At 38.6% G+C, this 54,791-nt stretch overlaps 2 protein-coding genes across 7 annotated transcripts; both read right to left on the reverse strand.

Annotated features, from left to right (window-relative positions):
* Positions 1–8,521: 8,521 nt before the first annotated feature.
* pik3r6a (phosphoinositide-3-kinase, regulatory subunit 6a) lies at positions 8,522–26,478 on the reverse strand (the record flags this gene model as incomplete). The annotated part of the gene is made up of 6 exons (XM_081381809.1): positions 8,522–8,631; positions 9,568–9,638; positions 12,839–12,953; positions 13,275–13,348; positions 21,979–22,099; positions 26,400–26,478. 6 exons carry the CDS (start codon positions 26,476–26,478, stop codon positions 8,522–8,524), a joined length of 570 nt encoding a protein of 189 aa, XP_081237935.1.
* A 316-nt stretch (positions 26,479–26,794) lies between these two features.
* pik3r6 (phosphoinositide-3-kinase regulatory subunit 6) lies at positions 26,795–52,235 on the reverse strand. 6 transcript variants are annotated; one of them, XM_081381804.1, is made up of 22 exons: positions 52,112–52,235; positions 46,434–46,523; positions 46,216–46,344; positions 42,403–42,507; positions 41,781–41,870; positions 40,287–40,378; positions 39,817–39,885; positions 39,074–39,206; positions 38,809–38,875; positions 37,595–37,778; positions 37,007–37,151; positions 36,658–36,744; positions 35,082–35,541; positions 33,180–33,279; positions 32,901–33,023; positions 31,894–32,001; positions 31,513–31,615; positions 31,322–31,389; positions 31,019–31,109; positions 30,862–30,914; positions 28,579–28,685; positions 26,811–28,100 (listed from the first exon to the last, which is right to left on the reverse strand). In XM_081381804.1, the coding sequence occupies exons 4-22, from the start codon at positions 42,449–42,451 to the stop codon at positions 27,944–27,946; spliced, it is 2,286 nt and encodes a 761-aa protein (XP_081237930.1). In that variant the 5' UTR covers positions 42,452–42,507; positions 46,216–46,344; positions 46,434–46,523; positions 52,112–52,235; the 3' UTR covers positions 26,811–27,943. The 6 variants fall into 6 exon arrangements, with proteins under 6 accessions (XP_081237929.1, XP_081237930.1, XP_081237931.1 ...); XM_081381805.1 differs by lacking the exons at positions 46,434–46,523; positions 52,112–52,235 and adding an exon at positions 51,360–51,555; XM_081381803.1 differs by lacking the exons at positions 46,216–46,344; positions 46,434–46,523; positions 52,112–52,235 and adding an exon at positions 43,450–43,581 and having other exon boundaries at positions 26,795–28,100.
* Between the last annotated feature and the right edge of the window lie 2,556 nt (positions 52,236–54,791).

The following is a 54,791-nucleotide window of genomic DNA, read 5'->3' on the forward strand; positions in this document are numbered from 1 at the left end:
CATTTAAAACAATAATTTGATATAATGCACTCATTGTGTACATGCATGTTTTTTAAATTGCACTTAATTAAAAATACCTGCACGTACATATTATAACACTGTTTACCCTTCTCTTAACCATTAACCCACCAAACCAAAAAGTGTGTTGGATTTACATGATTTAATAGTGTACATCGGTCCCACATGAATCAATGAATCAAAGTTACAAACATAATTTGTTCATGTAACTTCAACATCATGGAATGAATTCATTTTAAGCGACCCAATTAAAGGGATGGTTCGGAATAAAATCAACCTAGGGTCCTTTGCACCATGACCTCACGCCAAACACCCCCCAGAAGCCTTTTCCTCAAAGTGAATTTTGTAAAGCTCCCTGACATGATTCAGGCATTCAAATTCATTTATACATTCATCCAATAAGATTTGATTTATTTTATTGTCACACAACTTTGATGGGCTATAGCTAGCTATTAGCACTATAATAGCACTTATTATCATCTTAAATGCTAAGATTTTCATGCTCCTTTAGCCAAAACAGTTAAAAGTATCTGAATCAGTCCACAGCCTAACCAAATGCTCCACTCTTCTCCACAATTGTAACCCACTATAGTTCCCAATGGAACTAACAAGCACCGCCCAGTTTCAGTTAATCCAACACAAACGGATTAAGTAAACTTAAATTTTACATATATGTAAGCAGACTGAACACAATAAAAATTAAGTTAGGACAAAATGTATAGCAATTTTGTTGCTTATTAAGCTCAATTTAACTAAGCAATTTGAACAAGCAGCTAAAATTTTTTTTTCAGCGCGTCTCCCACCTCAATAGCAGCAAAAGTGTTTTGCAATACAACATCAACACAAAAATACTTATTTTGTGATGTAACTACATATCTTAAGACACCTAATATAACATGTGACTGAATAAATAAGTTATTTAGGCAAATAGAGTTTGCACAAGTTAAACACGACTTATACTCAAAATGGAATGATTAAACACTCAAACTACCATGGCAACTTTATATGTCTCAGACTACCCTGGTGTTCAGTATTGCACAGATATGCACATGCATACATATATTATGTGTAATCAGGCATTTGCATGCTATTCTGGTCTACATAATGTGAGAAAAATAAGCAGTGAGATGAATTAGCGTCACCCTGAATCTGAATGAATGGATTTATCGCACTGGCCGACGTGTGCACTTGGACTCTTGAGTACCTCATTGGCAGGAAGCACCCAAAACCTTGGAATGGTTCATTTACAAAACACATTTATCATAGTAAATCTAAGGTTTATTTTAGCCCTGAGTACAGGAGTCAGAAACATGGCTCTGTTGTGAACTGTTCAGAGCACATCTGTAAACAGCTGAAGTACAAACTCTTTTGTTTGAACATATGTATACAGATTTTTACAGATTAACCACTGTTCTTCTTCACAATGGGGAAATGTGCTGGGTACAGCTGGCTGGTCCAGGTGGGTTTGTATAGGTCTGTAAATAGAATATGAAGTGAAAAATCTCTCAAGGACTTAAAATGAGATTTCACACATCATACAGTGTAAGTGAATAAGACTGATGGACGTGCTGGTGTCATTAATTAGGGAGACAGACACCCTTGGGTCATTAGCATGCATATTTCATGATAGAGGGACTGGATTTATCAGAGTGTAGCCTGTACTGTGCAGAGATCAGATATAAATATGTGCCATTCTAAAAGATGGGGAGCCATCATTTTCAGTGTGTTAATTTATCATTAACATGTATCCTTCTTATATAATGCATCACAACCAATGTCTGATCTAAATGAAAAACGGCAATAGACCATTTAGAGATTCATTATTTGAAATAATAATCATGAATAAATATTTACAGTAATACAATCAGTGACTATATCGCTTTTTATCTTAGTACAATGATTTATATTTAATTGTTTTTCCTCAAGCAACTGACAGTCAGATAAGCATAACATTTGTGTGGTAAAAATATAATAGACCCCTAACAACAAGAGAAAAAAATAACACAAACAAAGAAAAGATGTCCGAGATTCGGCTTTTGCGTTCTACAGTCGCCATTCATTATGTTTACTGTGGCGAGCAGGACGAGGCTGACGGCCGCGGGAGAACGGCGCGAGGCCGGTGGCGTCATTACTGAGACGCGCCGGTCTCGTATCTCTCACGGAGGAGCAGGAATTTTCTTAGCAATGTTAAAACGCACATCAACCGATCACTTGTTTAGCGTTCATGTAAACACTACATTCAGATTCACCAATCGGAATTAATTCAGTTAGATTGAAACAAAAGGTGTGTATGTAAACAATGAATGGCGACTGTAGAAAGCAAAAGCCGAAAAAGAGGATGTCCGGGAAAAAGAGGATGGTAACCCCTACTACTCAGCTTTCTCCACAGAACCTGTGGTGAGCCTGCTAGCTTAGCTTCCAAAGAAAGACGGCTGATACTCATAGACAGTAAAAGAAATGGACACAGCGACCCCATTGGATTCAACGGAGACAAAGTGAAGCCCATTAGAAACTTTTACTTCCTGGGGGTCCAGCGTACTGCGCAGACTCAAACTGAGCTCGACGACGTAGATGTGACGTGAGCAAACCGTCTGTCTTCTAGTGGCTGTGCCAAGATCAATCTGAATCATTACCTTCCGAAACTCGCAGAGACGGAGAGCGTAAGTAGGAGCTGTTCATGATCTTGGAGCAGGAGAAACTTTTTGTAGGTGTTCTGATTAATTATTTTGTCATTTTGCCTCGACGTCCTCCCGATTGCTCGCGAGCTTCTCTTCCTGTCCATACGGTAATCTCTCTACTGTGCGACAGAGAGTCGCGTGGCTGTGAAGCAATCGTTAGCCTACTTTTACAAAAACTGCTTCTACAGGGCCATAACGTAAGCTACAAGGTAATGGAGCCTTTTATACATTTTCGTGTTTCTTTAGAAATAAATAATGGACAAATGGAGTCTTTAAACGCCTCAGATGTGAAGTTATTCGCTGTCAAAGTGACGCCAAAATGAATGGGAGTCAATGGGATGCTAACTGCAGGTGGGGTTCCGTTAGCCAATGGCGGCGTCCGGGGGTGCTTCAAAATAATACAAATCGCTGCACCCTTGCTGATACTATGTGTACATTCTGTGAGTGAGATCCCACCTCCTATGGGCGGGTTGAAAACATGCGGGACCGCCCCTACTACTGGCTGTAGTCTTTAGCCTCTGGCCAAAAAATCCTCCGATGACGCAAAATGACGATTTTTGCGTCATCGGAGGATTTTTTTCCAGACAAAAAATACATAAATCTCTCCTCTCAGGGGGATATGAGGGTGGAAAGCACGGTAATTTGAAAATACTACAGGTTTTCTACTAATACAAAGCTTAATGCTAAATCCTGAAGTATCCCTTTAATACTTCAACTTATATTGAGACTTAGCAAATGGCGTATATACTACATAATTATTTTATAGCCATTCATGTTGGTAGCTGTAATGTAGAGCTGCACGATTAAATTACATTGATTCGGCTATGTGTATTAAATCTTTGACAAAATCACAGCAGAACATTCAAATCTGGGTTGGCGCTGCATGCTGACCCAGAGAGAGCAGTTGTCATGTATAGGTATGAGACAACTTCACAGTCTTTTCAACCACTCAGTTTGTGTTACAGTAATTCAAATGATCACACACGTCCTGATAAAAGTTTGTAGTTCGGATATAGAGCTGGTAAGTCCCGCCCATTTGTAAAACCCTGCTGGACCTCTAGGTTGAAAAATCGTCAATGCAAGTGAATGGGAGAAAATAATTATTTTCTGGTCCCGTTTGAATTTTGCCATGAATGTGAACATATGTTGTCTGTGAATTTTTTATATAACTTTTCATGTTACGAGTTTGACAGTATATGGTATGATTCTTCGGCTAGCAGTAGTGGAAAAGACATAACGAGAAAGACTACATGTCGCCTATGTGACGTCACCCCATAAAGTTGACTGACCCGTGGTTTTCGCCAACCTCAACGATTTTGTCCTCTCCCTGAAAGAAGGCGGTGAAGTGCACCAAAGGCACAGCCATGTTTAGCGGGATCCGTGAGCTAGTGTCCGTGTGCTAGTGGTGTTGACGTTTCAAACGCGTCGAAAGCAGCGAAGAGTTGTAGTCCACAAAGCGCTCTCACACAAAGTCTAACCGTATCGAACTTCTACCCGCTAAATTGTAGCATTCTTTACACGAAAAGTTATATAAAAAATTTACAGACAACATATGTTCACATTCATGGCAAAATTCAAATGGGACCAGAAAATAATTATTTTCTCCCATTCACTTGCATTGACGATTTTTCAACCTAGAGGTCCAGGGGGATTAGCGGAAGGGGCGGGACTTACCAGCTCTATAATGCGCTGATGTCTGGTAGCGATTAAAATAGAGTAAATCACCTTATGAATGTAACTTGATGCTTTAAAATGAAGATTGCATCAATTACATTTTTACACCAATAGGTGGCGACAAGTGACTGTTAAAAATGTATTTGTCATTGCATCATTCATTCAAAAGATTTGTTGATTCATCCTGTAATGAAACAAGTTAAGTTTTTATAAGTGAGTCATTGAATCATCCATTCAAACCATAGACTGTAAAAAAAGATGGACGACGCCCCTTCGCTCTCTTCCATTGATGAGAACTGAAGCCGCCAGAGTCCCGATATGGCGCTGACATATTGGAACTTGAGTCTGCGCAGTAGCGATTTCGGGACCAGACCTGCGCAGTAGTGAGTAGGAAGTAAAGCCGCGAAATCAACGCTCTGCCCTCACTCTCGCAGGGAAAGTGCATTCTGCACACTTTTTAAAAAATTGATTGCAGTACGACAAGAGGCTTGTTAAAATAAAGTAAATACAATCTCCTCAGTCCTCCGAAGATCCCGAAAAAAATGTCCGTTGGTGCTTCAGTGACTACTTCGCTCAGAGAACCTGTCAATCACAGCTGTCAATCATGACGTTACACCCCCGCATCACGTAACTAACTAAAAACCAACTTATTTTTGAAACAGACACTTGAACTTACAAACGACAGCAAATGAAAGAAACCACCTTTGGAAAAAAGATATTTCAAGTGTAATTTAATTGTTTAGTTGGTCTCGCGTCCCGTTGAATAACACGGGGAGGCGGGGCTTATGACCTATACTAGGACCAGTCACCGGGGGGCGATCGAGACGTTTTGGCTTCACTTTTCAGGGCTTGTGCGGCACGCTTGATTCAAACAGATACAAAAAAAAAACAAAAAAAACCATATATATATATATATTTTTTTTTACATTTTATTAGAACCTCTAGTAAATTACATGTTATTTTGTTTAGTTGTCTATTTAGAATAGTGGGAGAATCATGATTTCTATATTTTAAGCAAAAATAATTATCCAGAATCATCCAGCTCAACTGTAATATACTAAATAAAGATGCCGGAGACCAGTTGCTAGTTACAGTTTTGTTCCAGCAATTTTATCGAAATAAATTTGACAGTGTAGCATAGCAAGACAACCCGATGTAATCTGGTACTGAACATAACTGTAAGCTCGGGCATGGACTACATCAGTGTCTAACCAAAGAAAAAGAAAAAGACAGATGAGAGCGATATGAAAGAACGCATCAGAGTGTAACCTAACTGTTTTATTATTTCATAAAGGAGACAACCTCAGGGGCAACAGTTACTCTAATTGTAGCTGCAGTGTTCTATAGTACTTCAAGTCATTCAGAGACACAGCCTTTATGTTTTTACATCCAGTCACCAGCTAGCCTACTAAAGGCAGCAGATGTTTTCCAGATGAAAAGGAAAATCCCTTTGGGCCACAGTCACATTGAAAATGGATATCTGTTGTTTGTGGATCAGAACTGAAATGACAACCACTGTTAACTAAAACTAAAATTATTATAAAACACATTTGTTAACTGAAATTAAGTATAAATGTTAGACGTTTAAATTAAATAAAACTAAAAATGACTCATTTCAATGAATGAAAACTATTTAGAAATATTAAAAAGCAAAAATGACAAATGCACATTAAATTAAAAAAATAATGAAATTAACATTGAAGCTAATTCAACATATTAACACAAACTATATAAATAATGCTGATATAACACTGATGACACACTTTCATGACAATTCACTTTTTGGCGAATTGATAAATAATGAATTCATATATTTCCGTATACATCATTCATACATTTTCGGTTGCAATTTTGTCCAGAGACTTTACACATGAAGAAAAACATAATCACATAATTCAATAGTAATAGAAAAGAAAGTACAACATAAAACCAAATGGAAATGTTTAACAAAAATGGAAAATGGAAGTTCAAAATCAGCTCATTTCATGTTTGAGAATCACACCATTAAGTTTAATGAGCAGATGTGAGCAGTCCGCTCAGAAGAGACACACTGCAGTCAGGTGATTAGTGTATGAGTGACAGGACCGACCTTTAACTAGCGATAAAGACTCACTAAGACCACAGTCAACAGGGGTTTCCACTCACAATGCTCACCGCTGAGAACTGTGGGTTGCAGTCTAACATCTAATTAAAAGGCTTCTTAAAGCAATGCCCCATGATGCTTATTAATACCGTAATTAATCCTGTAATAAAGTAGATAAGCATAATTAAATTCGGGGTCAAAGCTGATTAGTTGAATTATTTATCCGTTTTAGTACAGTCCTCCACTCATGCAAACAAAATCCAAACTGTTAACCATTATTCTTGGATCCACCTGGTCATAATGGCCTGTTGATCTTTTCCATTGGCATCTACAACTAAGCTCTGTAGGTGTGTGAATTGACTCCTGATTAACAGCATTTTTAGCTACTAAACAGCCACTAAAGCGACTAAAGATGAATTGTTTTATGCGCTGGTTGCTATGGAACCTTGTCTCCACAGAGAAGAGCCCTTGACATTGTTGAAAGCACTCTACTAGAGAACATAAACAAGTGCTTTGGCACTGTAAGTGATGCTGGACTTCAAACTGTGGATATACAGGCTCCAGGTGTGTGACTCTATCAGGTGATGTTCAACAGAAGGAAATGTTTTTTAATGCATCTGCGCTCCTGTGAATTTTTTTTACTGAGAAAACTGTTATACACTCTCAGTAAAAAAGGTACAAAAGCTGTCACTGGGACAGTACCCTTCAAAAAGGTTCTAAAATGTACCATTTAGGTACTAATATGTACACTTTTGGAACTAATATGTACACTTTTGGTACCAATATATACACTTTTGGAACTAATATGTACACTTTTGGTAATATGTACCTTTGAGGGACTAATATGCACTCTTTAGGTACAAAAGTGTGCCGCCACAGTGACAGCTTTTGTACCTTTTTTTCTGAGAGTGTATTGTCAATTATGGAAATTGTTGTAACATAATAAAGGAACTCATTTAGCTTAATTGTTCAACTTGTGGTGTAATAATCTCATTAGCCATTGAGACACTATACAACATAGGCTCTTTGGAAATACATGCCTCTACCTCTATTTTTGCAAAACTCCAAACACGTACCTATGCGTATACAATTCACTTCAGTTTCCATCTGAAATTAACCATTGGCATAACTTTTATCACACAAAGTATGATTATAGGGGCAGATTACTGAATAATAAAGGCTTATTTTCGAATGGCTCCTCACACAATAACACAATGACCTCAAAACACTTTTATCATATGCATCATGGATTGGGAACTAATACATTTAACTGTTCCCATCACATAGCTCCATATGTAAGCCTTTTCTGACATAGTAAACTTGCTTGGTAGCTCATCTAGTACAAGTCATGATAAAATCTTAAATGGCATGCTTGCTTCAGCAAATGCATTTTCATGCTTTTGTTAACACTGTCGGTCTAGGTTTAAGGTAGGGTTTAGGTGCTAAATTATTTTTAAACACAACAGAGCATTAACCTTTTAGTGCCGCTCTCTAGACATTTCAATTCTAAACCTCAGCAATACACACAAATGTTGCTAGACTCACATTCATCTTTTTTTAGCCCCACTCAGTGGATATTTCACTTTGAAAGTGTCATGAAACTTACAAGAACAATGTAATATAATTTTGTAGAAATGTCGCCACAGGTACACCGCTGGTACGAAATGTAATCTCTACAGAAACTTGAGCATTTATGGATGATGAAGTCACAGGTACTGCAGTGCTGTAATGTCTCCTGAGGGAAAAGATAAGGGTAGGGAATGACAGCCAACCAGCTGAGCTGCTGACAGCAGGACCCTGGAGAAAATGTTCTTTGTAATACAGTGAAACAGAATTTTGGACGGAAGAAAGAAGTTAGGTAGAAAGCTAGCAAATGGGAGCGAAAGAATCTAAGAGAGACGCATGGACCACTTTTCTTTAACAGACAACTTCACAGCTTCGTCTTTCAGAGACCTCTAGTGTTGGCTTATATTCTTTGAGTCTCCTGATGTCATTAAAAGGTCACCCTCTTCCAAGGCTTGCATTGAATCGCATTGTGTTCCTGCTGCCACTGCCAAAAGTGTGTCTTTTACATTATAGAGCAGGTGAATCCACAGCACTCTTTCAGTAAAGTGAGGCCAGTCTTGGTTGCAAAGGGAGTAGTGTTCTGCTGGGCTCTGGGGGGTCTCCTCCCAACATCTACATAGAAGAGGTTCATAGACAAACAGCTTTTTATACACAAAGATGCAGCGAGTTTACCAAGGGAAAATGTGTAGATTTTATCATGGTGAGGACAGTTAAGATATTTTCCCACCCATCCTAAGGTTATAAAAATACAAAATATGATGGGTATACTGTAATTATTATATTAATTTTTACAGATCAAAAGACTGAGGGCGGTATTATTATATATATATATATTTTTAAAGAACTATCTTATGCTCACCAAGGGTGCATTTATGTGATAAAAAATTTAAATACTGTGAAATATTATTACAATTTACAAATGACTGTTTTCTATTTTAATACATTTTAAAGTGTTATTCAAAGCTGAATTTTCAGCAGCCGTTACTCATGGTTATTATTACAATATGCAATATTTAATGTTTGGTGCTTGTTGAAAACAGTTGTGCAGCTTAATATTTTTGTGTAAACAATGGCATTATTTCTTTTCAGGGTTCTTAGATTCATAGAAAGTTCAAAATAACAGTATTAAATAAAGAAAAAAATTACATTATAAATGTCTTTACCATCACCTTTGGTCAATTTAATGCACCCTTGCTAAATAAAAGTATGAATTAATTTGAAGAAATCTTAGTGAACGCAAACTTCTGAACAATATTGTATGCAAATCAGAATTTTTCATAATATTTTTCATGTAACTTTAATTTTCTTTGTCTAAAGTTGTATTGTTGTGTTGTTATTATTATTATGCATTTTATTAATTACATTTAAAAACAAATGTTGACAGTTTGCCAGTAAGGGCTGCCAGCTTTGATGATACTATTTCATATTTTTGATTTTAATATTTTTTATAGGCTACTGAAATATTTAAAACATAGACAATGACAAATGATTAGAAAGACATTAAAATAAACATTACTTTGTTCAACCAACCATAAAAGAATGACTTACTCTTGGTTTGAGAGCTTTTTGGTAATTTGGACTTAAGAAACTCAGCCATCTCTTTGTCCTCCTCCCGTTCCCTGTGTAGCAGAGTTAGCTATGATGATTATGGCGCAAAGCATTATGTGAAGACCGACTATTTCATTCATTTTTGCATGGTTTTCATGTCCTTCAGTTAGTTCAAGGTTTGATATTACTGCTGGGAAATGTAATCTAAAAATATAACATGTGCATTCATTTATCATGCATTTATGTTTCTGTCAGTATTCTGCCGGCTTTAAAAAAATATTTCTGCTCAGTGGAAGTGAATAGTTTGCAACTTGTTCCATGACTTCTATTTCAGCTTTTCAGAATTGGCTGGTAATGGACCTACAGTACAAAGAGCCGGCAACAGGATGGTCACTGCATCTTTAACACCAGCTGGACTAAAAATACATCCAGTGCTGTTCAGTCTTTCCTCATTTGATACTTCTTAACATGGTGCAGCAATATAGTAATGGTTCTTTTGCACCCATAATAAGAATGTACTAAAACTGGAAGAATAGATGAAAACAATACATTAAATCTTTGAAGCATTTTTTGGAGTCAGCTGTCTTTAAATTATGTCAATATCTACCATAAGTATAGACAAACCTTACGAAAAGTTTATTCAAGTGTGCTATTTGTATACTTATTATAACTAAAAATAAGAACGTATACTTTCAGTCCACTTTGTATGTACTTCTCAGAAATATACTGTATGTACTTCTCAGAAAATATACTTACACTGTACTCAATTATACTTGAATTATACTGACATAATATACTTACAGTATATTTGACTGTAAAAGTACTTGTAGTATAGTTGCACTGCAAATGAAAAGTTTAGTTGTAAACTAGTTGTGTAGCCTACTCAAAGTTTACTACTTTTACTAAACGATATGCGTGTCCTTTTCAGTGTTTTATCTTCCTGTTTTTGGTTCGTTTACATGTAGGCTATTTGGTTCGTGTTGCGTTCATATACAGTGAGGAAACACCCTGCTATTTTGCAAGTTCTCCCACTTAGAAATCATGGAGGGGTCTGAAATTGTCATCGTAGGTGCATGTCCACTGTGAGAGACATAATCTAAAAAAAAAAAATCCAGAAATCACAATGTATGATTTTTTAACTATTTATTTGTATGATACAGCTGCAAATACGTATTTGAACACCTGAGAAAATCAGTGTTAATATTTGGTACAGTAGCCTTTGTTTGCAATTACGGAGGTCAAACGTTTCCTGTAGTTTTTCACCAGGTTTGCACACACTGCAGGAGGGATTTTGGCCCACTCCTCCACACAGATCTTCTCTAGATCAGTCAGGTTTCTGGACTGTCGCTGAGAAACACGGAGTTTGAGCTCCCTCCAAAGATTCTCTATTGGGTTTAGGTCTGGAGACTGGCTAGGCCACGCCAGAACCTTGATATGCTTCTTACAGAGCCACTCCTTGGTTATCCTGGCTGTGTGCTTCGGGTCATTGTCATGTTGGAAGACCCAGCCTTGACCCATCTTCAATGCTCTAACTGAGGGAAGGAGGTTGTTCCCCAAAATCTCGCAATACATGGCCCCGGTTATCCTCTCCTTAATACAGTGCAGTCGTCCTATCCCATGTGCAGAAAAACACACCCAAAGCATGATGCTACCACCCCCATGCTTCACAGTAGGGATGGTGTTCTTGGGATGGTACTCATCATTCTTCTTCCTCCAAACACGTTTAGTGGAATTATGACCAAAAAGTTCTATTTTGGTCTCATCTGACCATATGACTTTCTCCCATGACTCCTCTGGATCATCCAAATGGTCATTGGCAAACTTAAGACGGGCCTTGACATGTGCTGGTTTAAGTAGGGGAACCTTCCGTGCCATGCATGATTTCAAACCATGACGTCTTAGTGTATTACCAACAGTAACCTTGGAAACGGTGGTCTTTTCAGGTCATTGACCAGCTCCTCCCGTGTAGTTCTGGGCTGATTTCTCATCTTTCTTAGGATCATTGAGACCCCACGAGGTGAGATCTTGCATGGAGCCCCAGTCCGAGGGAGATTGACAGTCATGTTTAGCTTCTTCCATTTTCTAATGATTGCTCCAACAGTGGACCTTTTTTCACCAAGTTGCTTGGCAATTTCCCCGTAGCCCTTTCCAGCCTTGTGGAGGTGTACAATTTTGTCTCTAGTGTCTTTGGACAGCTCTTTGGTCTTGGCCATGTTAGTAGTTGGATTCTTACTGATTGTATGGGGTGGACAGGTGTCTTTATGCAGCTAACGACCTCAAACAGGTGCATCTAATTTAGGATAATAAATGGAGTGGAGGTGGACATTTTAAAGGCAGACTAACAGGTCTTTGAGGGTCAGAATTCTAGCTGATAGACAGGTGTTCAAATACTTATTTGCAGCTGTATCATACAAATAAATAGTTAAAAAATCATAAATTGTGATTTCTGGATTTTTTTTTAGATTATGTCTCTCACAGTGAACATGCACCTACACTGCCAATTTCAGACCGCTCCATGATTTCCAAGTGGGAGAACTTGCAAAATAGCAGGGCGTTCAAATACTTATTTTCCTCTCTGTATCATTCGAACCGCACCAGAGTTTGTTTGGAAGCGGACCAAGATCCACCTTTTCAGCGGTCTCGGTCCGCTTGTTTGGTACATACCGGGGTTCGGATTGCACCGTTCACACTTATTCAAATGAACCGCAATAACAGAGCAATCACACCAGGGTTCGTTTTAATCGAACCAAACATGCCAAGTGTGAACACACCCTAAAAAGTGGGCCAATTTAGTCCCAAGTAGTATTAAAACAGCACACTTACAAGTAAAGCCTACTTCTAGTAGCCTACATTGATATTAGTTTACTTACTATATAAAGTATATTTAAAAATATACTTGAACTTTACTCAAGTATAGTTAATAAAATGAACTTGAAGTAGGCCTATACTTATTTTTTGTAAGGGAAGGCAAAGCATAAACATAAACATATAAACACTGAGTCCAGATTCAATCACAAATTTGTGCAGACGCCACAAGCACTGAGCAGAATTTTCCTGAATTAAATTCCTGAAATCACAGCAGCATGGCTTCATAACAAATAAAATCCTATTACTTATGTACTTATTAGGGTGAGTAATGTTTTTTTCCCCTCAGGCCTTCGGCAGAATCCTGTCTGCCTCGGAATTGAGCTCAGTCAGAGATTTAATAAAGGGTGCAAATGAATTGTGTGTCAGCCTCCATCTTTTTCCAGCATTGCTGAAATTGGCTCACCTGAGGCGCTCAAACTCCACGTCATCTACCAGGAAGTCTCTTGCCTCCACTAATTTATGAATCTGTTTCAGAAACTCTTCCTCCTTCTGTTTGTCTTCATTAGACTTGTCATTATCTGAAAATGGATTTTAACACTTCTTACTCTAACAGACAAAACAAAACAAAATAATCTATGCAAAATGAGGTAGGTATTTAGTGGTTTAATTAGCAGTGTATGCTTTCTTGTTGTGCTACTTTTAGAAAATTGTAAAATATTTCAACAAAGAGAGAAAGCTCTAATTTTTATCGGTAACTTTAGTAAAGGTACAGTGAAAAGGACTTTTAAATCGGTAAACTGTAAAAACAAAAACTTTGATCGCTAATAAAGTTTTACTTAGCCTATTTATTTATTTTTATTTTTGATGTAATATATGCCAGAGGCATTTCCAGATCTCACCTGGGATAGACAGAAGCTTTTGAAGCTCTTTCTTCAGTCTTGTAATTTCTTTACATAACTGGATATCATCCATCCTGCAAAATAAAAGGACACGCAAACATGTTAAGTTCATACTGTTCTAAAGCATGAGAAGCATTTAAATGATTCACTAAAAACAACATCAATGATAACCTATAAAGCTGGTAACCTGCTTAATTTCATAACATTTAAATTAATTTATTTTATTTCACTCTAAATGAAAAATGTTATTTAACATCACTGAACCAACTTAAATATCCTAGGTTAAACCAACAAAGCTAAATTTAAGTGAAGGATCGGGTAAAAATAGTTGACGATGACACTTTGTAAAGAAACATCACACGCCTATTACGCGTTTTTAGTTGAAAACGGTGTCATGTAAATGGCCCCTAAACAGAGAGGGAAACAGGAACTAAAGGAAACTGAGCAGAATGTCAAAACCAAACACTGTACACTGCCTACTTTAAAAAAATAAATAATAATAAGTAAAACAGTAGGCATTATTCTACCATTAACATTTCAACAGTCAGTTTTCTACACTGTTGTCACATGACCTCATGTTGAAAGTATAATCCAATGAGTTGAGTTGTCAGATAGCCAGATAGTTATTTAGAATGCATTTATTCCATAAACCTGTTTGCTCATGTCAACATTCTTACCAATATCACTGTTTGCGATAAATCCGCATTTCAATCACATTTTAAAGAAACTATGCAGGATAATGGTAATAATAGGACTTCTCTCTATATCTCTCTGGTTTAGTTGAGACAAGCAGTTGAGGCTGAGCACCAATAAAACACTCGGGAAGAAATGCCCCACTGATTTTGTAATAGGCAATGCTCTTCCCCAAACGATTGTGAGGGGAAACCAATATACATGCATTAGACACTGTGGCAGCATCAAAAGCAAAGCATTAGCATTTTAATGAGGGGCAGCTGGCTGATTGTAGCTCTTGTTAATGGGGAAAAAAAAGGACGGATGACTGTAGATGTGATCTTAGATCAACTTTACAAACCGCTCAAGGCTTGTGAGTTTGGCTGTTGACTATCATTTATAATTGTTTTATAAAAAACTGTTTTTTTGTTGCATTTATTAGTGGTTCATTGTCCATGTAGTTATTGTGCTTTATTATATCTGGAGTGTGAAAATGTATACTAATAAAATAATATTCATATTGTAATATTGTTTTGGTTTTATTTTTAGTGTTCTGTTCCTGGTTGCCTGGGTTTCCTTTGCCAGTTCATCTCCATGGTTTTTGTTTGAGCTCGCACATGCTTCTGGTTACGTTAATTATCCCTGTGTGTATTTAAGCCCTTACGTTTGCATTTATGTTGACATGGTTGTGATTGCTTATATTCCTGAGTATTTGCTTAAGTCACAGGCAGCACATTAAAGCCTTTCTGCAGTAATTTCAGCCGTCTTGTAGGCTTTCAACAACTGGATGGCTCTGAAAATAAGCTAGCACGTCACCGGTTTCAAAAAGCACCGCGTTTAAGCAAGTCATGATTGACAGACTAAAGGTTTTATAGACCTTTTTGCCAGTGAATCCAAACTTTGCTAAATTTAAAACAGATTCATTTAATTGAATTAGACAATTTTAAAAATTAAATGTCAGGTTGGATGAAGGGAGCGAGAACACAAATGCAGGAAAAAGGCTTTTATTACTCAAACAATAAAACAAACAAAAACTACCCCGAGGGGGAAACATGACTTGACTTTAACTTGACTAGGCATGACACATAAGATACATTCAACATACAAATGACATGCAAACGACAACGAACCATGGGCAGCATCAGTAGGGCAAGGAGCTTGGGAGGCGCCGGCAGGGCAAGACGCCTAGGAGGCGCCGGCAGGGCAATGAGCCCGGGGATTGCCTCTGGGCCGACAGCAGGCTTTGGAACGACATCCAGGCCTTGTGGGACGCAGGAAGTCTTCCTCCTCCATTTCCAAGAGCAAGAGGGCGCCACCACGTCGGCACCCACTGGGGGCGCTGCAGCCTCTTCGGCACCCACTGGGGGCGCTGAAGGCTCTTCGGCACCCACTGGGGGCGCTGCAGCCTTCCCAGCCTGGCAAGCAAGAAACTCCACAAAATCCCCAAAAGTTAGGTGATCCAGGCCTCTCACTGTCCACCAGCTGAGGGGGGTCATCAAGGGCAGAGTTAAAAATATCCTTGAGAGCTGCGCTGTTGAACCCCTGCCCCTCTGCAGCGTCGCTGAACTCTAGAGCAAACTTCCTCAGATCAGTCCCCCTTTGACAGAGGGAGCTCAAGGCCTTGAACTGGAGAATGCGTTCATAGAGGGGGAAGGAGAGAGTGGAGGCTGGTGGATGGTGCAAGCCCTTCTGCTCAGTCCTCATAATGGCTGGTTCGTTCTGTCAGGTTTGGTGAAGGGAGCGATGACTCAATTGCAGGAAAAGGCTTTTATCACTCAAACAATAAAACAAGAACGAACAAACAAAAACTACCCCAAGGGGGAAAACATGGTTAGGCTAGGCACATAAGGTACATTCAACATGCAAACAACAACAAACCAACACAGGACTGCAAACACAGGGAGAATAAAAGGCAGGTAACGAGGGAGGACAGGTGGGGCAAATGAACCAAATAATCAGGTAACAAGGTGGGTGGGGTTAGACAATAGACAGGAGAACACATGGGACAAGGAAAAGTGACAAGCCATGTACTCACACCAAACATGACAAAAACACAAGCCATGTGCTTACACAAAACCAGACATGAACACGCAGCCAATGAGAACACTCATAAGCCACGTGTTCACACAAAACATGACAACATGAAAGCACACAGCTAGTGTAAAACACAAGCTGTGTGCTACACAGCAAAAGACAAAACATGACATGAAAGCACGTGGCCGACGTAAACACGAACCGTGTGCTACACAGGACACAACATACGCAGGCGGAAAAGCGTACAGCTCGAGTGAACTCAAAACCGCATTCTCACGAAACAAGACGAGAACGAGCGAAAGCCCATTCCGTGTGCTCACAACAGAAAACAAACACATGGAGCATGGATATCTGAATCCCGATAACAGAACTGAAACCAAACTAGACCGACGTGCCGGGATCCAAACACCATGCCCCGCACATGTAACAAGGCACATAGACAAGTGAGTACACGGCTCGAGCACGCTCGAAACTGCGCACTCAGACAAAGACGAGACAAGACCAGGAGTGTCAGAGCTCTGTCATAAAACCAAGAAATGAACCAGACTGTTGTGACAGAACCCTGACACAAATACACTACCATTTCAAAAGTAATCTTTAAAAAAAAGAAAATAATATATTTATTATGCCATGACACTGATCAAATATGACAGTAAAGGCATTTATATTGTTATAGATAAAGATTTATATTTCAAATAAATACTGTTCTTTTAAACTTTCTATTCATCAAAGCACCAAATCAGCATATTAGAATGATTTCTGAAGGATCATGTGAGTAATGATGCTAAAAATTCAGCTTTGCTATCATAGGACTACATTTCATTTCATTAAATAAAATATATTCAAATAGAACACATATACTGGTCAAAAGTAAAAAAAAAAAAAAATTATAAATATTTTTTTCTTTCTATTTTTAAATATAAAGCTGGTTGAAATCTCTTTGGTCGTGTGTTTTCTATAGCCACCAACCAAACCAAGACTGGATTTATTTTTTAGGCTTTTCTCTCCCCCTTCACTATTGCCCTGTTGGCCATCCAACTGCTCTGCCTTGAGCAAAGGGACCTTTCACTTTTTTTTACCCCACCAGCTTCAGCGAGTGGTCCAAGGCATGGTTCGAAGTGAACAGTCCTCTGGAAGATTTCGTTGCATATGTAGAGTGGGTGCTGGTGAATACCAGATCGGCATTCGCCATCTGTCCTGCTGAGGATGACATCACCAGCCCTACTCCGGACCCAGAGTCCAGCCAGCCACTGCCCACACACTGCACAGAGCTATCATTAGAGCACCCCGCAGATGGAGAGCCCGAGTCTGCTGCTCTGCATGAGCCAGTGCCAGAGATGAGGACTGAGCCAAACATCGCCCAAACCCCACATAGAGTCTGACCAGGAGCATGAGCCGACAACACTGTGAGTGAGTGAGCTGCAGCTGGCCTTTGCAAAATATTTATGAAGATTTATGAAGAGCATATTTCCGTTATTCTCCCATCCCCACTGGTCCCACCCAGCTCTAAGTCTTCTGTGTCTCCATTGGATCCACCCTGCTCAAAGTCTCATGTGTTCCCGCCGGTTCCACCTAGCTCAAAGTCTCCTGTGTCTCCAGGGTTCCACCCAGCCTCCCTCTCCCACCTTCTCTTCCAAAATCAGCCAGTCTGTCAGCCCCACCTCCGCTGATTCCCTTCAGCCCCTCGACTTCTCCTCTAATACCACTCTGTTGTGTGGACCTACCTAGCTCTGCCCAGCTAAGAGGATCCCCTGGCTCTGCCTCCAGTCTCTGAGCCCATCACTCCACCTCGGCCTGTCAGCTCCTCCTTGGCTCCTCTCTCCCTCGGCTCCACTTGGGACCATCGTCCTTATGGCTTCACAGGGCTCCCTCGTCCCTCCGGCTACGCCTTAGTCAGCTGTCACCCTGTCTGCGCCGCAGACTTACGGGCCTTAAGCTACGCTTTGTCCCTCCACCTCTTAGGCTCTGTGGGGCTCTGCCTTCTCTCCAGCTCCAACTTGGTCCTTGGTCGCTCAGCCTCATTCCTCCGGTGCCCTGGTTTCACCTCGGATGCTCGTCGCTGTGGCTCCGCCTCAGTCTCCAGAGCCTTTGGTGTTGTGTGATCACTTAAGCTCTCCGTCTGCACCCTGGCCTCCTCTTCCATCTCAATTAGTCATCCCCCTGGTGTCATCATTAAAACCTCCACCTTGGCTTCTCCCTCCCTAAACTCCACCGTGGGACATCGTCCTGGCTGCACTTTGGTTGCCCGTCTGGCTCCTCCTGTTCCTGGCTTCTCCCTGGCTCCTCCTTCCCTCCACTCCTCCATGGACTGTTCTGCCTGCCCCTGATTGGTTACATCTCTGTCCAGCTCCATTTCCTCCACCTGAGCCCCCTCCCACCTCTGTTTGACTGTTATGGCGCTATTAAATGTAATTCTGGTTAAATTCTCCTTGGTCATGCGATTTCTACAGCCACCAACCCTGACAATTATATTAATATTATAATATTATATATAATTTTTATATTAATTATAATAATCTGTTAATCAAAAAACAATAACATGGCTACACTTTCAACTCAAAAAGTGTTTGATGTACAGTCAGCAGGATATTATCACAAAATAAATCCAGGCAGGGTGATCTGGGCATATTTATTAATTAAATACATTTCTGCAAACTTTTCCAAATGTTTATAGTATTTCTCCTGTGTTTTATGCATGTCCCTATGTTTTATTAGCCTAGTAATGATTCTTTAGTTAGAGTTAGAGTAACTTCTAATGTTGATATCCAAAGATGATGTATCACTGCTTTAACATCTTCAAATCCCCTCTCCCTTGGTATCAAAATAATCCTCTTTTGATTTTATAATAAATGGTGTACAATATGTTATGATAAATTGCATCATGCTATTTTTACCATACTTTTGTGTAAAGACTGCACAAATTCTCCATGCCAGCATGAACATGCAAATGGGGATAAGACGGAACAAAGACTTTCTCCTGGTCATCTATGATTGAGAGGACTTTAAGAGTGTCTGATTAGTTCAGATCTTTGCTCAATCTCTTTGAGACAACATTTTCCTGTCTCCTTCCGGCAACTTCATCTTCAAGTTAACTTCTTTGGATTCAACATGGACCAAGTTCATTTCTTTGGATGCAACGTGGACCACCCCAAGAACCCAAACGAACACTTCAGCGCACTCCTGGCAAAATCATTAAGAATCTCCAGCATCTGGACTGACCAAGTACCCGCCTTTAGATGTGTTTCTAAGTTATTGTGCCCCTTTAAGGTGACCCTGATTCTTTGATGTTTCTCGTAGGTTTTTGGTTAACTGATTGTAATCTTGCCATTCTCTTTTCTTCTCTCTCTTTCTTCACCTTTCTTTACTTTCTTGATTCTGTATACAATCTTTGCTTAGTTTAGTTGTGTGTGTAGCCTACCGTAGTTTCGTTTATTAAACCATTATATCCACGCTTTATTGTCTCTGTGTTTGCCACTCACAAAAATAGCGAAGTCACTTAAACATCTTGATCTAGCGATACCTATGCTATTGCCCTGCTAGTACTTTATTTACCTTAGTTGGAAAAAGCTATTATTTCTTGGTCAGGAAGATAATATATTTCCTAGAATTAATAATTGATTATGCTTTCTGTTCATTGGATGAACTGATTAAATACTTGTACTATTAATTCTGCTACAGTCAATTCTAAAAATAATTCAAATATTTATAATTAATTATAAATATATCTGTTAAAATATATATATCTTTTGAGCTAATTTGCTACAGCATATAGTTTGGATTGGCGGTATGGTTCTGTTCTGGGCAAGAACTCCCTGCGCATCCATGCAGCCTAGCATGGATAAGAGCAGGGAGAACAGCAATAACCCCCCCTTAGGGTAAACAGAACAGAACCAACATGGATGTATTGCAGATATCATTAATTCAAGATTTTAAGTACAACATGATTCAAGAATTTATTCTGATTCAAAGGGCACTCAGAAGGCCAAATACTGACTGCACGAGAGGAGGAGCTGGGGATTGAGGAGGGTAATTAGCTCCTGAGAAGGCGATAGCTACTAATAATACTGAAGGAGCTTATATACAGTGGGGAGAACAAGTATTTGATACACTGCCGATTTGGCAGTTTTTCCTACTTACAAAGCATGTAGAGGTCTGTAATTTTGACCTCTACATGCTTTAGGAAAAACTGCAAAATCGGCAGTGTATCAAATACTTGTTCTACAAAAATCCAGAAAATCACATTGTATGATTTTTAAATAATTAATTTGCATTTTATTGCATGACATAAGTATTTGATCACCTACCAACCAGTAAGAATTCCGGCTCTCACAGACCTGTTAGTTTTTCTTTAAGAAGCCCTCCTGTTCTCCACTCATTACCTGTATTAACTGCACCTGTTTGAACTCGTTACCTATATAAAAGACACCTGTCCACACACTCAATCAAGACTCCAACCTCTCCACAATGGCAAGACCAGAGAGTTGTGTAAGGACATCAGGGATAAAATTGTAGACCTGCACAAGGCTGGGATGGGCTACAGGACAATAGGCAAGCAGATTGGTGAGAAAGCAACAACTGTTGGCGCAATTATTAGAAAATGGAAGAAGTTCAAGATGACGGTCAATCTCCCTCGGTCTCGGGCACCATGCAAGATCTCACCTCGTCAATGATCATGAGGAAGGTGAGCGATCAGCCCAGAATTACACGGCAGGACCTGGTCAATGACCTGAAGAGAGCTTGGACCACAGTCTCAAAGAAAACCATTAGTAACACACAACGGCGTCATGGATTAAAATCCTGCAGCGCACGCAAGGTCCCCCTGCTCAAGCCAGCGCATGTCCAGGCCCGTCTGAAGTTTGCCAATGACCATCTGGATGATCCAGAGGAGGAACGGGAGAAGGTCATGTGGTCTGATGAGACAAAAATAGAGCTTTTTGGTCTAAACTCCACTCGCCATGTTTGGAGGAAGAAGGATGAGTACAACCCCAAGAACACCATCCCAACCGTGAAGCATGGAGGTGGAAACATCATTCTTTGGGGATGCTCCATACAGAGCTTCTCCAGATCCTGCTCTGCCACGAACTGTGAGCCTGAGTTGCGCAAGTCTGACCAGGTGTCTGCAAAGGGGACAGGACGACTGCACCGTATTGAGGGGAGAATGGATGGGGCCGTGTATCGTGACATCTTGGCCAACAACCTCCTTCCCTCAGTAAGAGCATTGAAGATGGGTCGTAGCTGAGTCTACACACAGCCAAGGCAACTAAGGAGTGGCTCCGTAAGAAGCATCTCAAGGTCCTGGAGTGGCCTAGCCAGTCTCCAGACCTAAACCTAATAGAAAATCTTTGGAGGGAGCTGAAAGTCCGTATTGCCCAGCGACAGCCCGAAACATGAAGGATCTGGAGAAGGTCTGTATGGAGGAGTGGGCCAAAATCCCTGCTGCAGTGTGTGCAAACCTGGCCAAGAACTACAGGAAACGTATGATCTCTGTAATTGCAAACAAAGGTTTCTGTGCCAAAAAGTTCTGCTTTTCTGACGTTTCAAATACTTATGCCATGCAATAAAATGTAAATGAATTACTTAAAAATGTGATTCCCTGGATTTTTGTTTTAGATTCCATCACTCACAGTTGAGTACCTATGATAAAAAATTCATTGCAAATCTGCAGTGTATCAAATACTTGTTCTCCCCACTGTATGTATACAGTGATTGGTGTTGTATTCCTATAGGTAGACATGGATCAGCTGAGAGTCAGCTGATGCGAGCTTGACTAACTGCCAGAACTAACACTACTCTTAATAAATGGCAAAAAAAAAAAAAAAAAAAGGAAAAGGAAAAAAGATGAAATTCTGAAATTCATGTATGCCTAAACTTTTTAATTAAACATTTCACTGTTGGCCCTGATAACATAATGTGTAATAAAAAAGAAGCATTTTCACTAGTGGTTACAGACTCACAGTATACATTATAGGTATGTACATGTGAAAATCAGTTTACTCACATGTATCTGAGCTCAGATTCCCTCCTGACCAAAATGTCTCTGATCCGTTCAATCTTACAGAGTTCCCCCTCAATGTCTCCCACTGTGGTAGTAGAGTCCGCCATTGAGACCACATCTGCCTCTGTAAACACAGAAACAAGAAGATCTGGACTAAAACCACACTGATCACAACCACAAGGAGATGAATACAGCTCAAATTGCGTTCTATAGAACATATCAGATTTAATGCAATGTCTTCTCTTTCAAGATTAGTAGTGCTTGTGGAATGCTTGTTTCAGAATTTCTGAAAAGTGAGATACATTTGAAGATGCATCAATCAATAAACAACCACTGAGCCTCTTTAATAGCACACGTAAAGGAAGTGCAAGTGTAAAGTAAACCTATACAATTCCTTCAGGTCTATCATTACTACCTTCTTCCTTTTCTTTAATAGATTCTTAACCTCTTAAACCTCTTCACCAACTTCCTCCGTATACCTCCTGCACCAATGAATCAAAGCTTTAGCAGCAGCAGAAAATTGCAGCATGTCGAGGTTACCAGCCTCGGCTGTCAGACAACAAATTATTACTTGCACGAGGCCTAGCATAACTCTTCACCTGATCCTACAATTGGTAATGTCACTGCTACTTTCTCATGAGTGGCATGGTAACCATTATGCAAGGCTGAGGCTAATATGTTCTGTCAGTTTACATCCAAGGCAAATTAGAATTGAGGAAAACAGAAGCAATCAAACCAACAATAGGCCAACAATATCAAAAGCATCATAAGCCTAAGTGGATTGTAGAACCATTGGCACCAATTGTCTCTACAATCAACTTAGCTCACAATGCTTTTGAGAGACGCAGCCCTGGCCAATATACAGTCGTCTGTTACTAGAAAACAAATGAAGACGCTCTATCTATATTATTTGGAGAAATATTCAAATAATAATAACAAATAATATAATATTCATTGTGGGCTCTCGTCAGTGTGTATGTTGTGTTGGACTGCTATTCTAAGTTGAAATTTGCCTTGTGGATTATTAAAACCTGTTACACTTCATCTTTATCGTTGTGTGTTTGTCTTGCACCACACAACCCGTGACAGAAGACTTGACGGAAAGTGAAAGTAAGCGGTTTGCATGTTTTCGTTTGTTATGGACACCCCTGCAGTGAAGCTACTGTGCCATTGAGCGGGGAGAACTCACCTAGAGGATTTCCTCGATCTGGCCTACCTAACGACTTTCCCGGACGACTGCCTCATCTCGTTTCTGCTCACTGGACTGAAGACATCAATTTGAGAGCAGTTGTATGGGGAGGCTCCTCGAGGGAGCTTTGCCACCTTTGTGGACTGGGTGCTGATATCCTGTGGATCTGCATTCACCGTGGATGATGTTACCTGCCCCACTCCCAACCCAGTGCCCAGCCTGGTCCCATTGGTCTGTGTGGAGCAGCATAAGCCTGCAGACGTCGAGCCCTTCTCTGCCACGAACTGTGAGCCTGAGTTGCGCAAGTCTGACCAGGTGTGTGTGCCGGCTGCGCCATCTGCCGGCAAGAGAGTGTTTGTGGAATCAGAGGGCAAGGATGAAAGGGCAAGGATGTGAGCCCCGCCTGCCTTCCCGCCACTGAGAGTGAGACTCTGGCAGCACTAAATATTGACTGTGAGAGAAAATAATTTAGTATTACCCCTTACCATCTTGTTCGCAGAATCTTCTTCATCTGTCTCGTCAGTCCCGCCCAGCCTCCCTGTCCCACCGTCTCTCTTAACCACTATAAAAGATTTGACTGGTCTCATTGGACTATTTATAATTCTCCAGTTTCGTCCTCAGCCACTCCTGCCACACAGTCGTCACTGTCTCTCACCAATCCATCTGTGTCCTCTCCTCTTCTCAGTGACGTGGTTCCACCTCGGCCTGCTGGGAGCCATCTCCTCCTGGGCGAGAAGAGCCTGTGTCTCTGCCTACAGCCTCAGCGGACTTCGCTCCTCCTCGACCTGTCACCCTGGCTCCTGCGCTCCTCCCGCCCTCGATTCCAGAACTTTCCACTGCTCTCCAGCCCTCCAACCCTTCGACTACGGCCCACGCTCAGCCCTCCCTCAGGTTCCGCCTCCACCCTCGGTCGCTCCAGCTCGCCCTCTGGCCTTCAGAGTTCAGACCCACACTTCCATCTTGGGAGGTCGTCTCTGCATTATCCTGCTGAAAGAGGCCACAGCCACCAGGGAATACAATTTCCATGAAAGGATGTACATGGTCTGTAACAATGCTTAGGTAGGTGGTACGTGTCAAAGTAACATCCACAGGGATGGCAGTACCCAAGGTGTCCCAGGAAAACATTGCCCAAAGCATCACACTGCCTCCGCCGGCTTGCCTTCTTCCCAAAGTGCATCCTGGAGCCATGTGTTCCACAGGTAAGCGATGCACATGCACCCGGCCATCCACGTGATGTAAAAGAAAACATGATTCATCAGACCAGGCCACCTCCTTCCATTGCTCCGTGGTCCAGTTCTGTTGCTCACTGTTGGCTCTTTCGGCGGTGGACAGGGTTCAACATGGGCACCCTGACTGGTCTGCGATTATGCAGTCCCATACGCAACAAACTGCGATGCACTGTTTATTCTAACACCTTTCTATCAGAACCAGAATTAACTTCTTGAGCAATTTGAGCTACAGTAGATTGTCTGTTGGATTGGACCACACGGGCCAGCCTTAGCTCCCCACGCGCATCAATGAGCCTTGACCACCCATGACCATGTCTCCGGTTCACCACTGTTCCTTCCTTGGACCACTTTTGATAGATACTGACCACTGCATACCGGGAACACCCCACAAGAGCTGCAGTTTTGGAGACCCTCTGACCCAGTCGTCTAGCCATCACAATTTGGCCCTTCTCAAACTTGCCCAAATCCTTACGCTTGCCCATTTTTCCTGCTTCAAACACATCAACTTTGAGGACAAAATGTTCACTTGCTGCCTAATATATCCCACCGAGTAACGGGTGTCGTATTGAAGAGATAATCAGTGTTATTCACTTCAACTGTCAGTGGTCATAATGCCTGATCAGTATTGTTTGCACTGTTATTCTTGTATTATTTAAATACTATTAGAGTATGTATTAACATTTTAATGTGTGTGTGTGTGTGTGTGTGTGTGTGTGTGTGTGTGTTTTTTAAACAGATTAAACAGCCCTTTCCTATTCCTGTACTTTCTACAAGCCAGAAGAACAACATGCAATACATTTCTTGTCTGACTCACTGATATTAATGGTATGAATTTGACCTTTTCCCCTTTCTTATTTGGCTCACATGACCGTCTGTATTTCCAAACCATCAACAGGCATCTTAAGGTACTGAGAAGACACTAACATCTAGATTACAAATGCTTGCAAAAAGAGCATTTCAAAAAGCCAAGAAGCAAGTGGCTCCTTCCTGCACAAGTTAACAACTCCACTGAAGCATTGAGGCTTTTTTATGTCAAGATAGATAAGGAAAAATCATTCAAATGCATGTACTCTGAGTGAGAAAGCAGTAGAACGGATTTGATACAGTACAGAAAAGAACATGAGAAGTGAAGAAGTTTTTTTCGTTTTGAGATGTTATTGAAAGCATGTAAAGGAAACAAATTATATTTTAGTTTAGACCAAATTATATTTTATTTAAATTTTATTATTTAAATAAAATACGATCTGTGTCACGCTGAGACTTCAACAGATGTCCTTTTACTGTTTTTCTTCATAAATCGTGGTCATTTTTACTTCAAAAAAGCATACATTTGACAGTATAGCCTATTTTTACGGTAAAATATAACTAAATATTTACAAGTTTTCATCATACACATACAGTAACAAATTAACAGGGTTTTACTGTAGCATTTTAGTAGCTTAGTTTAAATAAAACAAAATGTAATTGCTTATTTGAGTGGACCACAGGTGCTTCACCCTGATGATCTCCATAAGATTATTTAGCAAAACTTTTAGTTACTATTATTAATAATTTATTATTAAGGATTTTAATAACTATTAGTGCGGTTCAGTAGTAAGAGACAGCAGAAGGTTCACTGCCCTGTGCTAGAAGAGCAGAGGGGTACACACAGTTAAGCAAATTTAATGAAGCCAATATGACTGTAAACTCAACATCAGCACCGGGAAAAACACGTTCTTTCTTCTGTCCCGAATCCCCTTCATACATCTCTCTTTGTAACTGTTACTATTAATACCATAATTTCAATTCACACAATCTCCAAAGACAAATGTAGAACATTTAAGTTATTAATGGCTAAACTATGAGCTGTTTTCAGATCTCAGCATAACATCTATTTTAACCTGAACCCAATCTCTACACGAGCAGAAGTTCCACCTGTAGCATTCAATCTGCACAAAGTCCAATGGACAAGAAAACGCAAGTGTTCTGACAGGTTTTGATACAGTGACAGCCAGGTGTAGGGATACCTGTTTGGTCCACATCTGTTTTCCATTTCGTGCATTCCAGGGATCCATACTGACAGGATGCTCTGCGCTTTTCATCCATCACGAGTCACTGAAGCCTTATTTTATACGAGTATATAAACAAATCCTGACTTAGTTGAGATATGCAAAGCAAGAGAGCACGGTAAAATAATGCAGCGGATCCAGCGGCTCTCGTTACTGAGGAAAATAGCGACGGCAGAGGATTACTTGGACATCATTACTGCTGTTACACTGCTGTTCCTGACTCGTTGGCGACATCGTGTGGTCAACAACAAGAACAACAACAACAACAACAGCAATAACAAAATTCAAGACAGGGTTCCTTCAAGTTTTGTGCAGTATCATAATAACGCTTCTTCTTCTTAAAAATATACGTTTGTTTCTATTTTATTTGTGGTAAAAGTTTAGTATTGTCGTAACTGTGTGAATAAATCTGGATCCAAGCTTATTGCAGGGGTTTTCCAGTCATTTGAAAATGCAACATTTATTTTTAACATATGCATTTGCAAATTCAAATTACAATATTTACAAAACCAGAGGTCAAATCAACAACTGTGCAAAATGTTGGCATGAATGAATTTCATAAAAATAAAAGATATAGAGCTCAATTAGTTTGGCTAATTATATTATTGAGATTATATTTGTTCTTCAGAAGATATGGAAACTGGAAGACTGGGAAGACAAAAACAAAATACTGTACAGACAATCATGTGAGGAAGTCAGATCAAAATATTTGCACCAATAATTGTTGAAAGAAAGATTTTCACTCATGACCAGCTTAATGCACAACACAACCTTTCAAAGATTGAACCATTTGTGTAACAATAGTGCTGTTCTACACATCAGTCACATAGACAGTAAGAAACATTTATATCCACTATACTTTATCATTTTAAACATAATGTTGTTGACGCTGAAAAACATGTCATTCTCACGAAACTCCAAATGTAAACAAATATCATCACCAAATGTCATCAAACATGTATCAAAGAAGTGCAAATCATGGGGGGTCGATTAAGGTAAAGTCAGTTTCTCTGAAACACTTGGTCAAATGGCATTCGGTGTGCAGACTAACTACTGCACATTATTTCTGCATTATATTGTAATAAAACATATTTTTTCTGGTGGAAAATTCTAATAAAAGACTTGGCAAAACTTGGCATGGAGAATTCTCTCTTTCACTTTTTACACATTAAGGAACAGGTTCATTGTTAATGCAGAGAACAAGGTCAAACAAGTTCAAGTAACTCTTAAGTCTTTGAGAAACTCAATACCATGACTACATTTAGTGTTAGTAAGTTAGCCGAGTTGCAGATTAAAATACTTCCTGGATTGATCAACTTGTGATTCACAAATGAAAGTACATAATGCAGTAAAACCTGCTTGGTGAAGTGTCTTAGCTGATCATTTGATCACATACAGACACTACTGAATAGTGCGTTGTTTAAAACACAATACACATATTGCAAGAGTCCAGAACTGGCCTTTATGTTTGCAGCAACCTCTCTATCCTGATCTTTGATCATTTAGTCGATTATTCCCGCAAACGTGTGAATGGGCAAAGGCAATCCTTTGCTCATGTATTTGCTCAGTCCAGCATCGATGTCGTCCTCTGTCATGAACTTTGACTTTAAGGATTTTTGAATATAATATCCAGGGTCTCGACATGGAGAGACCTCAATGCTGTGTTAGAAAATATAATGAAATACAAACAAATCAATATCACCAGAAAAAGGCCAGTCAGTAAGATTTTTTTATATACTTTTATTCAGCAAGGATGCAATAAATTGACCAAAGGTGACAGTAAAAAAGGCACTTTGTCACACAAATATCTATTTCAAATAAATGTTGTTCCTTTAAACTTTAGTTTGAACCGTTTCAACTTTGGTGTTTGATGTTTCTTGAGCACCAAATCAGCATATTTAAATGATTTCTGAATTATCATGTGGCACTGAAGATTCAGATTTGCCATCACAGGAAATTGTAATAAAACTTCATAATATGACTTGTTTTACTGTATTTTCAATCAAATAAATGCAGCCTTGTTGCGTAAGAGGCTTCTTTCAAAAATATTTTAAAAAAAACTTACTGACCCCAAAACTTTAAACAACAGTGTAGGTGATTGGATAAAAATTTTGATAATTTGAGCAGAATTTCTCACCTCTCAACGTTCATAAATTTCCTTCGAAAGTCTTTGTCCAAACGCACTGTGAAAGTTGATTTGTCTGGCGTCTTCAATTTAAAATTGCATGTTCTGATCTTTGTCTCCTTATAACAAAAATAACAGCATAAATGTCCAAACTTAATCAGGTATAATTTGCATTTCCTACTCTAAAAAACACTTCACAATTGCAGTCCAACAATGTAAAACATCTTAGCGTTACGTATGTACGTATGTATTACGCGTCCTCGCGGAACCTGGTGTCTGAGGCACATGTAACATCAAGCCAATCATTGGCCGACGCAGTGTGATGGCGTCACAAGGTGCACCTTAAAGTATAAGAAGGGCTCCTGACAACACATCAGATTTTTATTTTCTGAAAAAAGACACACAGGCATGCCCAAAGCATGGAAACATAGTTGGTATTGACGTCCCCATAGCTTCAGAATCTGATTCAGTGTCTCGTTCCCTTCTCAGGGAACCCTCTAGTAGTTAGAACCAACCTGGTCTAGGCACTAACTCGAAGGCCTTAGCCCTGAGCCAATAATGTGTCAGAGGGCGAGTGTTACACACCTTGATGGCTAACAGTAACTAGTATAGCAATGTAAGGAGAAGCCCTGAAGTTTCTATGACCATATATAATGAGGTTCTCAAACTAGCCCGAGCCAGGCTCCAGGAGAGTCTAGATCCCTTAGAGCAGAGCTACCAGTAAATCTTGGCCTAAGTCCATGACCCACATCTAGATAGGCTAGCCATAACCAATAGGCTGGGGCAATGAGAAGGAGCATAACCTTGATTAATATCCCGTCCTGGAGAAGGTGACAGACAAGAGAGTATAACAACTGTTATTCAGCCATCTCAATTATCTATCCAGTTCTACTTCTGAAAGTGAGTACCTACATAAACTGACCCAACAAGGAGAGCGACTAACCCATTCTGTACTCATGAATACTAAACCAAGCTTATAGTAGCTTACTTTCCTTCAAGGTAAGGAATGGGCCCAAACTTAGTTTAGGTCACCCCAATACTAACATAATTGAGGGGCCACAAGTGGCAGGTTCAACCTGATGCCATTCCCTTTTTAAGTTTTAGTTTGAAAGCAACCTCCTGCAACCCAAGTAGGGCTGATGGGGTTTGGGGTGATGGATGTGGAGACTGGAAGAAAGGGAAGAAAAACAAGAAAAGGTACAAAATGCGGTGAGAGCTATTACAGCACCTCTGCTCTCCATCCTGGGAGGGGAGTCTCGGGCAGCCACACTCGCCTTCTGCTCCTTTCTCCAGGAACTTCTTCCTGGTGAGGAACCAGATGATTTAAGAGGAGACATGACCCGGCGAGGGATATACTTCCCAAAGGCGGCCGGACTGTGTTCTCGCCTCTCTAAACCTGTCCACCACCATCTCAACTGCAGTGCCAAAAAGTCCAGAGGACGATACAGGGGCATCAAGGAGGACCGTTTAATCACACTCCCTGATGCCTGACAAATTAAGTCATAGATGCCTCTCCGTCACTACCATAGCCATCATAGACCAGCCAATGAAGCGGGCCACATGCTTGGTGGTACGAAGAGCTAGATCTGTGGCTATACACGGTTCAGAGACTGTATCAGCAGATCTGCCTGGTAGGCTTGCAGTACTGCCATAGTGTGCAAAGCTCCACCAGTTTGACCAGCCACTGCATACACTATGCCCACCAGCCTCAATGTTGCCTGACATGGCTTAGAGGGCAAAACAGGAGCCTTCAGCATTTTGAGGATGTCCCCGGATGCATTCTCCTATAACCCTGCTCACACAGCCCCTCCACATTCAAATAACTAACTACGCGAGCAGAGTATGGATGTCCCCACGAATCTGACACCTCAGTGTGCAGGTCTGGGAGATTATGGTTAATCTAAGCAACCATCTGCAGTCTCGTGTTTCGAGCCGGACCAGTCCGGTCTTAGCCAGGCTGTGGCATGAGTCATAAACTCCAATAGCTCTTCGTATTTATTGCTTTGCTGCGTGAAGCAGGAAACAGATCTTTTAGATATATCCATCTCAACAGACAACACATCTATTTTGTCAGAATCAGAGGCGAGCAATGAGTCCTCGTTCACCGCAGAAGAAGCAGCTGAGCGGGCTAGACTGATTTATACTCGTCTAACCAGCATAGCCAAGCAGAGCATCAGCATATCAGTATCCCAAGCTGACAGCCAGCACAATATTTTCCATTCTATTATCTCAAAAATGTTTTAAAATACACAGTTTTCTCAGTTTGTACAGTTTCTAAGGTTTAGCCAGACTTACCGCGTTACTCTTTGGTTTTGTGTCATTGAAAGTAACTGTGAGACAGTTGAGATCTACAAATGGAAAGAAAAAAAATAGTCATTGATTTAAATTAATGAGTTGATCTAAACTGATTAACAAAAAAAGAATACCTTTCATTAAAATGATTTCACTTTACCTTCAGTTTTGTTTTCTGGTATTGCTGAAATCTGGGCGCCAGTGGTTCTGAGAGAGAACCCTTTTTCAACCTCCCTGTTGCTTAGAGACACCTAAAAGGAATGTGAAGGGTCATATGAGGTAAACTAACATTTGCTGGTCATTTACTTTTTAACTCTAGAAAAAAATCTAGAATGCCTCTTTGAAACTATTAAAATGTGACTCACTGGAAAACCGACAATTCAGGACAGTCACATTGTGTGTGACTACATGAAAATACTACTTCGATAATCATATAAGCATAGACAGCATAAGTCACACTCACTTTTAAGTAGCTAAAGGAGATCAGAGCCCCACAGAGCTCAGCAGGCATCTTCTTCTGTTTGGCAGTGTCTGAGGGAAGAATGTGGGCTCTAAATATTGGACGAATAAACCACTGGCTTTTTTGACTATACTTATCCTGACTTTTGTTGCTGAATATAGTTAAAACGTTAAAAATACAAGTCTCTCACACACCTTTTTGTGCTACTTGGGCCATTTTGAAGTCTGGGAAATCCACTTCCAGGTCTGTGACAAAAACTTCTTCCAAAGCTTCTTTGGACTTGTTGGAAAAGTGAATCTGCACAAGTAGAACGGAAAATAAAAACAATACTGTTATGTTATAGTTCAGAAAGTGTTCTATATTCAACAGCTTGGCATTCTGGGCAAACTTGTGGCTCATTATGAAACAACATCGATAACTCTTTATGCTTCTCTTCTCTCAAACTGCTTTCACATCCTTTATGCTTATTTTGTATTGTGTATTTACTGCGAACTACTAAATTACACCTTATTCTCATTGCATCATAGCTAAAAAACTGACTACATAAAACATTACTAAAAGTCATTCATTCTCACCTTGATGTGGTAAATGTTGAAGTACACTGGCTGCTGTCCCATTCGGACGTAGTACGAGATGATGTCAGCTAAGAAAAGGTCAGATTCGTGTGGTTTGCCACTGTTGGCCTGGAAAAGTAAAAATAAAACATGGCAGAACCATTTGCATGTAAAGTTATTTATAATTTAAAGACCAGAAAAATTGACAAAATTGACCACTGACAACATTTACTGGGAGTGATGTTATTGACTCTTGTGAAAAAGAAGTGCGGTAAATTGTATGGAATGTGCACTTGTAATATACTTAATATACTTTATTAAGTATATTAATATACTTAATATACTTTAAAAACTGTACTTGCAGATAATACATATTAATGAAATGAAAAGCCACTTCCATGACAAAGTTTATTTACACACTTTAGTAAACTTTTAAAAGGTGCACTTTAGCCATATTTCCAAGACTATAAAAGTAGGTTACACATTGTTTTGAAGGTCCACTTTAGACATTCTACTTCAATGTCTAAAAAAGTTGATGTATTTAACATACATTTAAACTATAATATATTTCATTTAATTTCATTTAAGATGCAATTAAGAACCCGGAAACATTAAAGAATATTTGAAAGTGCAGACTGAATGTAAAGTATATTATTTTCATAATGAGTAGGGGTTTTTTTTAGAAGTAAGGGGATGTTTAAATATGTGTCATGAGTACTGTGACATAAATATTTTTGGGATTAAATGATGTCAGTTGTTCACAAATTTCTTTACATACAAAGCAATAAACAACCTAACAAATTAAAACAAACGTTTAAGCTAAAATGCCAATTAAGTGTTCTTCACAATGAACAGTTGCTGGCTTTGCATTTATACAAGGAAATGACTGAAAAGAAAAATGCCTGAAAGAGAAACTTTCAAACTTCCTCATTCCATTCTGACTGGCATCACTTTCTAAAAATACATGACCATATATTTGTACCCAAGAATGGCTAATATGCTAAATATCTGCCTATCTTTTCACATACCGTTCTCGCAAGATCAGGAATCATCTGTCCAAGACTACAGACATTGCAGTCATACCACGGATCCACCATTCCAAGATAAGAGCCCAGAGCACAGAAGTTACTGCTTGCAGAGGGCACGGTCTCCTAAAAGAAAAGTTATATAAGATGATGCTAGTTCTGCTAAAATGGAAGGTATTTTTAAAACTTTTTTTCCTACACTAGTAAACTAATCACAGGTATCCATCACCATACACTTGCCACATGTGAACCTAAAGAGAAAAAGTGTATAATTCTTTGTACCTTTACAGGGGAGGTTGCTGACGACTGCCGAGCAACAGGGATGTAGTACATCTGTAGGTTGACTTTCGCAGTCAGAAACCGTCTCCTGGCTTCCCGTTTCCTGTGAAGCAAAGTCAAACAATTGCCATAGACAGTGTTTTAAAAAAGGAAACTTACTGATAACTTCCTCATTACAGATAATTAAGAGGCTTCTTCAATAAACAGTAACAATAACTGAAGTGATCTGTTTATAGGGTCTTTACTCTATGTTTACTCTATAACAACCATAGAAATCAAGTCAACTTTAATCTGCAGTATATATGAATGTTGTTACTGTTTCAAGCCATTTTTAGGACTATTAGCTTGTCCCCTTCAAATTGTGTCAGAAATATCAGGGAGAACTGTCCTGATATCATTATGGTCAAAGAGCCTCATTAAAAGAATACAATTACTGAAGAGAAAACCTTAATAAGTATTTTGGCAAAATCTTTTATTATAATTTCTTAGGAGAAAAACATATTTGAATATTTGAAAAAATGTGGTGCAACCAACAAAATCGTGTGGTGCAAACAACTTTCAGAAACATGCGGAAAAATATCATTCAGGAAATTATATTATAGGTAGGACCACATAGCTTATTAATATTTTAAAAAATCAGAGACAAGTGGTGTGGCTGACTTTTTCTTTTTTTGTTGTTGATTTTTTTCAACTAGATATTTCGGTAACACTTTAGAATACTGTTTTTGCATTAATGAACTACTACACAGGAACAAATGATTAATGCACCATTAACATTCTAGTAACTATTATTAACTAACAAGAAACTCTGATTAATGAATTAGTAAGTATCAGTGCTAGTTATACACTATTAGCTAATCAAAAACTACTACTTTATTATTGTTATTATTATTATAGATATTGCAGTGTGTGTGGGGTGGGGAGGTTTGTCTAGTTCTGGTCTGAATTCACCCGTTTTTTCTTTTCTTTTTTTCTTCTTGTTTTTCTTCCTACTGTTTTGTCTATCATTCAGAGTTAAATGTCGGGATTTGAAATAGTCCAGATAATGTTCCCTTGACTGTATTGCTCTGTTTTTTTTAACTGTCTGTGTAATAATAAAACCATAACAAAACAATAATAAAAATAAAAAAAAACTTTTTTTCATACCTCTCAGAGGACTAATTACTATATACAGGTTCATAGTAAATGTGCATAATGTATAATTAATTCCAACGTGAAGATCATGGTAACCCACTATAATGACACAAGTATTACCAAATCCTTCAGAAGGAATTACTAATGATTTGGATCAGTATTCTAAAGTGAAAAACATGACAACTTCCAAAAATTGACTGTAGTCATTGTAAGCTTTTGAGGTTTTTGGATAGTAATGACTCAAGTATTACCAAATCCTTCTAAAGGAACTACTAATTATTTGGATCAGTATTCTAAACTGAAGATCATGGTAAGTGTTAATTAACTAAAGTGTTACTTAATACATCAGAAGGAATTACTGTCCAAAACCTTACAATTCAAATAATTAGTAATTCCTTCAGAAGGTTACCATGATCTTTACTTTAGAATGAATTATAAATTATGCATTATTCATGTTAATTATGAACCTGTATATAATAGTTCTAGACATGGAGGTATGAAAAAATAGTAGCTATTGGTTAGCTAATAGTGAATTACCACATTCGACAAAGCACTATTACTTACTAATTGGTTAATCAGAGTTTCTTGCTAGTCAATAGTAAATACTAGAGTGTTAATATTGTGCTACTCATTTGCTCCTGTGTAGCTATTCGTTAATGACTGAACATTATTCTAAAGTGTTACCGATTTTTCCTTTCTTTATCATAGAGACTCTCGTATGTCTTTGACCCAAATAATAACAAATATCACAGATGGCATATCGTCTCTTACCTAAACCAGTAGTACGCCCTGGCTAGCCTTCCCACTGCCCGGTCATCTCCCATCACCACTATTTTAGCAATGTAGTCCCGTTCTTCTTTGGGCAAGGTGGTCCCACTGTTTCCTGCTCTCCTCTGCAGTGTGCCACTGCTGCCAGCTGTGCCCGTCTCCTCCAGTGCGTCCTGCATCAGGGCCATGCTGTCAGTGACCGACGGCTTCACCTTGATTCCTCCACGCCGTGAGAGCCGCCCACTGGTGTTTTCAGACTTTGAGCTTCCTCCAGTAAATTCCATGTCAGAAGCCTCGGGTCCTTGCATGTCACGCTCTATACCGCTGTCCGTCGACATGACAGAGTGCCGTGGCATCTCTGAGTTGAGCTCTGTGTGGAGGTCCGACATGTAGAACTCATCTGGGTTGAGAGAGAGGTTTTCACCGTAGGATCCGGAACGGATGAATTTGGCCAGTTCTCTCCCTGTGACAGACACGATGAAAGGATATGTTGTATTTTAGTGAACAGCCTCATCTCAGTAACTCTCGTGGGTTTGGATGAGTTCATGTGTGCTAGGATCTATTTTTATGTGACCTAACCCTGAAAAATTGTGTTTGTTGCTGTAATCTAATGCAGACTGTTTTATTCTTTTTAGGCTTCCTAAAAAAAAAAATCAAACTACTGTGTAATAATTCAAATATATCCTTCTAGATTATAATAAGAGATATCAACAATGTCATAAACTATGCTTAGATTCGCCAAGATACTAAAATCTGCAATCTAAGGAATTCAAGTTTCTTAGATTCTAAGAAATTCAAGTTGTATCTTCTGTTAAAAATGATCATAACACATTACAACACAACACAACACAGCATTATTGTATTAATGGAGAAAATATTATTTTAGAGTATTTATTTACACTAAGTGCCCATCTTGTCTGGCAAAGACAATTTACACTAACTTACATTTACATTAACAAAAGAAACCAAATCAGTAGCAGGGTCAGTGATGGACACTCAATTTCGATTTTACATGACTCATCCAAGTTTGAATCTTTCCGTTTCTGATCCCATTTTTATCTCTTTTCCCATTGCATACCAGCTCGGAAATGTGTTCGTTTTAAATACAAGTGTAAATAAAGCAATAACGGGTATTTAATAGAAGGAATAAAGTGTTTAATGGGCATTTAATAGGCCTATAATTGAAACTGGATGTGATATCCTCGCATCGATCGGACAGGCCGGCACATCGACTGCAATGTGTGCAGCTCACTTTGTTACAATGCTCAAAAACGTGACTCCCTTCATGGACTTTTGAGACACCTCTACTGATCAGCAGGTTCAATATAGTTAGGGGTAGGTATAGGGGTGGGCTTTAGAGATAGGGCAAGTAAAGTCCAGATAAGGCAGCATTAATTTATGCTTTTGATAAATATGCACTGAATATGTTGTTATTAGATACTATTTTATACACTGTGCAAATGGAGACAAATATTTAGCGTAAAGAAAAGTGTACACATTACACTTGCAATATTGTCTTGTAACAGTAATAGTGCAAATAGCCACTTCCAAAATATTTTAGTAAATGAATCCCACTCACAGAGCTCCTCCTCCTCCCACCACAGATGGAAACTAATCTCCGGATTGGGAAGTGGAACATCGCACAAGGAGCCATGGGACAATAGACCTGAAACCCAAAACAGTCATAATGACACCACAAACAAATCCTGCTTCCTGATCCGGCAAACACATCTGATATCAAAAGGGAAAATAACAAAATATCTAGTTCTAGATCTTTTTTTAGAGAAGATATTTTAGGAAAAGCTATTTTGGTACAGATGGAGTCTGTCAAGAGTGTTTATTTGTGTTTGTGAGAGAGTATAGATAAGAATATAGAAATAGTGTATAATAGAATAGAATAGAATAGAATACAAGTAGGTGTAGTGCACCTTTGTTGGTGTCACAGAGGATCTGTGAGTATAACTCTTGTAGTTTCTGTCTGATCTGACCCTGTCCACCTCTGTTCACATCTGTGCTCTGTTCTACTGTTGCAAGCACTTCATTGAAGTATGACTCCACGTCCTGGTCCAAGTCCTGTCATGAGCGCAGACACATAGATAATCAGACACACAAACACATGAAAAAGCATGAAATCACACGTGCAGATGCACACACAACATATAGCCATAATTCAGACAGACACATATGGGATGTCCTGTGGATGTCCTGTCCTGTTGCTTTGAGTTTTCTGAAAACAAACTGCAGACAGATGGCATGTGGACAGAGACAGAGATGGTGACCTGCAATAAATGCTCGCCCTTTGTCTCCATCATTGTGTAGTCTAACTAAAATTATAGAGTTTTTCGACTGTTATACAGAAGTTAAATGTAGGTACAGGCAATTTCCCCTTCATTTAGAAATAATTCATGCTTTCTCTTCAAAGAAACTTTTCAGTAAAGGGTCAGTTGTTGTGGTTCACAAAAACTTGACTATGCTGCTAGTCCAAAACTTCAGCTTTTCTAAATAAAATGACCAACCTGCAGTGCATCATTGAGAGAGGGTCCGTGACAATCCTCTCCCAGTATCGCCTGAATACTGTGCTGCACCACACAGCGCATCATGCTCAACGGGGTCCGGACCATTCCTTGAGCCTCAATGTCAGCCTTCAGGACAGTGCTGAGAGACTCGGAAAACACCGCAGGATCCGCAAACACAAACACCCTGAACACAGAATATAGCCAATCAAACCTCACGGACACAATTAGTTACACAGTGAAAAAAAACGAAACATTCTGATTCACTTCTGCCTGGGCTGACGTAAGGTTTATTTGATAAAGCTTCCTGCTGACTTCAGCAGCCACATCAACCCTGTAGAATGGAAGCAATTTATTACCACTGCAAAACAATCAGCAACTGGGTTAACAGGCTTTGAAATATCCGGATGCACAACATATTAAAAATGGCTGACTTTACAAATAATTCATCTTAGTTTTCACCTTCTATTCCTATGTTATGTGGGGTTCTTTAGAAAAGGGCACACCTTTGTTTTAATCTAACCAATTCAATTAGTATTATCTTTTTAATAAACAGCCGTGACAACAGTTGTTTCCTTATTACTTTCTATATTTACACATTTAGATAGCCTTCCAAAAAACTGAAAAATCTGGTAGTACTACTTTCAACAATTAGTAAGCACAGAAACTCCACTGTTAACTTGAAATGTATTAGTATATAGAAATGAACATTACCCAATATTAACAAATGCTATATTATTATTTCATATTCGTTTGTACTATTGCTCTTGCTACCTTAATGTTAAAGAAAACATGAAATCGAAATGAACAGTTTGTATTTGTTTATAGAATGTTGCTGTAAAAAGATAAGAAAGAAAAACGCTCCAGAAATGTGACACTAACATGAAACGTTTGCAGCAACTACCCGACAATGATTCAACCAGCTCCGATGGACAAAAACAAGTCACGCCCTACATTTTTTTCTCATTGTAGAAACTTCTTTTTGTTAAACGATGTTTGTGCAATCTTATTTCAAGATAAAACACACTCTTTTTAAAATAAGGTTTAAATAGGTGTTTAATAGTTTTTAGGGTCACGATAGGTCAATGAAATATATCAGCAGTTGTGTGATAATGATGATATAGCCCTCATGCAAAAGGTTGCAAATAAGGAAAGGCATTGAATACACATAACAACTGTTATGTTTGAAGTTTTGCTAAGGTATGAAAGGGACTCACCTCTCCTGGGGATAGTGTTCATTTTTTAGATTTTGTTCTGCAAGTATCCTTTTCTGATACAAAAGGCCTATGAGAAAAGAAACAAGACAAACTCAAGCAAGAATGTACTTCAGACTCGTAGGGATCATCTTTTTCGTTTACAACTTGATTGACTGATAAGTTTGGTTTTTTGGCTGCAAAAAAAACAAGCCAAAATCAACACTAAAATCAAGAGAGATGAGAATGTTTGTCATACTTTGTCTGAAGATTTAAAAAGGTGACTAACCTGGAGCTAATCGTTCTGCTTTCATTTGCCCAGCATAACTGAAGCCCACAGTACAGTACGGCTGAGGCAGAGTCAACAACCTCTTGCAGAAGTCATAAACTCTTTTATAGAGGTCATCAGGAATGTATACTGTCTGCAAAGAAACACATGGGTGTTCATGCAGGGTGTTAGTTAAGCAGTTTCGTTGAACTGACCAAATTTAGAAATGAGAATGTATGATTTTTGGTACACAGTTTGAGACTTATATACAAAAATCACATCTGAACAATCATGTGTGCCAATGTCTATAACAGTGCTTCTTAACTGGTTAGTCTGTTCTGATGTTTGCTAAATGCAAATATAAAATGTAATCAACCATATAATCATCCACAGTTTACGATGGCTTGCATTTTATAAATAACACATAATTATATATATTGTTGTAGACGTCAAAAACTGTCTCCAATGAAACTCTTTTAGTGCTATAATATGGTAAGCACCAATACGATTAAAATGTCCTATTCATTGTGCGTCAAGTAAAGTTTTTTCTTCAGTTTAGATTGAGTTTATGGTAATAACAACACATTTCCATATTTAATTTTATTTATATCAAATTTTTTTTGTGCGATAAACAATTTGACTGTGTTGGATCACCACTTGATGTAAAATCTGGATCATATGGAGCAAATCCAGTTGAGAATCACTTGTTTAAAAGAAAAATAAAGGAACGTAAAAGGTATAAAAGTATAGCCAATTTTTCTTACCTGCATCACAGCATAGATGAGTGTATTAAGCAGAGGAATGAGATGTTTCTTGCAGTCAATTCTTTCAGCCTACGTACAAAAAGGTTCGAAAAACACAGAAAATCATGTTTACCATCTATTCATCTGGTCATTCACAAAACTCTGTAAATCCTCACAGCCTACAGCTGTCTTTTGTGGGTTTAAATGATGTTAATCATTATTAATTATGAGATAACTAACTAATAATAGTTAACTGTTATTATAATGAATCAAATTTCTTCTTCTTTTTTTTTTATTCCAGCAGCAACAGATAATCAGGTGTTTTAGGCAGGTATTTTCAAGTAACCAATGTTCTCATAATAAACACTATATGGTCAGTATAGCATTTATGTTATACTCATTAAACATGATTACTGTTGTGTCAATCACTAAAATGGGAATTACACTGCAGCATACTAACAAGCATTATGCCATAGAAACTGGTGACTCACTCTTTCTAGTTCCTTGATGGTCACCCTCACCAGAGCCAGACTCCTGACAGAACTGGCTTGCACTTTCTTGTGTAATGTCCATCTCAGCATTCCTAAAGAATGAACAAACATGAACAATTCAGACCAAGCTAGAATATGTATTTGTCAGATTTTGTGTATTAATATTGTCACTCAAAACTGGCACACGAGTTGTTTCATGATATCGATGTTTAAAAAGTAGTACGACTTGTGACATGGAATTTATATATAGGCTAACATAAACATATGACACTACTGATTAGACTGTAGATCCATTTATTGCTGACCTTATTGCATATGTATTTGTAGGAGTTTCCCTTTTAGATTAAACATTTATGGGAGCATTGGGAGGAGAGTAAATGAATCATGCAACAAGATTTACTAAGGTTTGCGCTCGTCAGTTTACTGGTATTTGTGCCATTATTTACAGCCCACCAAAAAATGACTATAAAAAAGCATTCAGCTTTAATGCAGGATGCATAGATAAAAACAAACAAACAAACAAACCAACAAAAATATTGCAAAAATATTGCTGAGAGGGCTATAACCTTGACAGACTTTGATTGTCTGAAGATAATGTGTGTGTTAAAGGGTTAGTTCACCTAAAATTATTATTTTTTTAAATCTGTCAGTAATTACTCACCCTCATGTTGTTCCAACCCCGTAAGACTTTCGTTCATCTTCGGAACACAAATTGAGATATTTTTGATTAAATCTGAGAGCTGTCTCACTTCTCTGTAAATGAAACTCGCCGGTCCAGAAAGTTAGTAAAGACATTGTTAAAATAGTCCAAGTAATTACAGTGGCTCAACTTTCAGTTTATCATGTGACGTGAATACTTTTTGTGCGCAAAAAAACAAACAAAAAAACGACTTTATTCAACTATTCATTTTCTTCTGTGTGGGCCTCTGAGTAAGTTCACACAGTGTAACAGCACAGCGCTTCTGGGTTGTACGTCAGAACATAGGCTCACTATTGGCCAGCATCACACACATGACCAGCGTCGGCCAATAGTGAGCCTACGTTCTGACATACAACCCAGAAGCGCTGCACTACGAGGCCCACACAGAAGAAAATTAATAGCTGTATAAAGTTGTTATTTTTGTTTGTTTGTGCGCACAAAAAGTATTCTCGTTGCTTGATAAACACTTGGACTATTTTAAACATTTGTCTTTACTAACTTTAAATTAAAGAGAAGCCTATGGAGGAGTGATCCAGCTCTCAGATTTAATCAAAAATATCTTAATTTGTGTTCCGAAGATGAACGAAAGTCTTACGGGGTTGGAACAACATGAGGGTGAGTAATTACAGACAGAAGCAGTGGTTTAGAAACACAAATAGGCCTACTGAACAAACACATTGGCCATGGCGGTTATCTTTTTTTTTCACTGAAGCTACTGGCCATCTAACTGGGTCAGGGTTTAGCCTTTAGGTATATGTGTGTTCTTTTAGTCAGTGTGATCTGTTAAATCCTACCTTTGTTGACAACTGGTTGCTCAGTGTCCATTTCTCTCATAATGGTTAGCAGGCTACGGTAGACTTCGGATTCGATTGCAGCATATTCAGCTTTTTAAAGAGAAGCCAACAACATAACATTTGAATGCTGATATGTTTATCTAATCACGTGTGTGAGATTCACTACTGTTTTTATTCAGCAAGGATGCATTAAATTGATCAAACTGTTTTTAACTGTGATAATAACAATAAGAAATGTTAATTGAGCATCAAATGAACATTATAGACTTCTGAAGGATCATGTGACACTGAAGAATGGAGAAATGGCTGGTGAAAATTCAGCTTTACCATCACAGGAATAAATTACATTTCAAAATATTAAAGCAGTCATTAAACTGTAATAATATCACAATATGACTTGGTTTTACTGTATTTTTTTAACAAAGAAATGCAGCCTTGATCAGCGTGAGAGACTTCTTTAAAAAAAAAAATTTTAAATCTTACAAAACCCAAACTTTTGAACAGTATATCCATTTAAAACTGATACGAATGGAAAATCAAATATTAACATAGAAATTTTTCACAAAGTACCCATTCTTATTTATAATAGACTATGAGTTTCTCCAAAAGGCGCAAGTCTCACCTGCCGAGTCCATAATATTAATACTGCTAGAATTCCTCCAAGATGCCATAATGTAGCTTGGTCCTTACATAATGAGGTAAAAGGAAATAATCACCACTGTGACTGCTGACACAAAGACAAGCACAAATTATACAGAACGTTATTGCATAAAATCAAGAGAAAATAAGAACACTATACATTGAAAATTTACTAAAGAGCATTCAAGCATTCAAAAATCATCATTTACTCACTCTCATGCTGTTCTATTTCTATTTTGAACATATTTTGAATAACGCTAGGGTCCAAACTTTCATTGTGTCACATTTTCCAACAAATTATTATTTTTGTGTGTGTGTGTGTGTGTGTGTGTGTGTGTGTTCCACAGGCAAAAGAAATGTATACTGGTTTGGAATGACATGAGCATGAATAAATGGTTTCCTGAAATAACCCTTTAACGTGCTGGTCATATCAATGTGACTCACTCTTCTATTTTCCACTTCATGATGCTGAGAGTTTTCAACATATTTCTCAGCTTATAAACACAGTAGGTAACAACAAGTTATTTTGAGCATGATAATTTGCACTCTGTGTTAACAGTGAACTCTTTACTAGCTGTTTACCAAAAAGCAAACACACACACATACACTCACACACAAGACACAACCATGCCTTAACAGACTCAGGTGCACTTTTACCCACTACTGTGTACACAAGAAAACTTCCTCTTCATTTCACCCTCTCAGATACGGTTTAAAACTGACCAGCAACGGAATGCAACTAACTGCTCCACTTCTGAGACACTTTTAAGTGTACTTCCAAGAAAAAGAGTGAGGAAATGAAAAAGCAGTGAAAAACCCCCCTCAACGGTGGTACTTCGAAAAATAAATAACTGGAACTAAACAAAGGGGCCTTTTTCAGTGACCGACACAGCACGTAATTATGCAACTTTCCGATAGCTTGGTTTCTCACTTGCTGAACTCAAAGTCACATTTCACAGGCTACCTCCAGTAAGCTGCAACTGTCTGTCAGGGAAATAAGTTCAAGAGAAAAAAAAGTTTACTGACTTACCTTTCGTCCTTGTGAGTATATTAATGGACTACATCGTATGGCATGTCTATAAAAAACACTTGTTCTGGCCAGACAGTCAGAGTGAGAGCTGCACTCTATGTAACACTTCCTCTAACTGCTGCGGCTGATACTGAGGACAAATGCAACTCTGACTCAAAGCTGAGTGAACGCGAGGGAGGGACAAGAAAGAGAGAGCAAGAGAGAGAGTTTGACAGAGGCAAGGCAGAGGAAAGTTTAGAGGGAAGATTAGGGGGAGAAATGTGTGAAAGAAGCGTGCAGAGTGGGGGTGTGGACGAACTTAAGGGAAAGTCCTCTGTAATATGAATGATAAATTAAGCAAATATACTCACATAACACCTTGAACCTAATTTTGGACAAGTTCAGGCGGAACTTTCTCATATCCAGCCAAGCAACGTGATGCATATGCATGTGCGGTCTGCATAAGCCTAGTGCTGCAGAACGGCAAAACTAGCGTGCAAAGATTAAGCCCCTGATCCTGCACATAAAGGCATTGAACAAGTGAAGAGAAACAGGGTCAAGAGCGCTGTATCAGCACAGAAAGCAGCTCGCTGAACCACAGGCTTCCTGTCGCTCACTTGGCCCTCACTCTCAGAGAGACAGATGACAGGACCTGACACACATCCTGCCCCCATAAATGTGGGGGCGGACGACTCACACGGCTGAGATATTTTTAGTACCAGCCAGTAGGGAAAAAAAGTTACACTTTTACTTGTGCTTTTTCGCTTTAGGTTCAGTCTTACTTAAGATAAGAACTCTCTTTAAACATATAATAACCTTAAGGTGTGGAGATGAGGGTCTATGACAAATAAAAGCCCAGTAGCAAATACTGACCTATAATAAGGCCTGTTACAAAAACATAGCCTATAGGCTACTTAAAAGCTGTTTAAGTCATTGTATACATGAATTTAATTTAATTTTAATGCATGTGTGGCTAAATCACTGACAACAATGGGTAGCATTTACAATAAGGTTCGTTAGTTAGTCATTAATTAACTCAGCATAAATTCAGCATTTATTAATATTAGTTCATATTAATTTCAACATTACTAATACGTTATTAAAATCAAAGGTTGTATTTGTTAACATTAGTTAATGCACTGTGAACTAACATGAACAAACAACGAACAGCTGTATTTTTATTAACTAACATTAACAAAGATTAATAAATAGCTACTGTAACAAATGTATTGCTCGTTGTTAGTTCATGCTAGTTAATACATTAACTAATATTAACCAATGAACCTTATTGTAAAGTGTTACCCAAAAATGAGTGTCACGACAATGGCCCACATTTTTCATAGACAAAAAAAAAACGATTCAAAATGATTCAAATACAGCAAATAAAAGGTATACAAATATGTGCAAACAGTAGGCCTAATAAACAGCATGCAAAAACATTTGAAAAAACAACCCTGTGTAACTAACACACAAGATGACGATTGACTGCTACAAGACAAAAATGAAGATAAACGAAAAATGTGGGAGGAAACAGTGGCTTAATTTGTGTGCGTGCCGTGTATGCTGTGTAAGTGAGATGGAGAAAGAATGGATAACAGGTTTATGCAAGACTGTTCGGGTGCATGTTGTGTGTGCAGTACCTGTATATCACTGCCCACTCATTCAAGCTTCGGTGCTGCAGACTTTCCAGTGTCTCAGGAGATGAAATCTGACGGAACTCACAGCCCTGCATCTGAATAGCATCTTCTTTTTTTTTTTTTTTTAGCAAGTGTCTATAGTGTTTTCATTTTGAAGCTGAGAAATGCAGACAGTCCTGTTCAAAGAGTGGGTTCATCTGGGCTAGACACTGGAGTTCTAAGTTCTGTTACAGGAACAACAACCACTTCCTCTGCATGCTATTTTTATCTGCTGATGTGCCCAGCTGTGTAGTCCTAGAGACTACGCAGTGTAATGTTAAGCAAAGTAAAAAATATAGTTTACATTTCATTTCATTACATTTTTAAGTAGTGTCTATTATTTTAAAGAAAAATGCTTGTGGCATGCTTAAAGATTTTGCCCAAATAATCAAATTATTCAGTCAGTGGCAGGTAAAAAAGCTCAAACTTGGGATGAACTTCCACCAGATGAACTTGAGTTTGCACTTTGCACCTCTGAGAACTTCACTACACCTCAGATAACTGATGGACTTGAAATGCTTTGATTTTTGCATTTTTCTCATTTAATATAATTGTTTTCTATTGCCAGCAAAATAACATGACTGAAATGTTGAACTGAAGGATCAAAATGAATATCAGAATGATTTCCTCTTTACGCAGCAGCATGAACTGACAACACCATTTGTGTAAAACCTGATGATCGTGTTATCCATCATGATTTGACAATGTTCCAAAGACTTGCACGTTTCAATGAAAACAAGGAAATTCGATGTGCCTGTGGAATTTACATGGTCATCGTGACAAATTTGTTTATTTTATTGGATACCTATAGAAACAGTGCGATATCTTTTAAAATACTAAAGCTTTCAGGATTTAACCCAGAATATCAATGCCTGTAAGACCATGTAAAAGTGTAGCCTATATAATATAAAAAGGCATAATATCACATTTTACAGTAAAGTAAAAATAAAGTCTAGAAAGCAAACAGAAATGTAAAACATTTTACTATCTAAAGTTAAGGCCTGATGTATATATATAAAAAAACAGTAGGAAAGAAAACAGGGACTCCTGTTCCGTTTTTGTGTCTCCACTACAAACGTCTCCCAAAACAGGATATCTCTCTGAAACACACCTTCAGATGGGAAGACAGCCTGCAGAGCTGTGGAAATCCCCACACTAGGACAGTGGCAGCACACACTTCACGTTCACAGAGAGGAAGACCCCTTCCAGTCTGCATGCGCCTCAGTGGACAATGATCTTCCTATCAAAACAATAAGAATTGACTGAACCAATTACCAAAGCTAGCAGGAAAGTTCACACAAAAATTAATATTCGTCATCATTTACTCACCCCTTTTGTTTTTCCAAACTTGTATGACTCTACTTATTCTGTGCAACACAAAATAATATATCTTGAACAATGTCTCTGTGCTGTTGTTCTCTATATGGAAAAATAATTAATAATTAAAGGGGGTGACACTTTACAACAAGATCCCATTAGTTACCATTAGTTAATTTGAATAATACATAAAGTGGGAGAGAGGCCGCACTATGTTTTTATTTTTATTTGCATTGCAATTATCTAGGCCAGCACTCTTAAAATTGACAAGTGTACACATTGAGTGAAGCCTGCTCCTATCCACATTTATTAATTTGAATAATGTAATAGTAAATGTTGAGATTCACACTAACTAAGAATAATAAATGCTATAGTATTTATTAAAAATATTTTCATTGTTAGTTCATGTTACCTAATGTAGATAACTATTATTGTTATGTGTATAGGTTTGGAATGACATGAGGGGTGAATTGATATATACTTTAGTCAACATATTATTAGTATCGAATGTCAAACAAAGCCATATATTATATTAAAATGAACAGGTTCTTACAAAGCCGTTTTACAGTTATGGAGTATTAATTACTCAGATATCCTGTATTCACTGCTAGACAATATAAGGAAGCAGTGTACAGTGATCAGAGCCTACCGCCAACATCAGCGGCCTACTTCTCTGGGCTTAGAAATGAGTTTGTGTAGGGGAAGGGAGGGCTACCTAAAATGATACTGGCCAAATGCAATGGAGCCAAAGGCAGATACACTGACATGAACATTTAGCAAACCTGCCAAAAGACTTGGCGAGTCTGCCGAGGGAAGTGTGAAGTGGGTCAGTCGCCCAATATTAAAATCACCTATTGTCTGAGATCATAGAGTAGAGGACACAGTGACATGGAAGTTGCTGTTACAAAATGACCTTATACATTTTTTTATTCTTGTTTGGTAAGAATGTTTATCATCATGTCCATAGTTTAGACTAATACTTCTGCATGCTTAGATAGTTTACCCCCATGGTTCACCTTCATTTTATTCCAAAATTATAAGACTTTCGTTGATCTTCGGAATACAAAGTCCACGCAACCAAAACCTTCCCACATCAATAAGTACAAAAAGACATTATAAAAATGGCCCAACATGTTGTTTTATTAACAAAGTTCAGGAGGAACACGTTCAAATGATCTATCCAATCAGTATGAGAGAAGGACTATATATACATAGCCAACTCGCCTATGTTCCATAACAGTTTTCTGCATCACTCCACCACCCATACTCCTAACTATTGTCTGGTTCCTAATCCCAGCCAGGAATACGGCGGGAGTGTTCTGGGTCCGGGCCAAATTCCGTGCTCTGAGCCCTCCCCTCGGACAGCACACCAAACACTCATACTTCTTTTACTCTGATGTATGTAAACTTGTGAAATACTTGATTGCCTTCCCTTTACCATATTTTATGTGCTCTATGCATTGTTCATTGTTCATATGAATAAATAAAAGCCTGGAGAAAAAAAACACTGTGACATTTCTCAAAATATCTGCATAAAATGCATCCATTCAGCTTGCCTTTAAGCTAATTTTGGTAGAGATCAAATAACAGAAGCAACATTGAAAACTCACTGTGGATGAATAGCAGCTTGTATCAGAAAGGATACATGAATCACAGTTGCCTGACAATTACAATATCAGTATTATGCAGTTAAGCATACAGGGTTCGCACAATAATCTGCATTTCGACAAATAATTAAGCACTAAAAATACTCGGCTATACTGAGATATTCCATGATGTATCAGGTTTAACGAGGACTCTGTGACGTATCAAAATCTATTTTTATATATAGTAAACATGATCAAAGAGAAGTTGGTTTCTTCTAGCAAAAAGACGCCTTTGGGCAGACTGAAACTTTGGCACTGACATACCTGAACTGAACAGTGAATAACCACAGGCAGCTGGAATGAAGTAGGTCAATAAATCACAAAACCAACACTGCTGGCTTCACTTTCAGTCTTTCGCCACTAATTATCTTCTACCAGAATCTTAAGCTGTGATTAGAAGCATAAAAAATAGCATTTGATTTTATCTGATACCATACGTTTATCATCATAACTTCACACCCAAATTACCCAGGGTTTTTTTTATGTTATGGAACATTGTAAAGGCCTATATACAGTATTGTATCCTCTCTAATATCCTGCTTTTTAAATAATTTACTACCACCTTCCGCATCAGTAATACAGGCGTGGAAACGCTGGCTGAAAACATGGGAGGAGACTATTGGATCTATTTCTAGCATCAATGTTATTGCTATTATTTGACCACACAGAGAGAAAAAAAACTGCATGTAAATATTGTTTCTTCCTGAAGAGGGGTGTGTGTGTTGCATGTGCAGGAATGAGACTACTGTGTAACATCCTGCAAGTAAATTAGTCTAGGTTCCCCATTCCAGTCAAATGCATTAACAGACTAAAATGTATGAATTCAAAGACTCAAGTTTGTACATTTTAAAGAGGACCTGTTATGCTTTTTTACATTTTCAACTTTCTTTTATTATGTATGTTGTTGTTTGAGCGTGAAAAAGGTCTACAAAGTTGCAAAGCACAAAGTCCACTCTAAAGGGTGTTATCAGTAAGCAGTGCACTGTTTTGAACTCACTGAAATGCCTTAATTGTATAGTCTTAAGTTTTCTTCCAGAAACGTACACGTCACAATATTCCCAATGCATACACAAAATAAAGGGGGCGAGTCCTGGTTGTGTTGTTAGTGTACTGTCACCATGAGACTCAGGGCCTGTACCATTTCCCACACTTGTGGTCTTGGCCACTTGAGAGCACATTCACACGACAGGAATTAAGTGCTCGATATAGTCCCAGGTCTAAAAAATGGCAAAGCCCAGTACACTTAAAGCACACTAAATCCACACTATTTCTACTACCGCTTCGGAGTGGTATTGGAGGCAAAGCGTCGTCATTCTTCACATTCAGAAACTTACACGCCCCCAAATTTGCGACATGTCTAGGAAAATGTTAAATTAATTAGAAATGGCATTTAACTTTACCATTTTGTTTATTTAAACAGGGAATTATCCAAATGAACGTCAGTAAATTATAAAGTGCCGCAAGGGTCTGTGTTAGGCCCTCTGCTATTTTCAGTATGCTGCCTAAAGGCCCGTTCACACCAAGCACGATAACTATAAAGATAACGATAAAGATAACTATATATGCGTCCACACCAACGACCGATAACGGTCTTTTTATTCTAAGCACGCGCGCGCCCGGATGATCCAGATCCATTTTAAATGCGCAAGACCTTTAAATTAGAATGGATTCTGATTGGCTGTCAGTGTTTTATCGTTCGACAGCTGGAAAAAAATCGTTCTGAAAGTGATCCCAACGATATCGTTCCTCATATCCTTATCTTTATAGTTGTGGTGTGAACTCTGTTATTCTTTAATATGGAGAACGATTTTTAGAATTATATCTTTATCGTTATCTTTATAGTTATCGTCCTTGGTGTGAACGGGCCTTAATTGTTATTAGACAATGATACTCAGTAATGTATTTCATCATGACCAGATGAAATCTCTAAATTATCCAAGTTGACAGAGTGTGTTAAAGATATAAAATGTTGGATGACCAGTAATTTTCTTCTACTAAAATCGTACAAGACTGGGGTATTACTTAATGGACCAAAAACCTCTTAGAATACAATTTGCATCTTATGATCATATAACACCATTTTTATAATCTCTACAATGGTTACCTAGTTCCGTATCAATTACAAAGTATTATACTGACCTAAGGCACTAAATGGATTATGACCTGTGTATTTAACCAATCCACTGCCAAAATTTCTTAATACTGTGATCATTATGATCAACTTGTAATAACTGCTTTAATCAGATCATTGTTTCTGCCTAAATTAATACATGATGTTAGCAAAGAACATCTTAGAACTGTACTTTTCTGACATATGGACATGCACAGTCACCTCTCTGATAACAAACTTCTCATACTCTATAAAAAAGCTGAGTTATTTCAACCCATGTTTGGGTCAAATATGGACAAACCCAACCGTTGGGTTTAATATTTCATTTAAAAAATGTCATTTCATTTGACCCAAACATGGATTGAAACATCTCAGCATTTTTTCTGCCTTTTCTGAAATGCTGCTTTAAAACGATACGTGTAGTGAAAAGCACTATACAAATAAATGAAAAAGGTGAAATTTTATTGATGCAGATATGTGTGTATTTTCTAAAATGGTGCAACTGCTTTTTACTGCTTAATTAGAAGCACCATTGTAAGAAAGGGACTGAACAGAAAAATGGTGTAACTGTCTCCCATCACGTAATCAAGTTATATGCAGACTTGTGGTCTTTGCACTCACTTTAACACTTGGGCCAAATACAGGCAATACGTCATGCAAGTAGACAAGCGGTCGAGTGCAAAGACCACAAATGTGGGTACTGGGACAGGCCCGTTGTTTTTTCCACCCTGAATCTAACACAGTTAAGAGGCGTGACATTTGACAAGAGCACTTATCAGATTAAGGGTCTTCATAAACAGGAGCTTGGACATACTACATTCGCTATTATCATGTGACCTTCCAACGTCAGTTGCGTAGCTTCACTGCCATTTATAAATTCCCTCCCATTGCCTCATGGGATAGTAAAGTGTCCATCGTATACACACTTCAGAACTTTGCCGGAAGTTGGTCATCCAGGTACTTCTTGCCTACTCTTTTACGAGTACGGACATACTCCTTTTATCACATAGGCTTACTCTTTTTCACCTATGTGTAGTATAGGGAAGTAGGCTATGTGATTTCGGATGCAGCCAATGTGTTTAATTGACATAAAAATAATTCCACGATGGAACAAAGGCCTGGGAAGTCTTCCTGGCCGTGACATAAACAATCCGAGAACAGCCTCTCGTCAACAGTCCTCACCTTGAAGAAGGCGAAGCAGACAAACTGCTGGGTTCATATTCGGAAGCTTTCTGTAATGAGACTCCACTGAAGGCAAGTTGACCTGAACCCATGTGCAGATTATTTACACAAAACATGAACAAACACAAAATAAACAAAGCCATGGCTTGAGCATAAAACAAGCACACCAACAGAAGCTACACGAACAAAGCTAGACAACAGATATGGGAACATGAGGCTTATATACACCAAGAAAAATGACTAAACAAGACAAACCTGAAAGCAATGAACACAATCAACCAAACAGAACATATCAAATGATTAATTTCTAAATCACACGAGGTCCTTAAGCCTTAAGCGAATAGGGCTTAAGGGTATGTTTGCACGACAACGATATGCTTAAAACGGAGAAGTGTTTCCTTTTAAACCTGTTTTCAAAAGTTTGCGTTTTCAATTAAAAACGGAAGACTTTTTGGTGGTTAATTTACACGACAATGGCATTTTGGGTGCCTGAAAACGCAAACTTGTAAAAAACGATATCCGTGTAAAGAACCAAAACGCGAATCATGTGAAAACGATGACATCATGCACATGCGTATGTAAGGAATAATTGACGACAGGCCGTTGAATTATTAGAAAAATAATGCACACCCGAGGTGGTAATGCGGTCACGCGAAGCGGAGTGGCCGTTACACCTCGGTGTGCATTATTTTTACCCAAATTATCATAAAATTATCATACTATCATACAATTATCATACAATTATCATTTACCCAAATTATCATACGCCTTTTTAACCGAAGTTAATTTGGGTGGGTTTCTCCATCCCCAACGTCCCTGACGAGAACGTCGGTCTCCTCGGCTGTGAACCGCTCCTCGCGTGCGCATGACAAATCCGCCGTTATAATTAGTGATGGCCGGTTCGTGAACGAATCGTTCTTTTGAACCGGTTCTTTTTAGTGAACTGGTCGAACCAGTACACTAAATCGGACTGAATCGTTCGAAACAGTTCGCGTCTTGCGTCAGCGCTGATCCACAAGTTAAGTTACTCACTTTCGGACATGCCTGAGTCCTGACAGTCCCTTCGACTCAAAATAAACCAATATCCCGAAATAGGCATATATGTTACTCTAGTAAATCCAACAGTTCACTGAACTGAGACATGTTGTGCTGAGAGAAGTGATGAGCACGAGCAGTTGATACTGAGCATGCGCGCACTACCGAACGTACAGGTATACAGCGGTTCTCGGATCACCAGTACAGAACTGAGAACTGTTTCTTTCGGACACGTTCGATACGGAGAACCGATGAGCTGATGAGCTGAGCATGCGTGCAATTTTTTCAGAGGGACGAAGTGCATGTTTCTTAAGTATTTTATTGAACATCAATAAGTGTAACAAAATAAAACATGTTAGAAACATGTTTATCACATAGGCTACTACCTTTTCACTGTATTATTTTAAAGATTGGAAACAATGAATGGATTATAAAACTAAACATTTATTATTATACTAAAACATTATTTTCAGGAACAGATCATTTAATTTCTAAGTAAGTTGATATACATTTTTGACGTAAACTCTTTCCAAGGTTTTAAAGGGTGCAAATTAAATGTTTATAATGTGTTAATCAAAACATAACGTATTAAACATAGCCTACTGGAGTCAGACATGCATCGAGTTTTTAGTTTTGTCGACTGAATTAGCCTAGTAAGGTTTCAGTAGTTTTCAGCTCACACACAGGCATATGCTACGGTTCTCGAGTCAAGAACTGGTTGTTGCAGCAGTTCTCGGATCACCAGTACAGAACCGAGAACTGTTTCTTTCGGACACGTTCGATACGGAGAACCGATGAGCTGGAGAGACTGCGCATGCGTGATCGCACCGTCTCTGAACCGAACTTTCTTTTGGCCAACTGATGCTGTGTTTATATACTGCGTGCTGTGCTGTTACATGAGCACGGGTGAACCAAGGACTTGAATGAGGGGCCGAATGTAAGTTTAAGCGGCGAAATGTAAGTTTATTTAATTACAAATAAAATAAAAATGATGAAGACCAGTTTATTCACTTTAAGACATGTAAAACATCCGCGTTTGCGCATCGCCTTGGGCCTACTTCATTTTCAAAACGTAAATGTAAGAAACCTATCCAAGATGATTATGACGATGAGTACTATTATTTAACTGAAGTTATGATTACAAATGCCTTTATTTGAATGTATATTTATACGCCGGGATGATAGAATTGACGTCATTACGTGATGACGTAAAAGAACTGGTGAACCGGTTTTTTGAACCGGTTCATTGAAACGAACTGTCCGAAAGAACCGGTTCGCGGAAAAGAACCGGACTTCCCATCACTAGTTATAATAGGAATCCGCTTTAGAACAAGTGCGCCTGCTCTGGAATTGGTTTTAAGTGAGATGACGCTCTGATTGGTTTATTTCACGTTACGCCCAAACCACACCTATGAATAATGAAGCTACTTCAGACCAACCCATTTTAGATTTGCGCCTGGCGCAAGAGTCATTTTATCCCACCGGGAAAATAGCAACAGCGCCAAGACCCGCCCACAAAGTTACTTGCGCTTTGCGCTTTGACACTTGCGTTTCAGATCGTTAAAATAGGGCCCAAGGTCTTTACCGCAACACCTAAATTTGCTGCGGTAAAGACATGTTGCGGAAATGACATTTTTGCTGATATTTTAGCTAATTGTCAGCTAGCAATGCCCACCACATTAGTTTTGACTCTTAGCATCTTAATATACATGAATTCAACAGTGATATACATTTATTTTTTAAAATGTAGTTCAAAAATACACAATTATTAAGCTGAATGGTAAGGACGCACAATAAATACTAGAGCAGAAAAAATGATGTTTACCGTATTTTTTTGGTATCTTGTGAGTGAGGTAGTGTGGTGGCCCAGTCTGTCAGCAGTGTGCTCAAGTGATAATTTCTGTTTCCATAGAAACTAGACTTGTTTGTGTTCGATAAAATTTCATAATAAAAGCTTTTTTTCATTGTTGCGGTAAGGACTCAAAAGTGTGGGACAGGCACATTTAGTTAAAAAAATCATAAAAATGATCATTAAATAATAATAAAAAAATTAAGATGCTGTAAATGAATCTGTATATTAAACAATTCCATTTGAAATAATGTCATATTGTAAAAGAATGAGCTAATTTTAAGTATCTCAACATTGAAACCACGGGTGTGGGACCTTCATAATTTTACATTAAATCATATTATTTATTCATTATGTTTTATGTCAAGGTGTGTATTGACACTACGTTTATATTTATGAAACATCAAATGACAAATTTTAACATAAATCTAAAATTTCACTCCTGGGACTTAAAAGTGCCCGTAGTTGCAGAAACACCCGAAAACATAAACTTGAAACAAAACCAAAAAACAGACTTTCTTTAAGCAAAATCGTATTCCTTATTCCTC

Source organism: Scardinius erythrophthalmus, assembly GCF_964197995.2.
Source record: "Scardinius erythrophthalmus genome assembly, chromosome: 12".
Classification (NCBI taxonomy): domain Eukaryota; kingdom Metazoa; phylum Chordata; class Actinopteri; order Cypriniformes; family Leuciscidae; genus Scardinius; species Scardinius erythrophthalmus.

Bases quoted from the DNA above. Each gene is read 5' to 3' on its own strand.
- pik3r6 (XM_081381803.1), bottom strand. From the start codon at position 42,451: ATGGCATCTTGGAGGAATTCTAGCAGTATTAATATTATGGACTCGGCA. The intron at 31,110-31,321 runs GTGAGTGTGACT...CATTCCTTTTAG, and splicing joins TCTCCTTTAGCTACTTAAAA to GTGTCTCTAAGCAACAGGGA. The intron at 28,101-28,578 runs GTGAGAAATTCT...TTTCTAACACAG, and splicing joins AAATTTATGAACGTTGAGAG to CATTGAGGTCTCTCCATGTC.